The sequence below is a fragment of the Notolepis coatsorum genome (assembly GCF_963971535.1).
Source record: "Notolepis coatsorum genome assembly, chromosome: 1".
In the NCBI taxonomy this organism is placed as follows: domain Eukaryota; kingdom Metazoa; phylum Chordata; class Actinopteri; order Aulopiformes; family Paralepididae; genus Notolepis; species Notolepis coatsorum.
In genome coordinates, this window is record NC_140165.1 from 306,514,345 (window position 1) to 306,586,433 (window position 72,089).

Sequence of the window (72,089 nt, forward strand, 5' to 3'; positions counted from 1 at the left end):
TGAGCTCAAACAGTTTGTGGTTTGGGTGGCTGTGGGGTCTTTCAGGATCCATGAAGAACTTTGGCTTGAGGAACATCTGTAGAACAAGGTCAATAAAGCCCCAATCTCGTTTTTCTTATATCTATTGGGCACATATTTGTACTTGCTGAGGGATACAATCTCTTTGCAACTGTCAGATAACTCTGTAGCTAAAAATTATAATTTAATTATTGATTAGCTGTGCCTTCACCCCAATAAAAGGGGGAAAAACAAAGATTAGATTAGATTAGATTAAAATGTATTGTCATTATGCTTAAGTACAGTACAACGAAAAGAAGTTTGACGAAAGAACAAGAAGAAAAGCCACTGTCCTCAATACAGGTTGTCTTACTGCAATTCAGGCTAAAATCAAAGTAGGAAAAGTGTCATTATTAAAGGCCCAATCAGTGATCCAAACATAAACAAATGGTAGCCCCTAATGTGGTAGGCCTAAATGTGGGGGCGACAGTGGCGCAGGAGGTAGAGTGGTTGTCTGGTAATCGGAAGGTTCCTAGTTCGACTCCTGCGATTCCCGCTCTTCCCGAGCAGCATGTCGAAGTGTTCTTGAGCAAGACACTTAACCCCTAATAGCTCCCGATGTGCTGGTTGGCACCTTGCATAGTTGCCTCCACCGTGAATGTGTGAGGGAATTTTTGCAAGGAACAAAAACTGTAAAGCGCTTTGGAGGAAAAACTGCTATATAAATGCACCATTTACCATTTAAATAGCATTGATTGACTGAACTCTTGATACAAGGACTTTTTTTTAGATATTGATTGAAAAAGTGTGTTTTTAGTCAACTGCGGAATTAAATTGTATTCACTGCATTTTGTGGCTGTAAAAGGTTTGTTTACATTGGTAATATTTGCAGGGAAGATACTCCACTCCTTCTATTCCAGGGCTGTAGAGAGCATTCTGACTGGGAACATCACTGCCTGGTTTGGAAACAGCACGGCCCAGGATAGGAAGGCCCTACAGAAAGTGGTGCGCTCAGCAGAATGGACTACGGGTATTGCACTATCACCCCTGCAGGACTTATACAATAGGAGGTGCAAATCCAGAGCCTGTAGAATAATGAAGGACCCTCACCACCCCAAAAACAGCCTGTTCAAGCTGCTGCGGTCAGGCAAGCGCCTCCGTATATACGCAGCAAGAACAGAGAGACTATAGGCTCAGCTTCTTCCCTCAGGCCATCAGAACAATGACCACTGATCTCTCCACACACAAGCACACATGAACACACATATACACACACACAACACAACATTCTGCACTCGCACACACACAAACGCACCACAGGTCGCTTTAAACACACAAGAAAGGACACTTAAAGGAAGGAAAAGGACACTTTAGGAAAATAACTTGTTGTGATTGTTGTATAGTATAGTTAGTAACAGCAGGGACATAGAAGAAAAACGGCCCATTGTATAGGAATGTACATGATAGGATCCAGTGCCTTTAAGCGATTTATTAACATGTCTATTTACCATGTCTATTCTAGTTATCTTTTTTTTTTTTCTCCTTTTTCCTCCGTTTTTCTACTATCCCAATGTTAGTCGTTATGCCAATTCCCAATCCCCTTCCTGGTCGCTGCGCACTTACCCCCTACGGTCGGTCTGGGAGAGTGGAGGCTATCACATGCTTCCTCCGACACATGTGTAGCCAATCAACCGCTTCTTTTCACCTGGCAGCGCGGACTCTCACCGAGAGGGTGTAACGTGTGGAAGGATCACACTACCCCCCTTAGATCCTTTCCTCGCTGAGCAGGCGCCCCGACCGAACTGTAGGAGTCGCTGTTTACAACGACCAGGACCCACCCACCGGCTTTCCCACCCTCTAACACTGGCAATTGTGTTAGTATGAACGACCAGCCAAGCTGGTAGCAACACCGAGAGCTGGGCTCGATACCAGTATATCCTGCGTTGGTGGCGAGCGCCTTGCCCACTGCGCCACCCAGCCGCCCTAAAAATTCCTTCTAGTTATCTTTTTATTATTATTACTATTACTATTGTTTTATTGCACAATCGAAGCGGGCATGGCCAACCGCATTTCACTGTATGCCCTGGTATGTATGTGATGAATAAAACTCTTGAAATCTTAAAACAACCTGAGCTACCAACAGCCTGTTTTATTATTCCTTCATTTCTTTTCTTTGTTGACAAAATGTGCTTTATCTCCGCCTATTTCATAAACCTATGCAGCCATTAATTTTTTTTAGCAAATCACTTAATTGCAAGTATTTGCCTATCTTGTTTATGTTATGGGGGGTGTCTGGAGAACCCATGAGCAGAACACAAGGCACAGGAGAATGAGGCGGTTTAGGTTATTTAATGGAAAACCCAGGGAATGACAAGGAAGGCAGGTAGTGAATTGCTGGGAGTGAGAGGAGACAAGCGGGCGACGTGTGTCCATGCGGTCCCGGGAAGATGCAGGCTGGTGAGGTCCGTAGGTGGGGGTGCAGGCCGGAGGGGTGAGATCCTACACACAGGAGATTGAGGAGAACAAAGGTCAATACGACACAGGATACTGAGCACACAGATAACACTAGGAGTGAAACAGTAATTGTGTATCAGGTTACTAGAGGTCCAGAAAAGAGTCCTACTACCAAGGGAGGTGAAAACAACACTCGGACCACGGAGTGGCAGGGGTGCAGGCCTCTTATCCTGGCTCCGTGATGAGATGATAGTTCACAGGTGTGTAGGCCGGCTCAGGTAGGTAGGCTGATGGTGTGGCGGGAACAGGAAGAGACCCATATAAGGTTGTGGGAACCTGCTCACAGACAGGGGAGAGAAAGGCCCTGGCTGTAGCTGTAACAGTTTAACAACCAGGAAATGGCCAAGAGAAATTTGTATGTTTTACAGTTGAAATCTTGTAATCCATGCACAATTCTTTTTTTTTTAAGGAAAAAAAAAGATAACAAGGCATTTTTATATTGATTATTATGTGAAGAGGCGTTTGTTTTGTGAAAATCGAGTTTGTTTATAGTGGTGACTTGAGGCCCCCTAGTGGTCAGAAAGTCGTTATTGCAGCTTTAAATATGTGTACATACCTTATATAGTTCTATGGTATATATACCCCACAGATATGGTCAAAAAGCACGTATTGGGGCTTTAAAAGACAGTGGACAGCTTTGTTTGTACATTATTCACTTGAAGTTTTATTTATACTTTATTTCAACTTGGGAGTCATTGAGGGAGACACTCATTTTCAATGGCGCCGAGTGTACAGAGCATTACATGTAATAGGATAAACACAATACATTTAAAACAATAGATCAATCATAAATGCATAGTCAAAAAAATTATAATATAATAATAATAAGCAAGAGCAATTAGCAGAAACAACTACATCTTGATGGTGGACGGTTATTATTTAAAATTGTCACGTTGTAAAAGATTCCATGATTCCCCTGCACTAATATACACCATAAAGACAGTATTTATAATAATTACTATTCTGGTGATCTTTCACTTCCCTTACTGTTATCGCCCCACATACCAGGAGACACTCTGAAATTGTGTACTAAATTATATCTAATAACAAACATATGATCAAAGGAGGGTCTCTGAGACTAGATGTATGTATAAACCGGTATGTGGCCTAAGATGTTGGTCTACTGGCACTCCTTGACATGAAAATGTCTGGGAACCCCTGGTTTTAGAGCACAGCATCACTGCGAACAGACGTGTAGACCGGTGGAGGTAAACGGTACACTACCCCCCCCCCCCCTCCCCCCTCCCTGTGAGCTGTGAGTTACTGTTCCTAATTTATGCAAATTACATGTCGTCAGCTTGTGACTGCAACTGTTCGCGGACGACTCAGCCCTGCTGGTCTCTGACAGGGACAAGTTACAGGTTGAAAAAGCCCTCAGCTCGGAACTTGGCAGAATCTGCACCTGGCTCGCAGATAACAAACCAACATTACATTATCATTATCATTATCATCTTCGGATCAAATAACAAACTCAGCAAGACAAACGACTTCGCTGTTACAGTGGGTAACAATATTGTCACAAGGAAAGATGAAATTACACGAGTGGGGTCCATCCTAGAGGCAAATCTTTCCTGTGACAAAATGGCAAACAATGTAATCAAAAAGTCAACCAATGAACAAGATTCTTGTACCGGATCTCCTCTCTGGTAAACAAGAATACCCTGAAGAGCACTCATTCAAGGGTACTACGACTATGCTTGCACCTCATGGTACCAAAGCACCTCAAAGGCACTAAAAACAAGATTACAAACATCACAAAACAAACTGGTCAGACTACTGCTTGACCTTACTCCTAAAACACACCTCACCCCTGCCCACTTTGACAACCTAGGATGGCTTAGAGTAGACAACGGAGTACAGCAACTTGCAATGGGCCTGGTCTACAAGATACACTACTACACCACTAAGGTACCCATGTACATGTCGAGGTACTTCCCAAAGGTCAGTGAATACCACAACCACAACACCAGAGGGAGTTCCACAGATCATGTGCAACCCAGATTCGGCACAAACAAGGGACTAAACACGTTTTGCAATTATGCAACATCAATGTTGGACCGCCCTACCCACAGCCGTAAAAGAAATGTGAATCCCTACCCACCTTCAAAACCACTCTAAAAGAGCACCTACGGGAGGCTGCAATTCGAAACTGGGCCCTGTAAATGTCCGAACACCCTCCCACCCACCCACCCCCTGCTAATGTACATTTCCCTCCCCCTGTATGTATATAATAATAAATAATAATAATAAATGTTACTATATTTACTATAAATATATTTACTGTTAGGATCTCTGTTTAACAGTACTGTATATTTGCATATCTTGTATGTCACAAATGTAACAGTACTGTGTCATAAATGTCATGATTAGATTAGATGATTAGATTAGATTTTTATATCTGTATACCTGTATGTTGTGTACCACTTGACAGGCGCCCCCAAAATTTGCCATTTTAGTTTTCGTTTTTGAGGAATCCATACTTTTTTTGCAAACCAAAATACTATACTTAATACTTATACCACATGCATGAGCCTGGTCTCTTTTGAAGGATGACATTCTGAAGTGTCTGATACAATAAGGAAAACTCACCTTTAGTGTTAATGAAATAGAGTAACATAGGTCTGAACTTGAGTTGTAGAAAAACTTGTTACTCACGTTTTTCTTTTTTTTAATCCACATTTTTGTTTTCTATTTTTCTCCCATCCCAATTTCGTATTTCCAATTCTCCCCTCCCCTGTCTTGAAAGTTGCTCGACTATGCCTCCCACTGGTCGGTCGTAGGGAGGATAGAAGCCTTGCATCACATGATGTCCCCTCCGGTCGCATCTTTTCACCAGACAGCGCGGACTCTCAGTGGCGAGGTGTAACGCATGGGAGGCTCACACTACCCCCGCTACTTCCTGTCTCTGCTGTGCAGGCGTCCCCCAACCGACCTGTAGGAGTCGTTGTCCACAGCGTCCAATCCCCACCCATCGACTTCCACCCGCTACCTCTGCCAATTGAGATAGTATGACGACTGGCCCAAGCCAAAGGCAATGCTGACACCCGGATTCGAGACCAGAGTCTCTTGCATTGATGACAAGCGCAATCTCTGCTGCACCACCCAGCCGCCTTTACTCACATTTTTATGTAGTAGTTAGTAGTCCAGAAGTAGTATTTCCCCAAATTTCACAAAGATCTGTTCATAAATGAGTGATTAGGAGTGATTTTGGTCAACTGTGTACAAAAGAAAAGCTCAGTTTTCTCATAGACTTCAATTCATTCGGCGGTTTTTCTCTTCCTGTTTTTCGCTTGTGACTTTTCACCTTGATCCCTGATTCGTACATCCCCACGTGGGGTATTGATTGATTGATTGAATCAATTGCAAAGCCACACTCATTGGCTACAACCCTGTCCAATTATTTTCAAGATTGCCAGATGATTGACGGAACTAGAGCCCCAAGAGGCTGGAGTAGTATTTGCGCAATACCGTGTACTTCGCGTGTACTTCGCGTGCACTTCGCGTGTACTTCTGTGTAGTGGCCGACTGTCACTCCCCGATAGTGTTGACAGGCGTCACGATGCACCCATAATTATTTCTCTACTCGGTGACACAGTTTGTGATATCATGTAAATATAGAAGAATGTCCAAGTTGCGGCTGGTACGGTTTACAGGGTTTTATTGTCCAAAGAAGAATGAATAAATGGTTCAATTAGAGCAGTTGTCAGTTGCTCTGTCTATCAGTTCCAAACAATGAAACAGGTAGGAAAAACGAATCTCCATAACAGGTGCAGGAATTGCAGTGATCAGCTAGGTTACTTATAGAGGTGGGGTGCCCCCTAGAGTTCAAACATAAATAAGACACTAAACAATAATATAAATACTACAAGTCGGTTTCTGCTTCTACTCACCGGCCCCTAATTGTGCACTAAACTAACACAATTACAAAATATATATTAAAGAAGCTACCGACGTAACCAATTTCATATCATAGTTCTAAACACAAATAAGCTTGACTGGGTCCTGGCCTCCACTTGTCCCTGTGCATGGCAACAACCAATTAGTTAGTGATTCAAATGACAGTCAAGGTATTTCAATAACATTAGGCTGTTGGTCAGGCTTTGTCCAACAACCTGGCTCCATTGTTATGGGTACTTTTCTACAAATATAAACAACTAAATCTATCCGAGCCAAATAAAAATAATGCCAGTTTCTTTTTTTTTTTCTCTTTTTTTTTTACAACAGAGCCATAGCTCTGATAGGCATATAGTCAATGTCTATTCAATGTCCATGCCTTATTCTGAGGCAGGGACCAGTAAGCATAGCTTACTGATTGGTCGTTCCAACGTGTTAGTTCTGGTTTTTAGGAGTACGCTGCGCACCAATCCTCTGGATCCAGGGCGTGTCTCCAGGACTCTTGCCATGACCCAGGACCCACGGGGTGCATTGGAGTCTATGATCAGAACAACGTCTCCTTTTGTGAAGTTTCTCCTAAACCAAATCAAATCAAATTTATTTATAGGGCCCAACAACACACGTTAATGTCCCCATGGGCCGTACAGATCTTCTTTAAACAAGTCAAGAAGAAAACATAACAATAAGTCAAGAACAGAACAAGAACACCATAAGGTGCAAACATTTTTAGATGGATGCAAATAAATGAAAGAATGCAAGCACTCCCAGACATACCCCACGCGAAGGTAAGGAAAAACTCACTAAAACCTAACAATAGGGAAAAAAAGCTCCACAGGCAGTGTGGAGGAGAGAAACCTTAGAAAGGCCATTCAAGGGGGGATCTCCCTTCTTAGATGTTGGTGATAGTAGTGTTGCAGACGGACAGTTGGTAAGCATGCACTCATGTGTGTAGTGAAACACAGATGAGTGCATGCAATAGCAACTGTACATTTTGAAAAATTAAAGATAGAGCTAATAGCGATAGCAACTGAACATTTTGAAAGATTAAAGATAGAGCTGATAGCAATCTATTTGAGGCACAGGGGCGGCGCAAAGAGGGTCACGTCCTCCCCGTCTTAGTCAAGGGACATTTAACACTCCGGTCGTTGCTCAGGGACAGCCGGAGACAGGGAGATAGGGGCGGTTCTATTCCATCGCTGCCTTTCTTGGAGAAGTGGAAGATATTCCTTCACCCATCTGGTCCAGAACAGATCCGAGATGTACTGAACTTGCCTCCAACAGCACCTAGCGTACAGGTCATCTGGGTTAAACACCCCTGTGGCAGAACAGGCTGGACATTAAGCTGAAGAAGATGGTTAGGAGTAAGAGCTTCCAAATCACTCAGGTCATTTGAGACAGTTGTCAGTGGGCGACTGTTCAAAATGGCTTTCACTTCACACATGATAGTTGAGAGGTTGTATATCCCCAAATTGGCCCGAATCCTCAATCCACCTTTTGACCATGTCCCTAATCTGGTCAAACGGTTTACTACTGTAAACTACGAATGAGCCGGTCGCAGTCCACCAAGTCATACCCTTTAGTTACCAATGTAACTGAGTGGATTTGAACCTGGGGACCATAGGATCCACTGGCGAACCGCCCTAACCAGCCGGGCCAAAGGGTCAAATGTATATACTCTCTTTTTTAGACTATTTTTGTATCACAAACAGTACTGTATTTGTAAATCTGGTATGTCATAAATGTATAGATGTAGCAGTACTGTCTATCTGTATGTCGTGTATGTCATATATGTTATGATGAATTGAAAATGGGGGACCCTGATGTAAACAAGACGAAAGTCTTTCTCTGGTCTGCATCCCCTTAACAATTGTGTGTATTGAGCTGTACTGTATTGTACCCATTCTGCAATCTGTTATTACAATTTTCAATCAATCAATCAATCAATCAATCAATCAATCAATCAATCAATCAATCAATCCATGCGCACACTTTACCAGGGTTAAGACACTGAGATCCCACCCCCATTGCTATGTGAATCGATTCACAGGGCAGTGAGATCCCACGGCTGTCACCAATGTAACCGAGTGGACTTGAACCTGGGACCATAGGATCCACAGGCAGTCGCACTAACCAGCTGAGCTAAAAGGTCCGACTCGCCACCAGCTGCTGATTGACTGCAACTGACTCGTTAGTAGTTTACACTACAACTTTTAAGAACTAGACATTCACTGTTGGTGGCCGAAAGTGGGTATATCCCCGCTATTGTAAGGCAAACAAATATGTCAAGTTTGATGCAAACCAAACGTTCACAAGTAAGGAATCACTTCCTGTTTACCATGCGTTTCTCCAAAATGTAATTGTATCTGGTGGTCATATGGTTTAACCAGTGGAGGCTGCTGACCAAATTTTTAGGTGAAGCACAAATTATTATATTATATTATATATTAAATAATATTTTTAAAACATCCCCCACTGTGTGTCAGTGGACACAGATGAAAACATATTAACATTAGGTGACAGCGGACTTGACCAGATGAAAACATATTAGGTGACAGCGCACCTGACCAGATGAAATCATATTAGGTGACAGCGCACCTGACCAGATCAAAACATATTAGGTGACAGCGCACCTGATCAGATCAAAACATTTTAGGTGACAGCGCACCTGACCAGATCAAAACATAATTAGGTGAAGGTGACAAGGAAGCCACATACTCATACCCCCCCGACACTCAACTAACCGCCTCGGACAGTCCTTCATACCAGTGGCCATCAGGCTCCACAACAGTGGGCAGCGACTGCTGCCAGACATCGACCTAGAACTAATAGGAACCCAAGTAGGACAATAACACTACCTTATGCATACTGCACCTTATGTGGATACTGTGAATAATGAATAATGTATATTTCAGTTAGTTAGATAGTAAATTATATTGACCTATTTGTTTACACTGCTTGTGTTGTTTTCACTACCTGTACCCCCCCCCCCTTCCCCCATGCTGCTATGATGCCTGAATTTCCCCAAGGGGATCAATAAAGGAATATCTTATCTTATCTTAAAAGGAAAGATGAAATTACCTACCTGGGTTCCATCCTATAGAGGCAAATCTTTCCTGTGACAAAATGGGATCCAATGTAATAAAACTAAGTCAACCAACGAACTAGATTCCTGTACCGGATCTCCTCTCTGGTAAACAAGAATACCTTGAAGACTCTAACAGGAGCACTCATTCAAGGGTACTACGACTATGCTTGCACCTCATGGTACCAAAGCACCTCAAAGGCACTAAAAACAAGATTACAAACATCACAAAACAAACTGGTCAGACTACTGCTTGACCTTACTCCTAAAACCCACCTCACCCCTGTCCACTTTGATAACCTAGGATGGCTTAGAGTAGACGACAGAGTACAGCAACTTGCAATGGGCCTGGTCTACAAGATACACTACACCACTAAGATACCCATGTGCATGTCGAAATACTTCCCAAAGGTCAGTGAATACCACGACCACAACACCAGAGGGAGTTCCACAAATCATGTTCAACCCAGATAAAATAATAATAAAAAAAAAAAAAAAAAACGTTTTTTTTAATAAAAGAAAATAGTCATAACTTAGAAATTAGATTGCATAGGTCTATGAATCGATATCGCGATTCTGTTTCGATTAATTGCCCAGCCCTACAGTGTGTACAGTAAGTTAGCTTGGTGATTATCATTGTGATGTAGGCTAAGCTGCCTAGCTACTGTTAGCATACAAGCACTGTAGCCTACTTACGTTTTTTCTGATCCAGATGCATAAATCCACTTCTTCATGTTGCTCAGTTGCTGGTTTATACTTCGGTCCTAATGTTGGTGCAAAGTTTAATTTAGCCTGACTTGTTATAGCTGTACAGCTTACTAACTACTAAACAACAACTTTCTCATAGTCTCAACTTTCACATAGTCAAAATGGGTCCAGCTGCATGTGAGGAGGATAGGTTTAGCTCGGGCCAATCTCAAGTTTCTCAAGTTTCTTTATTATTTGTCATACAGAAGTACAGAATACTTTTATACAAAATGCTTCTTTATGTTACATTTTGTATAAAAGTATTCTGTACTTCTGTATGACAACTAATAAAGAAACTTGAGAAACTTGAGATTGGCCCGAGCTAAACCTATCCTCCTCACATGCAGCTGGACCCATTTTGACTTTGCAATGCAGAAATCTCTGATTGGATTTGCAAGGCTGCCAATCATATTCAACCTCCGTGTATTGGATGTCAAGGGCTGTCAATCAATCAATCCTCCATTCAATGGCAAGAGTTTAACTGCACAGACCGTGCTTAGATGAAGTTAATAGCCTATTTTGATTCGCTGTTATTTATTATTTATTTAACAATGGGTCACACCTGTGAAGTTTTCTTCACGAATAATTACTGCAGGCAATACTGCAGTGCAGGCCTGCTCAGAGCTGTACATTTTGGCCATTTTTGAAGAAAAAAAAAATCACTGGCATTTTTTTTACAGAGGAAAACATTTATAATAAAAAAATAATAATAATAATAATTTAAAAAAAAAATATATATATATAGTTTTTTTTTTTTATATATATAGGTATATGTAAATTAATAATAATTATGAATTATGAGTGAATTTGTGTTTCACGTGTTGTCATAGAGAAACCTCCACTGGGTTTAACCTATCAATTATCTAAAGGACACATTTAACAATGTTAGTCCCCAGATTCCACAGGCAAGTTTAGTGAGAAATTGCTAGGCTAGGCTAGGGTGAGTAGGGGAAAAGTGTGTTTTTCAAAATATTCTAAATTCATATGGCAGGCTTCATAGGTCCTTAACACTTTCAGCGCCAGCCGTTTTATCTATCCTTGTAGTCAAAAAGATAGGGATTTTGAATGAATGAATGAATGAAAACTTTATTTAACAGATTGCAGAATGGGTACAATACAGTACGGCTCAATACATACAATTGTTAAGGGGATGCAGACCTGAGAAAGACGTTTGTCTTGTTTCCATCAGGGTCCCCCATTTTCAATTCATATAGACATATATGACATACATGACATACAGATAGTCAGTACTGCTACATCTATACATTTATGACATACCAGATTTGCAAATACAGTACTGTTTGTGATACAGAAGGAGTCAAGAAAAGGGAGTATATACATTTGACGTAGAAACTGTACATTGGAGGTTGGGTGGGGGGGGTTGGGTACATTGGGATATTGACAACCATACTGGGTAATTTACATTGGAGGTGGTTGGGGGGGGGGGGGGGGGGCGGGGGGCACACTGTATAAACAAGTAACACTGTACATTGAGGGGGGGGGGGGAGGAGACACTGTACAAACAAACACAATTGTACATTGAACTATTGACAAAACCATACTAGGTAAATGACTGTAAATTTTCACTGTGTGTCACGATGTTTGCAGGGCTATTCTATATTATAGCTATGGAGACAATACTACGGCTCATTTGACAGTCACTATCCCTCGTCCAACATGTAAAAAAATAGTTAATCTTTATACGTTCGAGTGTTATCCAGTGGTGAATATTGTATAGTTTCAGAGTGATCCTGGCTAATTCCTGGAAGCTGCGTTATGGAGCGATATGTGAATTTTGCTAAAGGCGTTTGCGTTGCTCGCCTGGATACGTTACTATTTCCAAATCAAAGGTATATAATAGGTATTGTTTCATCATGAATGCATTTTTTGATGCTCTGATCGTCAGCAACGGCATTTTCTTTTAATACTACATAGGTTGATCGTTGCGATCGATGTGAAATCATTGTTGGATCAAAGTAGGATTGATGTCATATAGTCCTTATTTTTACTAGGAGGTATCCCAAAAAGAATATTCCAATTGTCTGATCGCGATTTCCAGTATTGATGTCCATCGGGTCCCTGACATGAACTGGCACAAAATATGCATGGAGTGTGCTGAACGCGTTTCAAAGTGCTCGGATGAAGCGATTCACTTGGCTTGGTCTAAATTCTCCGCCCGGACCATATACAACACACATTGTGAAATAAGGTTTCAAAGGGTAGGCGATACTGCCACCTAGCAGGATTCGGCCGGTATTGCACTCTCGGGTCTCAGAATGAGTTCCAATGGTAACACAGAGGTCCGTGAGACTGTATAGAATTAAAAAAATTAATAAAAGAAAAAACAATGAAAACGATCGAAAACCCGACTATACTTTTTGGCGCTCAGCGGTTGGCAAGATAACCCGACTATAGTCATGGTTGGCCGTGAATGAGTTAAGGCAGATTTGTTGCCCATGAATAGACACATATCTGGATATCAGTTTCATGACTGTGTGACTAAAAGATCAGGAGATTTTTATTTATTCATAATTTGACAATTGAAAGATTGGCTTGATAGAACGTTTTAATAGATCTCACGCATTTCCCCATTTCTTTGGTGCTGAGACAAACTGTGAAACATAGGTATTTAAGTCATGAAGAAAGGCTAGCAAATTGTATTTAACTCTTCCAAAATGTTTTTTTTATTTAAGTATACAATGTTTTGATCCCAAATCGGATTTTCGTCAGGTGACAAAACAAGAGTTATGGGCCCTTGTTCATGGCTCTACAGGAAAGGTCATGGGGTCACCAAAATCAATATGGTTTTTCCTCTTGGAGTCATGAATATGCACTGCAAATTTGAAACGATTTGAATGAAAGCTATTTGAGATACACTCATTTGACAAATGTAAGGTTTGGCCTGATGGTGGTGCTAGAGGAAAGGTTACGGGGCCTTTCCTCTAGTGTTGTTGGAACGGCTGGGCTGGGCCAATGTTCCAACATTGATTGATTGATTGATTGATTGATTGATTGATTGATTGATTGAAAACGTTATTAACAGATTGCAGAATGGGTACAGTACAGTACAGCTCAATACATACAATTGTTGATGAATTGAAAATGGGGGACCCTGGTGTAAACAAGACGAAAGTCTTTCTCTGGTCTGCATCCCCTTAACAATTGTGTGTATTGAGCTGTACTGTATTGTACCCATTCTGCAATCTGTTAATAAAGTTTTCAATCAATCAATCAATCAATCAATGTTAAGGCGATGCAGACCAGAGAAATACTTTTGTCTTGTTTACATCAGGGTCCCCCGGACAGTACTGTGTACGTTTTGATAGTTTGTTTGGCAAGCCCAAATAATCCAATCGAATCCAATCGAATCCAACGAACAACACAAGCGAGTCAGTCAACGAGAGACGGGTCCATTCGCGTTTTTTGTTCACTCTTGTGCTTGTTGTGTTGCAGCGCAGGGCACTACAGTAGTTGAGGCTCTACTGCTGACGCGAGACCGGAAGTGTTCCATTTTCACCCTACTGGCGCTGCTTTGAATACGTTATTTCCTTATCTATCTTTGATCATACAAAAAAAATACTTTACGTCAGACATGACATACAGAGATAATACAATAGCCACATCTAATGTTATGTCCATAGTAATTGAGAACACAATTAGGCATGACTAAAAAAGCTGATATATTCCATTATTTCTGCCCAATGCCACTATCACGTGGCTCGTTGGTCTAGGGGTATGATTCTCGCTTAGGGTGCGAGAGGTCCCGGGTTCAAATCCCGGACGAGCCCTTGCTTTATCATTATTTGTTCACAATGTGTGGCAACTGTTTTACAAAAAGTATCGAAAATACGAGACAAATGCAGCTCAATCGGACGCCAAGTGCATTTACGGTTAACGTTACACTAAACTGTTTTTACACCGCGTTCAATGTTCCTTAAAAGTTCTTAAAATCACAAGCAATCAAAACGATTTGAGTCGAGTCAACAAAGATGTACAGGAAATACCAAGAAGAAGGGCTCGTCCGGGATTTGAACCCGGGACCTCTCGCACCCGAAGCGAGAATCATACCCCTAGACCAACGAGCCAAGCCATATCATTGGCCAGACGGTACCAATTTAAAGATGGCGGGAGTACGGCGGTTTGAGTCAGTAACTGTAATTTGTCAATACTCATCCTCAGTCACTGAATATTCTTACCACATTACAAATCTAAATAAAGCTCCGGTGATTTTAACAATACCAAATGTGTATGCGTATCTTATTAGCAAAGCGGACATTGAATAAATGAATGGCTAATGGTTATTTGTATCTAATGAAGCAGTCATTTATGATGAATTGAAAATGGGGGACCCTGATGTAAACAAGACGAAAGTCTTTCTCTGGTCTGCATCCCCTTAACAATTGTATGTATTGAGCTGTACTGTACTGTACCCATTCTGCAATGTTAATAAACGTTTCAATCAATCAATCAATCATCTCATCGGACTGAACGAGAAGTTCCTCCTTCCTGCTTACCAAGTAGCGCACCAGCTCGCAGAGAATGAAGACACGTAGAACAATTCAATTAACTTCTTTTTATATATCATACATAAGACTGTCTTAATATAATACAAAGGGCATTGTCATAAACACAGCAAAGTCTTGACTAGATCTTACAATCTGTGGATACATGGACTTATCCTTTTCCCCCATGCTGTTCAATTTTATAGTGCATGTTGCATGTACAAAAAAAAAGTGATAAAATGTTAAATTAAAAATGAAGGAAAAATATTCAAATGAAATCAGAGGACTTGGACTTCTGTCGGGTGTAAGATATAATGTCAACAAGTACACACGTCTGTGTAAAACCCACAAACTGAACAGGCTAATGGAAAATGGAACCACTTTTTTTTTCTCCAACCATGTGCTTCTCATATAACCAAAAAAGTAAGGTCTGTGATGTACATGCACTTACAATATACCCTGTGAAAATTATTAAGGTTTGAAGATCTAGCTTTCCCTGTTTGATTCAAACCCTACCTCATAGTGTTGTCCTGATGTAGTCAAGTACCTCTGCCAAAAGGCAAGGCTTTGCCACTAAGAAAACAGAGGAGTTCCTGCCCACTGAATGGTCACCAAATTGACAAACATAATCAACATACCAGCAGGAGCAAGGTAGTGAGTTCTATACTTCCTTTATTAAAAAAATATAAATATATACATAAATTCTATTTCAACTATTAAAAAGGGGCTGCATTTCATGACAACTGCTCTAAATAAGAGGTCAATCAGCATGATCTGAAATAGGCGCACACTTACGAGTCACTGCAGTCGATTTTTTTCCTTCTTTTTTCTCTTTTCTTTTTCAGTCTTTATTTTGGAATGTTTAGTACCAGTATGGGTGCCAGTAATCAAACCACTGGCAGCTTCTGAATGTCTCAAATTCTTGAGGGGTATGAAAAAGAAAAAAAATGATTGCAAATTTGCGATTAAACCTTGACATCCAGATAAAACCCCAATCTCATTTATAGGTAGCTTTACATTTTATGTTTGTGGAAAATACCAAACATGATTTGTCCTTTATGGTGATCTCTCCTCTGAATTATGACAACAGAATGACCTGCGTCCTGCCCTCCACTTACAGGCCGTTATGAGCAGGATTTGTTTAATTCCAAAGTTGACAAAATGAGCAAAAGAAAAAGAAAGCACTTCAAAATCCCTGATATAAAAAAAATAAAATAAAAAAAGGAACAAACAAAAAAAGATTCTGGTAATCAACTGTCGAGTTCTGAGGACATGCATGTCTGCCTAAGCCAAGCACATGTGATTGTGGGCTAATGGGCACCATTTTCCCTTTGAATAGGGCGAGAGTCATGGGGATCTGCCCTACCAAATCAGAACAAAACCATTTCACACAAATTTCGATTTTGCCACAATTATCCTTACCATGCCAGGACAATGATACAAAGTCTCATTTCATGGCAGAAACTAGCAAGTTGACCAAATGATGTATGAAAGGCAGCAAAACCCTTTGAAATAGTATGATGGGGAGGGGAAAGGAGGGGGGGGGCAAAAGAAAAACGACGACACAGAAATAGAACGCATTAGTCTCCTTTTTTTTCTTTTTTTCCTTTTTTTTCATTTTTAAACCATCAGCTTTCTATCTTGCTACTCCGGAGCCTGCAGAGTAACTACCAAATTCTCTAAACATACCAAAGTTTTTAAAAGACTCCCAAAATAATCTACCAATTAATATGGAAACAGTTTTGGTAAAACGTTGCAAAACAAAAATCTGGTCAGAATACACAATAGCCAACGGTCTCAAACAACGGTCTCCAGTTTTGCTAAAGCAATATATTGCAGCTGTTTTGTATTGACGTTAAAACAAGGTCTTGATAAACTTTTGCGTCAAAAGTGGTGAACTGCTACATTATTGGTTACAGACACCTATATGCTATAAAACAACTGCTTTGGTATAAAAACATATCCAAAGGGAAAATAAATTCTTGTAAAATTCACAGCATAATTTGAGGAGAAAAAAGGCAGTCACTTAACTCAAATTTTTTTTCTTCAGTTTCCATGTTTCAGATGGAGAGACTTTTTGTGCAGGTGTTCTGATGAGGAACTACATGCAAAAGGGGGAAAGTAACAAAAAAAAAAAAAAAAGGAAAGGGTAGACTCTGGAATAGATAGTTCTTTCCACTGCAAAATCCTTAATACGTGAATAAGATCTCAAGGAAGTAATGTTTAGGAGGTTGTTGTGTACAATAAGACCCTGTTATGTGGGGCCCTGCTGAAGAAGAAAACATCTTTGTAGAGAAAGGCCTCAAATTACCATTCTTATTTACCTTTTTCTATGTTGTTTTAATTTCCTTAAAAGAATTAAGGGCTGTCTAGAGAGAAAAATAGAGAAAAGCCATCTTAATTCAAATGATAATGTCCAGCTCCGTCCCATTCCATGTCCATGAGTCATAAGGCCAAAGGGTTATCTAAGAACCAGCCGCTGACCGCCGTCCCATCGCCCGGGCCGGATCCGGATCCTTCCACCTCCCCGAGCCTCTCCGTCCGCTGCTCTCGTCTGTGCCGGGGGGGGGGGGGCCTACGGGGGACTACGAGGGGGGCCTCTAGGCCTGAGGGGGTCACCGCTTCCCTCTCCTCTTCTCCCCCACCCCCCGCCCCGAACCGACCCGTTCGTCAGTATCCATCCGCGGGGTCTCTCCCCCTGCCCTGTCCTGCCCTCCACCCCGGGGCCAGCACACGCTGTAGGGACTCTCTCCTTTGTGCTCTCCTTTCACAGAGTTAACACGATACCGACCGACGACATGAAATATCACCGCAGACACCTCTCTTCCCCCCTCTTCTTCCGTCAAGCTACAGGATTTTTTACGAGCAGCTCTTACGTGAAATCTCACTTTAAAAAAAAAAGAAAAAGGGTAAAACGATTAAGAACCGGCGGAACGCTTTAATGTCGAGACATTCCGCGGTTTGAACCGAAAAAGAGGACGCTAAGCATTTCATCACTGACGGCTACCTGTAAAAACAGCTGCAAAACTTCACTCTGAAATGCTCCTCAGAAGATCTTTGCCACATAATACCATATGGTGATTACTTGGTGGTTAGGTGAAATCTGTGAAATGGCAAGATGGGATGTCTCAATCTTACTATGGTTATTCTGCAATATTACTTTGTGCCTAATGATTGCAAAAAGGAAAAAACTGATGAAAATTACATATATACTTTTTTTTTTTTAAACAAAAAGGTTTTTTTTCTCTGTAGTAGCGGTTCAGTGATATCTCCCTTCTGACGTGAGCAGCTTTTTGTTCTCAACACACCTGTAGTAAAAAACACCACCTTAAAAATGACGCACAGGGGGGGAACACACAGCCATAATGTCAGTGCAGTCACGAGCTGGCCATGGAACTCTGCTGCACACACACTCCCGTCATAGGAGACTCCTCTCTGTCCATGCCCGGCCTCATGCCAAGGTGGCCCTCCGCTAGGTAGTGGGCGGGCCCCGTGTTCGTGCCCATGGGGAACGCGGGGTGAGCCGCCATGCCGGTCTCCTGCCGCGGGTTTGAGAAGGCGCCCAGCCCCATGCTCAGCCCGCCGTTCTGGCCAAAGTCCAGGGCGCCAGTGGGCAGGTGGCGGAGCTGGTAGGCATGGTTGCCGTGGTTCCCAGTGGAAGAGGAAGATGTGGAGGAAGAGGAGGCGGAGGAAGACAGGGAGGTCATGGACAGGTGGCCGTGTACGACCTCCATGGAGTCCTGTGTGGAGGAGCTGTGCGTCGGGGAGGTGTAGTGGCGCGGGCGTGGCCGGGTGGCCATCATGGGCCCGTGGTGGTGGTGGGGGTGCGAGTGGGGATGCAGGGCCTTGGGGTGCTGGGGGGGAACGTGGAAGGTGGTCTCCTGGACCGGGTGAGTCTCTCCGGGGACCGCCTCCGCTCCAACGGCGCCTCCCCACACCAGTGGTGGAGGGTAAGGCTGTCTTGCCTGTCAATCCAAGACAAACAGCGGTCAGTTCATGTTTGCATAGATGCCCATTTTGTTTAGACTCAATCTCACAATAAAAGTTTGACGATGGGACAACTGGAGACGTATGTCCTCCTTTCAGCATCACAGACCCATTTTCAGAATGCTGTGTCATTTTCTGAGCATTTGTCCTTTCAAGTTTAACTCAGAACATAGCAGCCAGAGTGATGACCACTGCAGGCCACCAAAACCTAGTGTGCCAAGTGCTGACATTACTGGCAAAGGTTTATAACAACAACACTACCCTTAAACTATTGATTTATATAGCATTACATGTTTGATATGGAACCTGCCTTGTATGGCAGCAGGCAATGCTCTACGTGCATGCCTTCAAAAGATGGAATCAATTTTAATTAATTAATTTCTACCGGTAAAGGTGTTTAGATTTGAACTAAATATGAAGAAAGCGAGAGGCATTTTGTGCGGTCCTCATAACACAGTGACAGCGAGTGTCCAAGATGAACAAAATGACTCTTGCGTCGTCGACACATTATTCCGATCACGTAAAATGTGCTTTTTAAAATGAATCTACCAATCAATAGATGCATGTCAAAGCAGCTGACTGACCTGTGGGCAGAGGCTGTCACCGTCGATGGCAGGCAGGACCGTGCCAAAGTGCCCTCCACTGTGCAAGTGGTGATGGGTGGGGTCTGACCTTGCTCTGCCACTGGTACTCGTCCCGTCCCGGATGACCCTCCTACAGGGGTAAACACACGTCACAGGAGAAGCCTTAGCACGTTGCATAAGCAAAACATTACCAAACAATACCACCGACAGACGCAGCAAGGTTTAAGACCGGCTGTTCTTATATTACTCTTCACGGTCAATAATAACTCACTTCTGTTCAAAGCTCACTCTAAAAAGCTCACTTCACCAAAGACTTAGGAAGTCGATTAGCCCATTTTTTTAATGTGTTTTTCTCTCCTATTTATTCATTTTAAACTTGGAAGACCCATTGAGGTTGCCCTCATTTACAATGTCAAGTGGATACTGGACAGACAGTTAAAATAAACAAGACAAATAAATAATCAGTTAAAACAGTTACACTTTGAAACAGGGTGGTTTGTGATCATGTTTTTTTCTTTTATACAATAAATTCAATAAGTTCCACTACTTCAAACGAACAATAACAAGGACAGTCGACACAGATTAGGGTGGTATTATTTGATATTTGTATCATAATATACAATACATTGTAATATTACAATAATATACTTGTATATTATATAATAATTATATAATATTTGTATATTTTGTACCCAGCTAATCACCTGTGTATATCATACATTGCTGTTGCACTTTACTGCTACATTTTCACTCTGGTTGGATGCCAAACTTCTTTTCGTTGTACCGTACTTACATTAATTGTATAATGACAATACATTTGAATCGTAATCTACTAGGGATGCGAACTAGGTTAGCACAAGTCCATCTGTGAGACGCATGCGGAGGGTGCTGTATGATGACAATACATTTGAATGTACCGTAATTCCTCTAATAGTGACCGGTATTCAATTACAAACCGGGTCTCTATTAATGGCCGGGTGCGCTCTTGAGCTAAGCAATTATAAGCCGACCTCCTAATACAAGCCGGGTTACTAATATACTGAGCTGCATACTGAGCTGCTAAGGTAAAGTTACTTGATTTCACTTTGAAAACGTTGAAATGACCAGTGACCACCTGTAATTGCACTGTTTACTATTTCATACAGTACTTGGTTTCAATAAATGAACCCAGTACATTTTACTGGGTTCAAACTGACACAAAATGTTGATTTATTCATTATGATCCGTTTGAAAATTAGAAATATAGGCCTCCCTCTTATACATGCCTCCACCTAATAAAAGCCTGGTACCCGCTACAGTTTAAGCAAATACGAGCCCGGGTCACTATTAGAGGAATTACGGTAATCTCAAGTCACCTGAACTGGAGGAGGTGCTGGAGGTGGTCCCTGAAGACTGGGACTGCTCCAGCGCAGGGCTGGTGGACACGCTGCTGCTCGTGTTGGTCCCCTCGTCCGCCGTCTTCTTGAAGAAGCTGTGCTGCAGGGCGTAGTACGGCTGGATGCGGCTCTTGGGGTCGTAGTCCAGCATCCGGAGGATCAGGTCCTTGAACTTCAAGTAGTCGGCGACGGCGTGGCCAGACTCTCCCGCCCGCCGGCCACCGGGACCCCCCGCCTCCACGCCCAGGATGGAGTGGAGCTTCCGCGAGGCTGGAGGCTTATACTGTGACGCACGGGAGGAAGGACGTTTACACGTTACACCACTACTTAAGAAAACACTACCGTGGGTTGGTTATAAACAAGGGACCCCTGTCTCGAACCCTGCCCTCTTTTCTTAATCCTCCAATCACAACTGTTCAGATTATTTTAATGTCACAGATCTTTTTTTAATGTACATACATTTTTCGGGCTCCATCAACCATAGTAGATTTGTAAACATTAGTACACAACGTATGTATTCCATCTATACAAACTATGAAACAAAATAAGCTATAAACTAAACATAATACACAACATATATTCTATCTATGCAAACTATACAATACAAGGTACATGTTAGCAGCAGTGTGTGCGAGTAATAAGTGTGCTTGTGTGTTATGTAAGTCACCTAATGTGCTTCCCTCATACAAACTGTTTGAGATCAATTACATCACACAAACTTATTTATAAAAAAAACATCAAGAGGCAGTTTGCACATTTATTAATTTTATTTTTTAAACCTGAATCCAATCACACTGTCGCGAGGAGAACATGTGAGGGACATATAAAAAAAAAAGGTACCAGCAGCGCGTTCTGTGCCCCAAGAGCCTGGGCCACGTCGACCTCTCAAGAAAACCCACCAGACGATGTCACCCGGAGGAGAGGGGACGCCTGATTGCTTTTACCAAACGGTTTGTGTTTCCGCGTTCCCGTTTTGCACTCTGATTGGCCACTGACGTTTCTGGTCATGTGACATGTGCGCCCAATCGTGTGACGGCAAATACTTTGGATGGTTAAGCTTAGGCGCTCTTTCGAAGTTGGTTAAGGTTAGAGTTTGTCTTAGAGCAGGGCGATATCGCGTGACGGCAAGTTCTTTCGCCGGTTAAGCTTAGGCACTCTTTCGAAGTTGGTTAAGGTTAGAGTGTGGATCGTAGGCGTTAGGTAGTTTGCTGCTGGTCGAGGCGGAAATGGGCGCGTCATGCGATTGGGCGCACATGTCACATGACCAGAAACGTGCGTGGCCAATCATAGCGCAAAACGTGAACGCGGAAACATTAACCGTTTGGTAAAAGCATAGACGCAGAGGGGACCCCTAGTGAACTGCAGACTCTGTTCCCTCAACTCTCTTCAACCTTCCTAGAGTCAAGACTCCACTACGGTTGACAATACTGCTGAATGCCCTCCGCAAAACACGCTAGGTTTCAGGTTTAAAATCTGCAAAATGTCCCTTTACATTTACAGCATATATATATATATATATATATATATATATATATATATACACACAGTATATAAATCGATATTTGTCTGAATATACCTGCATATAACCCCTCTATATACTTACTTATACATCTGCATATAACCCATAGCTCTGTATGATAGCATGTAGTACAATAATGCTGTATATATATATATATATATATATATATATATATATATTCTCACCACATGTATATTTATCCACACCGTCTGTATTTACCGGCACATAGTACTTTTACATATGTGTAGATATTACTATACTACTCGTACTCAGTTGCTTACGCTGCTGGCCAGTCTGACTACTACCATACTGTCTTAATACCTGTATCACTGTACATATTATACTACAACTCTGTACATACATCTGATTAATAGCACTGCACTCAGTAGTACTCATTTGTATATTTTGTACCCCGTTTAAATCACCTGTACATTGCTGTTGCACTGCTACATTCGCACTCTGGTTGGATGCCAAACTTCTTGTCGTTGTACTGTACCTTGTGCTTTATAATGACAACACATTTTAATCGAATCTAATCTTTAATTATCCCCCGATTGTGTGACTGCCGTTGCATTAAGTGACCAGCAGCTCTGTACTCACCCTCTTCCCATCTTTGGTCTTCTTAACGCTCCATGTACCATCCGACAGCTTCTCAAAGAACTTCCTGGCTTTAGGGGCTAGGTCCATTATGTGATTGGGTGGGATACCAAGAACTTCAACTATTTTGTTCATCTGGTCCACCTGGGAAAAGTATTGTTAAATAAATGACACATGCAGTCAGAAACAAGGGATGGGCAAAACTTACTAAATTACTATTCGGTAGTCACAGGGAACTATTTGATTACTAATCGAACCCCCCCCCCCCTCCCCCCCACCTCACGTTAACATATGATTTTGTTTTTACTTAATAGCGAACGTGACATAATCAAACAAGCGTGCTAGCTGGCTGCTGTCATTGCTAACGGACAGAATTAGCGTATTTCAGGAACAAAAGCATTCATTCTGAATGTTACATCACTGATGCTTGAAATGTGTGAACAACATGGCAAACGTACAAAACATTGCTACCATGTAGCATCTGCAGTCTCTCTTTCTTAATCTTTCCTTTCTGTTCTCCCAGCTGTTAACTGACTGTTGTGCTACCTGGCTAGCAAGCTGTCCCCGGTTAATAGAGTCCCCTCAATACACTACACAGTGTAGGTGCCGGTAAAAACAAGGGGAAATATGTTTGAGATAAAACGATATTTGCCTAAACCAATAGATTTTTGAATAATAATCACAAAAGAAAAAGGTAGTTTCATTAGTAGGCAACATAAAGAACTAATTTGAATTAGCTGCCTGACAAATGAATAGGAGTAATGAATCTGCAATTTTATAACATGTGAACAACAGAAAAGAAGCCACTGTATATCTTAATGTTTTGCATCAGTTTTATGATACAAATATCAATTCTTAAATATCATAAGCGTCAAATGTTATGAGGAAAGGTACTGAAAACCTCTGATGGATCTCAACCTTTCTACAAATACATTGACATTTCTATGGAGAAAATAACTTGATCATTGGCCGAGTCCATTTCAAAAGGCAAATGCTGTGTACACATTATCCACAGAAAACCATCAGCCGAAGGAGAAGGGCCATTTGAATTATCTGGGAAATGCCCCAAGCATTTTCCAACCCTTTTAGGCTAGATGCCACTTTTGCTAATTATTCCATATAGCTACTTAATTAATTTAAAGCCTTTGAAATGCCCCGTCATGTTGTTCAATGCTGAGCAAGACAAACAGTCAATTACATTTGTTTTGGAATCTTTACATTTTTTAAACTAGTCCGCCCGTTTACCCTTCCCCCCCCCCCCCCCTTTGTCAATTAAACAAGTCAAAATTCCTATATGTAGTGTTACAAAGCACAGCATGCGGCGAATCCGAGCGATCCGTGTGATCACTGTACCTCGTTGGCTCCGCTGAAGAGAGGTTCTCCAGTGTGCATCTCCACCAGGATGCAGCCCAAGGACCACATGTCGATGGCCAGGTCATAGGGCATTCCCAGCAGCACCTCTGGGGAGCGGTAGAAGCGACTCTGGATGTACTGGTATATCTAGGAGACGAGAGAGACCACCGGACACACCCCCTTTAACCACATAATTCTACATCATCTTTTTCACACCTTCTGCATTTCAGCAATAACGCTGAATAACAAGACATTTATTATCAATTTACATTTGTACTCCTCCAAAACATGCATTAACACGGCTATAGCTTAGGTGGTGGATAGATACCCTCTGTCCCAGTTGGCACGAGCTGCCAAAGTCCACTATCTTGATGGCACTCCTCTTGGGGTTACACAGGAGGATGTTCTCTGGCTTCAGGTCACAGTGGATGATGCTGAGCTCAGGCGTGGCCAGGAAAAGCAGCGCCGTGCAGAGCTGCTGGGCAAACTTCCGGGTGAGGTTGAGAGAGACGCCGCGGAAGTTGGTATTCCTCAGTAGGTCGTACAGGTTGTAGGAAAGCATCTCGAACACGAGGCAGAGGTGGTTGCGGAACATGAAGTGACGCTTGAGGTGAACTGGAGGGGAAGCGGGAGAATCATTAAAACCTCATTTAAGATTTTTTTGCATTTTGTACATTTTAGTTTTGTATCATTTGTATAGTGGTTTGGTCATTTTAACAATAACTATATGAAGCACAATTTCAGGAGGGTCATACAATCAATCAAACCTTTATTTATTCTCGAAAAGGACAATTGAGGTAATCCTCATTTTCAATGTCGTCGAGACTTCACACATTTCAATGTATAAATGTTTTATAATATAATAATAAATAATAACAACTCTATCTATATAGCACCCTTGACCCTTCACACATGGATCGCAGCCCAAAGTGCCCCAAAGCAAGTAGCACAAAAACAGTAGTAGTACAGAACCAAGCATTTCACTATAATGTACATGTACCTTATATGCGACAAATAAAACTGAAACTTAAGTAGCTCCGTACATACAGGCATAAAGTGCACAGCGTGGTAAATACGAGAGAGCGCATTTACCTATGTAGTATTTCATCTCGGTGTCATGTTTGTTCATGAGCTCAAGGAGGCGCACTTCAATCTGGGCTTGATTGAGAAAAGCTTTCTTGTTCTTGATGATCTTAATGGCAACCCATTCCTGCTCTGCACGGTCATAGGCTTTCACTACCTGCAGACGTCGTGGGATAAAAATAAAAGTTTAGCGTGGCCATGTTTGCATTAGCAGGAGAATAATGTCCAAAGTTAAGGATGAAATCCTATTAAAAACAATATTAACACACAATAAAATATTTACACAAGAAACAAGGGTGTTAGGAGGATAAACATATTTCAAATAGTTTTAAGTTCAGATCAATACCCCTACACTGCATTTTCAACAGGATTTAGTTCCACATATATATTAAGCACCTGTCCAAAAGACCCTTTCCCTATCAAGGAATCAATCTCATAGCGGTCCATCCATTTCTCCCCGTTCTTGACGATGTAGTCGTAGTTGTCATCGTCATAGCCGTCGTTGAAGACCTTCCTCTCTTTCTTATGACTGGAGTCTTCCCCCTGACCCTGTTGGTGCCGCCGCTTCTTTTTTGCATAATAGACCTGTAAAGATAAATCAACAGAAAGTTATAAGACACCAGTCAAATCAACAACAGAAAGTTATAATACACCTGTAAAACCAACAGAAAGTAATAATACACCTGTTAAAGCGACAACAGAAACGTATAATACACCGGTCAAATCAAAACAGAAAGGCAAGACACATGAGCACACGCACTAGTCATTGAAAGTGATCATCTAAGATGAAACCTCACAATTGTAACTGTGAAAAGAACCAACAATAAATAAATTAAATATATCAATTAGATAAATAAATCACTCACCTCATTGATGTGTTTATATGTTTTGATAAGGTCAATGGAGAGCTTCCTCAGGGGAGCTGAAGTCGGGTCACGAAAGCACTGGGGCATGTGCCTCTGAAGTAACAACAAGAGAAATGCCATTAGCATTTTAGTATCACAATCAATATGCACAATACATTCACAAGTACCAGGACTTTGTACAAACACTAGGAGGCCATTCAATAACTATGAACCAACATACAAAGTGGTGGCAGAGAAAATGTGTTTTTTTTAAATGCATCTTAGTCCACCACAGGAAAAGCAGTAAGGGGGGGCTCCTCTCAAATATTGTTTGATGCAAGTACTAACAAGATCTTTTCAAAGGCATACAAGGGCCATGTGAGATGAAGCAAGTGCCATATGCACGTCACGTGGTATAGGGCATGTTGTGTACTATTCCCAATGTTTACGTTTTTATAGTGACTCATTTGTTTGCTAAAAAAAAATCCAAAAGGAAATTACAATAATAAAAATGATGAGTTATAACAACAGTATACCTGATTGGCAGTGAGCTGTTGCGTCTGGTCGCTGCTGTACGGCAAGACCGTAACCGATTGGTCAGTGGTCGGCTGGTGGCGGTCACTGTACTGCTGGTGCGTATGGGGCATTGGAGCAGCCATCTGAAGACCAGCAGTGTGGAAAGAAAAAGAGGGCGCAAGCCGGACGGTCGAAGGTTTGCATGCTGAAGTCTCTCCTCCTGGAAGACACGAATAATGACATTATGAGTCAAACTTAAAAACAGGGTTGACATGAGTCGACTTAAACTGGATCTGAAACACAATTACAAAAGTAGCAGATTACTAGCAGTTTTCCGGATGTAGGAGGAGAGGTGCGTTGCTTCTTTCACACAAGACACTTTGACCAGAATGTAGGCAACCTTCAAAATACAGGCTTCAAGAAATGTGCTGATTTTATAGCAATAATAAATCAAGTGCAGCCTATACAATGGTATAATATTCCTCTCGATAAAAGAAAATAATTTCCATTTCATATTTAATACAATTAAAGACACAATTCAAATCTAGTAAATTATGCATGTTATACAAGTGTAATATTATCATGCATGTTGTCAATCTTAAGCTTAATAGTTCTAAAAATACTAAGCTAATCATGAGAGTATGTTAAGGGAACAACAACTCCTGTATCATAAATGAATTTATTAGGCAAAGAATGGCAGAAAAAATACATTCTCTCTTGCAAGTGAGGTCTATAAAATCACAATTATGTAGGGAAAGGATATATGCAGAATAAAGAGATAATAACAGCAATATATTTCAACCTTTGTGGGGAAAAGGAGCAAGAAATGTGTTTAACAGTGAAAGGGGGATGAAAAGAAAAGATCTCCACACTATACAGTGAATCATCCTTCATTTTAAGTCAGAAGGAATCAAAAAATTATTAAATAGCATGTTCAGCTATCAGCATCTCTCACCAGACAACACAATTCACCAGTGCTACACAGTAACCACTATTCAGAATCCCAGCAACAGCACCTAATTAGCATAGCCTATCACCACAGAGATACAGCGTGATTTGGCAAGCCCATCAATGCACAGACCAATCACAACGCAGTATGCAAATAGCCTACTTTTGTTGCCAGGGCAGAGCTGCTCCCATTTTCCAATGAGAAAACAAGAAATAAACAAGAAATAAAATTGAACTTTGGCACACTTAGACGCTGCTTTCAACACAAGAGCCTGACAGCAAAATAGCAGCACAGCCCAAAACCTGCACTCCATCTGAGAGCGTTAGAAAGCTGACCCAGCTGTGGAAAAGGACAAAATACAGACCCAGTAAGAGAAATAAGAGGAACGTGAAAATAATAAAGCTGAACTTACAGTATTAGAAAAGCTAAGATTTTAAATGCATCACAATCCTACGTGATATATATATATATATATATATAAACGTACTATTTTATTTTTTATTTTTAATAATATATATTATTGAAGGCACAATTTATTACATTGAAGAATGACCCCAGGTGACAAGGATTAACCTTGTTTCCTCTCCATTTGAAGAAATAACATTTAGCTAAATGTGATAGGCCTGCATATTAATAAAACCAAAAATAGAAATTTAATATAGTCATAATCCTGTCTTCAGCTCTTTTTTCTCACTTTGTTGAAGTACCCAAAATGGATAAGAGCGATTTGCAAGGATTGGCAATTCTTTTCTCCATTTCCTAAGATGTGACAAGTCCATAATTTGAATTAACTTTACATTTAATTATTTTGAGTAGGCCCGACAACAAATCAGAACCTTAAAGATACAATGCATGAAACGTGACACGACTCCATCGTTCACTAAATCTCGGCTGTGCCTAGTTGATTATTTCCCACTATAAAGATACCATTTGATTTATAAGATTGGCCCTCTTCACCCAAGAGCACAGCTAAATGGTTGAAAGGGAAGATGAACTTGGACTGCCCCTCCCCATCAAAGAGTAAAGACTTAATATATTGCAGCTAACCTGGATGCATCGTTTCATATCATCCTGGGAGGAGTGTCCAGCAGCAAACCACAACCCACTACAAAGAATAAAAACAGATGATCATTATCATTGTGCATTTCTGCTGGGGTTTAACTTAATTGTGACTGGACTTTGGTCAAAGGGAGGGGTAGCAAAACCCAAAACATTAGGAAGCGGTCTTAAAAAAAATTGAAATCTGCCTGGGAAGAATTCATAAACTTTCAAGAATTTTAAAAATTCAACTCAAATGAATAAGCAGGCAAGCTGTTAAAGAGATTACTGAGTGAACCAACCAGCCAGAGGCAGCCTAGACAATGAATTTTTTTTTGTATAAACTGTTGAAGGCCATAGTTCACTCAGGGAGGCATAGATTAGATACCACCTCACAACCAATTCAATAAATGTACTATTGTTGCGGATCTCATGAAGACTGGATATCTCCTCTAGGCATGTCCATCTAAAAAATTATAACGAGTTCGAAACATGACACTAGTCCTAGGAATCATAGTGCACCCTACCCAGGTGAATTACTGTGCATGATTATGCAAAACTGCATGAAGTGCGAAAGTTTGTTGTGGGGCCATCACCTAAATCGAACGATTAAGGTATTGCTTGTAACTTCTATAAAAACCACCCGTTTAATTAACTAATTAACTTCAAGCAATCCTAACTGTAGTAGTGCATAGGAATTAGGAACCTTCTAACAAGCATGTTGTAGTTATTATCAGCATTGTGAACGTTGAGATCATTCTCCGTTTTCAGGACCCACTTGTGAACAGTTCCTTCTCTTGCTTCTATTCATCTCGGCAAGAACGGGCCTAAAATAGGTGTAAATATAGCTAGCTAGCCATTTAGAAGCTGTCTCATATCACACAAGTGATGGCTATGCAAATCTGTATTTAGCTTATATGTTACATTGTCTCACACCCAGCTAGCACGTTGTCAGAATCATCAATCCGATACTGAAAGAAACATAAGCCACTCAAAAACAATGCAAAGCTTATTATCTGCGTCCGTAACAAGGTACCTGTGGTGTAGCAGCTCTGTACTTACAAATGGTGGCGTATATCTCGTCATGGTTGAAATTTAGAGAGCATTATTCAGTGTATTATTCCGAGTCTTCACTTGCTAGATAACGTTTGCGTTATGCCTCAAATTCTCCCGTTTAAATGGCCAAACCTTATCCAAGCTCACCGTTGCCGTTGTTAGTACCCTGGTGGCTAGCTAACCTTAACCTTAACGCGAGCTGCAGCACAAGCAAAGCATAATATCTCCTCTCACCGATCTAACGTTAACATGAGATATAGTGACGATATTTGCACTCAAATCATGGCTGTTACAAAATCAGGTCTGTGACCATAACCATTAGCAAGTCACATCGCAGTCCAGCTGCCCAGCCCCAGTATGCTTGCCTACTAGCCTGACTGTCCTTATATTGTGATTATGTGGTTATATGATTTATGATTATGTATATATGTGTGATGATCATCATATGGTGTGCCTGCCATATGCGTGCCTGACTATACTGTGTTTGTTTATACATGTATAGCTTTGATTTGTCCCTGGACAGTTTTTTTTTTATTTTTATTCTATTTTTTTTAGATGCACAAAATGCCTAGAGAGTGAATGTACAGAATATGTTTTAAACTGTTTTTTTTTTATATTAGCTTTTAATATCCTTCTATTCTTTCCATTTTTTGTTGTTTCTTTTCTGGCTTTTAAACATCTAAAGCCCAGCAGGGACTACACCTGAAAACTAGCAACCCTGCTAATGTTGGCATATTTACAGTTAATTTGTATTAATGTATAAACTGTTGATTATTAATATGCACTGTCCCTCAAATAAACTGAGTAAGTAAGTGAGTGAGTAAGTGGGTTGTGGGCCCAGTGATGCTGCTGCTGGCTCGTCCACTAGCTATAATAACGTTAAGCTAGTAACAAACGTTAGCTCGGGTTATTAATGTAACCTCTTATTAATAAGGGTGGCCAAAGAAATGACACCGATGACAAATATGGATCATGCAAACATTACAATAACGGCGGAAGAAGAAGAAGCTATAGTTACCATTAATAATAACCCTATAGAGATATCGCGCTAGTATCCGCTACAATATTACAATGACACACAGTCACAGATATTGCAAGGTTAGCTGCTCAGCTGTAACGTTGTTAACACATTATGATCGGCATGATTCTCCTCCATCCAAACCCAACACACACAGTTAGGTGCAAACGTTAGCATAGAGAAGCTACTAACGTTAACGTCTCTAGCTTCTTCGTGTTCGTTGACCCACTGACTGGAAGCAAAACGATCACCAGTGTCATCAGCAGCTAGCTTAATACAGAAGACGACGACACTGTGACACATAGCTAGTTACCATTATGGCCATATCGCTGGGTAATATTAAGCATTATTTACCCAACAACACAGTACGTCTGTTAACGTTAACACAGCTGCAGCATATAACGTTAGGTTAGCATACTAAGCTAGCTTACGTTTTTAAACGTTGAGTTACCTATAATAACGTTAATATATCGGGTTCTTCTTCCAAATACTCACCTCTGATGGCACGCTCTTCATTTAAAGTCCAATAACCTGTATGATGAGGCAACTTATCCAGCTTGAGATGCTCCCCTCCCTGCGCGGTTAGCGAGTAATATTAAACACCCGATCCCCCCTCTTCCTTCCTCTCCGACCGACCAACTCCACCAACAAATAGTCGACCAATTCTTCTAACTAACGTTTACAATTCAATAAACCACAAGTGTCTTATTACTAACTGCATCGGTATCCAAAGCAACGTTGCTGATCAGCTGATTGACTAGTAGTTGGCTAACCCACCGGCTAACCGTAGTAGTAAGAGAGAGAGCAGAGGCTAAGCTAGTTGAACGCGGCTAGCTAACACGTTAGCTCGGTTAGCTCGTTGGCTAGCTCTCTAGCGTCTTTGGCTCGTTAGCCTCAAAGCTAACAATTCTAGGCTATCGCTAAATAAACGGTTGTGGCCCCGAATTCAGATTTTACGTCCCATAACAAAGTCACCGGCGCCCGCCGCGTCGATATTTAGCAACATTTTAGACGAATCACGATAACTGGGAAAAACGAGAAACACACAAATCGTTGCCCTCTGATAATTTTAAAGACAAAAAATTTTATGACAATTTTCACACAAAATGGCGCGCGGTCCTCAAACCTGCGCAGTGAACCGGCCCGGTGGAGAGACCAGAGACGCGGACACACAACTAGTGCGGCGCCGCCTAATTACACTTAATAAACTGTGTTAAATCGTTTGCCTCTTATATTTCTTAATCCGATTCACTCGACGCATCTCTTTCACCAAAAATGTCAAAGATATATCCAGTGACAGCATTGTTCCGGCGGGAAGGGAGAACATTTGAAAGGACTGGGAGCTGAGGGGAGAAAAAAAAAACCTTCTGACAAAATGGCGATGCTCTAGCTTGTTGCCATGGCAACTGTCAATCAAACTATCAAAGTACCCCGGATGTTCCAATGACGAATAAAATCTAGCATTGCCCTGAGTTTCATAGATTATACATCTCTCTGGCGTTGTCCTCCTGTCCTCTCTCTCCGGCTTGGTAACAGTCAGCAATTAGAGTTGGAACTGTTTAATAAACGTAATAGGTTTGAGTAAGCTACTTTAGATGTCTAAATTCGTTACTCTATCTTTCATAATTGTTGTGAACCTCTATATAGTCTCACTGGCAGCATCTGAAAATAGCACCATGTGATGACCATTATTATTGCCTATGCTGGCCTATTACACATTCTAACATTTTCGTCCATTGGCTAAATTGACACAACTCTTTAATGTTAGCCAATTATTTTAGGATGGAAACGAATATTATATAATTATAATCTTAGAATTCAGCCTACAAAGTTATCATCCACAACCAAAATTGACCAGCATTTAGCAGAGGGCTTATTTCTGTGTTACTAACACTTGCATTTTATAGGATAGTTAGTCTATTTTTGTTATTGGATATGTTATTTCTGAGAGAAATGGTTCTTGGTTGATTTAGCCAGGGCCATGCAGTCCAGGGGGCCACTGCAACACATAGCTCTTTAGTTTCATAATTGTCTCTATTTAACATTAGACAAGTCATTGTTGTTCGTGATTTTGTCATGAATGTTGATATGTTGCACTTGCCTCAGCCTCTACAACTCCCATTCATTTAGCATCAGCCATCGCAAACCATTCACTAATGACCAGAAGGCCATGGATGATAGATAAAAAGAAGCACATTTCAACTTTTTTTTATCCCTCCCTAAAGGGTAATCATTTTTGTTTTTTGCATTAGTGCTCAAAGCCCAGAGTGTTGCACAGTTTGTCTGTCTACCATAGGCTATTCTAATAGGTGACCCTCAGCTGATGATTATATGCTGTGTGCGAACTATACCGAGGCATTTGGTGCAGCTGACCGCAGGCCATTCATGCATGGTGAAGTTGTAGTGGTCCTCATGATGATAAACCCCATAGGGCTCTCTTAAATCTTAAATACAGTGCCCTTAATAAGAATCAGATCAGAATCAGAAAGGTCATTATTGCCAAATAATAAGGAATTTGTCTTGGTCTTGGTGCACCAACATTAACAGCCAATTAAAGTAGAATAAAATAAAATGGAATATATAAACTAAATTAGAATAAAAAATACAATAGAATATACTAGGACAGGGCTGTACAATTGTGCAGGATTGTACGTTATATATACACTAGTCCTGATGTTCAGGAGCTCATCTCTGGTGAATGAGCTCCTTTATGTCTTGGCCAAACACTGAATTTACTAACAAGTACATACAAAACAACATTGAGGCAACCGTCTGTGGCGCCATCCTGGGTCATACAGTATGATATAGGCCTACATTACATTACATTACATTTAGTAATTTAACTGACACTTTTATCCATGGTGACTTACAAGTTCTGTACGACAAGTCAGCAGGAAGGGTACAACTCTTTCAGCAGTAACAATGTTCATCTGAAACTTGGGTGATCAATCAATTCAATCAATCAATGCTGCAGTATTGAGTGCATAGACATAAGACATACTCTGGAAAGGCCTACTCTGGAAAGGTATATAAAAACTCCTGTATTAAAAATTCTGGAAAGGCCTACCCTGGAAAGGTATATAAAAACTCCTGTATTAAAAATTCTACTTATAGAAGTATTGAGGCATTTGTGAAGAAATGTCCTCAAATGTACTCAGGTACATTTTTATATTTAAGTGCTGGTCAGCGTTACAAAACCTGTGTTTCAGTAAAGACGTCGGTTGGTCGTCCACTAATGCTCACTCAGACTGGTTTCATTTACAGATGGCTTTAATTTTTTAAGTTCATAATTTTTTATAAACTTGTGATTTTGCATAGAAAACGTATTCCTTGAAAGTGAATAGTAACTGAAATGCAGTGGATTCTATACCCTTGTGAAAATAATTTCCATAATCTTTTGGTCATGGTTTAAATAGGATTATACCATGGTATTATTTAAGTACAAAAGTGCTACCGTGGTGATACATACCATTTACCAGGGTACTACCATGGTAAATTATTATACAATGGCTGGTAAAACTGAAATTACCATCATACTACCATGACACCTTTTCGTAAGGGTTGGATTGGAGTGTAGAGCGGTAAGTAAAGTCCCTTGTAATAAATTAACTCCTCATGATTAGGAAAACCCATCCATTCTACATTCATTTCACAAAACATGAACATGCACACAATCACTTTAAACATTCACCTTAACAGAAACTTAGACACTTTAAACACTTTAAACATTACACCATATTTCATCTATTTATTCATACACATTTGCGCTACCTCTTCTATCTAATTTTTGTACATTTTAGTTTTGTATATTGTTTATTTTGTATAGTGTTTGGTCTTTATTCTTTTACTTAATTTGTACTGTATGAAGCACAATCTCAGGAGGGTCTTACAGAGCCAAGCATTTCACTACTGTACATTATACAAATAAAACAAAACTTAAACTTGAAATAAAAATACCGTTTGAGCCCTCATTCAGTAAATGGTGCATTTAGTGCTTATATCCAAAGTTGCTTTACAATTTTTGTTCCTCACATTCACCCACTCACTCACCCATTCACACACCGACGGCAGAGGCAACCATGCAAGGTGCTAACCTGCTCATTGGGAGCAGTTAGGGGTAAAGTGTCTTGCTCAAGGACAGGAGGAGCGGGAATCAAACCGGGAACCTTCTGACGACCTCTATACCTCCTGAGCCACTGTCGCCCACCCCCCTATTCAGTGCCAGATCAAGCCTCTAAGCAAAATTCTGATAGTTTTACATTTCAATACACTGTATTGAACACAATTTTTGCTGTGGATTCTGTATTGAGATTGTTACACCTCTATTAGTTACATAGATTTTGTGCATCACTGAACCATTTCCAACCACTCTAAAATTTATAAAAATGGTATAAAAAGACCACACAACGACCTCAAGGCCACTAGAAGACATGCACTAACAACAAGAAATGTTCCCACAGTGACTTCTTAAAGAATAGCTTTCGATATCTGGAAAAGTAATTTTATACAGTGAGGTCAAGTTTAAAAAATGGAGTCTCTCCCACATTGAACGAGCTATATAGGACTCACATTATCACACTTAAAGGCAGTAGGGCTCTTTGAGAGACAAAACTCTCAGCTTATATCCAATTTTTGCAATTCCAAGACTGTTTAGGGACCACAGTATGCAGAAATTTTTTATTATAAAATTTAAAATAATATCTTTGTAATGCATGCAAATAACTGCATGATTTTGACCCTAAACTACTGTACACGAGAATAGCATTAATTAGGTACGACTGTAGTTCCATTGAGTCCATTGTCATTCAAATACCTTGAGGTGAAAGGTCAAGTCCTTACTAAAATGGTGTTTTCAAAAAAGTATCTTGATATTTGCATCATTTGTTGGTCACTCCAATGATTGCCGGACCAGAAAATTATGGAAATACCGTATTATTGGTATCATGGTTTAACTTATATGGTATTACATACAAAAGTGGTACCATGGCGATACATGACTTTTACCATGGCAGTAGGCCGAGCTAACATACAGACATCAGGCCCACCTTACAGTGGCCATAGTTTGAGTATGAGTCACTCTGTCTTTATGGTTAATAAATATAATGCTGGTAAAACAGAAATGACCATGAATCTACCATGATACTTTTACATAAGGGAGGGACCTCATTGAAAATGGTCAAGTTGCCAATTCTTCAGTTCAATAGTTGCTTAACTTTGGAGCAATGTTTAGCCCCTTTTCAGGTAAATATGGCGGTTGGTATCTTCGGAATCTTTTTTTTTTATCCACTTTTTCTCCTCATTTTCTATTTTTCTCCCATCCCAATTTCGTATGGCCAATTCTCCCCTCCCCTGTCTTGAACGTTGCTAGACTATGCCCCCCACTGGTCGGTTGTAGTGAGGATAGAAGCCTTGCATCACGTGTCCCCTCCGGTACACGAGGAGGCAGCCTGTCGCATCTTTTCACCAGACAGCGCGGACTCTCAGTGGTGAGGAGTAACGCATGGGAGGCTCACGCTGCCCCCGCTACTTCCTGTCTCTGCTGTGCAGGCGTCACCCAACCGACCTGTAGGAGTCGCTGTCCACAACGTCCAATCCCCACCCATCGACTTCCACCCGCTGACTCTGCCAAATGAGCCAGTACGACGGCCGGCCCAAGTCGAAGGCAATGCTGAGACTGGGATTCGATACCGGAGTCTCTTGCATTGGTGACGAGCACAATCTCCGCTACGCCACCCAGCCGCCTGTATCTTCGGAATCTTATACAAATATTTATTTATGATGTACAAACGTTCAGGTAAACAATAACAGCACATACAAATCGAATTTAAAGGACACAAATACAGATGAAGAACATAAAATGAAAATAAAAGACAATTACATAAGAGAAAAAAAGAATACACATACTTTTAGTCATAGCTTTCAGGGGGGGAAATTCCATAAAGTTTCAAAAGCTTATTACTTTTTTGTTGTTTAACAAACAACAACAAGATTTAAGGAGATACATTTCCTTAATTTCCCCAAGGGGATCATTAAAGAATATCTTATCTTATCTTATAATTCAGTTATAGGAGAGAGGGTGAGATCTTGGTGATTTAGAAAATTTCAGTTTGAGAATTAATTAAATGAATCAAATATTCAAGACCGCCATCATCTGGATTATCATAGTAACAAATAATAATAACAGATAATAAATAAAATAAGATTAAAAGAGTAGACAGAGTTAGCAGCTTCAAAAAAGCGAGACTGTAGATCTGTCCAAAACTTTTGGGATATTTCATAATCTAAGAATAGGTGGGACATTGTTCCCATAATATGTTTTCAAAAAGTACAAGAACTATCAATGTCTGTACATTTTGCAATAAGACAAGTAACAGGGTATATTTTATGTAAAATTCTGAAATGTCGGCTACTTCCTTAGCCTTATTCGAAATACAACTTATAAGGTATACAAAAGCAGGTGCCAGGAGCACAGCCTCTCCCTGAACGTCAGCAAAACCAAAGAACTGATTGTGGATTTTAGGAGGTCGGGGGATAGGGACTACAGCCTCCTCAGCATCTACGGGGCATGACCGGTTTAGAGAGTGAACAGTTTCAAGTACCTCAGAGTCCACATATCCAAGGACTTGACATAGACCACACACAGTGTATAGGCATGGCAGCGCCTTAGGCATCTAAGGAAGTTCAAAGTGAGTCAGAAGATCCTTAAGAACTTCTACTCATGCACAATAGAGAGCAGATTCCTGACTGGTAACATCACCTCCTGGTTTTGGAATAGCACCGCACACGACCGCAGCAGACTACAGAGAGTGGTCGATCAGCCGGACGCACAATTGGAGGTGGGCTTCCCTCTCCAGGATACAAGATACAAGATACAAGAGTTTTATTTGTCACGGCATACAGTTATACAGTGAAATGCGGGGGGTCATTTAAACCATGGGTGTTGCAGGGCCAAGGCTAAGAGAATAGTTAAGGACTCTAGCCACCCAAAACAACTGCCTCTTTGCACTGCTGCGGTCAGGCAAGCGATACCGGAGTCTCATGGGCAGTATACAGAGAGACTCAGAAGAGCTTCTATCCCCAGGCCATCAGGATGCTCAATTACTATATGTATAACAACCCATCCATCTACATTCATTGCAAACACATCCACATGCACACACCCACTTTAAACAAACACTCACCGTAACACTCACGTTAACACTACACCATATTTTATCTATTAAGAGATTTGCACTACATCCATATCTCATTCTTGCATTTAGCATTTATTTTTAAGTTTGCATTTTTGTACCTCATTGTCTGCATTTTTATTTCATTGTACTTTCGTTGTACTTTCATTGTTTCATTTTCTTTTTTTTTTTTTTTTACTATTTTTAAACTGAATCATTTTAAACTATTTTTACTATTTGTGTTACTGAAAACTGTAAGCGGAGAGCCTATTGGGATGCTAGATCCTAATGTGAAACACTGTGATTCTGTCTATCTTTTTATGCTCGCTTATGCCTGTATTTTTTACTGTTGTGAAGCACTTTGAACTGCAACCTCTGTATGAAAAGTGCTATACAAATAAAGTTATTATTATTATTATTATTATTATTATTATTATTATTATTATTATTATTATTATTATTATTATTATTATTATTATTATTATTATTATTGTACTTAGGTTGTACTTTAGTTTGTATATTGCATATTGTATAGTGTTGGGACTATTCCTCTTTAACTTTTTTTTTACTGTATGAAGCACATTCTCAGGGGCTCATAACCAAGTACTTTATGTAATGTACAGATTTATTCTTCCTTTGAAAAGTTTGGTAAATATGCTTATTGTTACACTTCATATCGGTTAGTTCAATTCCTTCCAACATCAGTAAAGGCTATTATACTATTCTCACCATAACATAAGTGACTTTTCACTAGTTGAAGATGAATAGATGAATCCATTTGAAATAGCATGTGTTAAATAATTTAATTATATTTATATGAGAGGAATTAAAATAAGATAAGATATTCCTTTATTGATCCCCTTGGGTAAACTCAGGTGTCATGGCAGCATGGGGTAGGGGGGGTACAGGTATGTGCAGGGTAATAGGAAGACAATAAATATAGGTAATCAAAACAATGAATATGAATATCAAATAATAAAATAAATTTAAAAGTAAACAGTAAACAGGTTATAAAAGTAAACAGGGGCGACAGTGGCTCAGGAGGTAGAGCGATCATCTGGTAATCAGAAGGTTCCCAGTTCGATTCCCGCTCCTCTTGGGCTGCGTGTCGAAGTGTCCTTGAGCAAGACACTTAACCCCTAATTTCTCCCGATGAGCAGGTCGGCACCTTGCATGGTTGCCTCCTCCGTCGGTGTGTGAGTGAATGGGTGAATTGAAAAATGGTTAAGTGCTTTGGATAAAAGCGTTATATAAATACACCATTTACCATTCATAGTAGGCCAAAGGTACAGATGAGGGTCTGTATTGATCATAATACACACTGCACTAGAGTCTGTGCAGGGTTTAGTGGTTAAGGGCAACAGTGGCTGAGGAGGTATACGAGCAGTTGTCTGGACAATCAGAAGGTTCCTGGTTCGATACTGGCACCTCCTGGCAGCATGTTGAATATTTGAAAGACCTCAAAATTTAGTTGAAAATGTGATTTGGGATGAAATACCAAATTGAAGTGGGACTTTAACCCTTTCACTACCACACTACCAAAGGGTTAACCCTTTCACTGCGACAACACAGAAGGTTAACCCTTTCACTGCCACACGGCAGCAGGTTAACCATTTCACTGCCACACTACAGAAGGTTAACCCTTTACTATCACACTACAGACTGTAGTGTGATAGTAAAGGGTTAACCTTCTGTAGTGTGGCAGTGAAAGTGCTATGACACTTTTTTAATCCGTTAACCCTAAATGTATAGTATCATATATATAGGTAGTATAACAGTATCAAGGGAATCCAAGACTTCAGCACCTCCTTCTGCCCTACTATTGGAAATGTAAAATGTGATATGTGATTTATTCTTTATTCTGTTTTTTTTATGACTTTTTTACTGTGGCTGCGCAATCATTTACAAATTAAGACAAGGATGGATATACAAAGCAAGATAGGCCCTCTGCTAAGGATAGACAAATCCCTTTTAAGTCAAATACATGTATTAAAAACGTATGAGAAATGTTGACATTGTTTAGCTATACAATTTTAGCCATATTCCCAAATATGAACCCTTCACTGAGTTATTTTTCTTAGCATTGGAGAATTGGTTAATCAAATTACACATTTGGTTCTGGTCTTTTAATTTTTTTTTTATAAACGTAGTATCATCTGCCAGATGGAATGTTTAACTCCAAAAACTGAAAGTAATTTATTATATCAAATCACACTAATTCTGTGACTAAAAAAAAAAAAAAAAAAAAAAAAGGAGAAATAGGGCATCCCTACCTGACCCCTCTATTAATTTGAAATCTTTCAGTGGCGGTTCTCAAATTGGGATCCATGGGGTCCCCAGTTAAATTAGTACAAAAAAAAAATAAAATAATGCAACATACCCCAGCGAAGGAAAAACTCACTAAAAACCTAGCAATAGGAAAAAGTACCACAGGCGGTGTGGAGGAGAGAAACAGGAAAGGATAGTGTTGTCACAATACAAAAAATATCATGATATGGCGCGGCTGGGTAGCGCAGCGGACTAAGCGCCTGCCTGTAACGTTCGGGGTTCTGTCTTAGGAACCCAACTGTCTTTCTGGAGTTATTTCCCCTGGTGGTTGGTATCTGCACTCACTGTTGGTCACGCCCCATTCCTGATGTGTCACTCCCTGTTCTGTCACCACTGGTCACTGTCACTTTGCTGTCAATTACCCTGTCACTAATTGACGCATTAGAATGTTGGTGTTTGACTATATATTCACTTGTTGTCCTCTCTATCCCTGTCGAGGCTTCAGACCTCGTTTCGTGTGGAAGGAGCTGGAGATACTGCTGACCTTCTCGCTCTTGATTATTCTCATGTATCTACCTTGCTCTCAAGTTGAAGCCTGGCGTCTTTCTCTGGATTCCCTGTGCTCTGTGTTCTTACATTAAAAAGGCACCACTAAGAAAGAGCAATCATTCTCCGACTCGTATTATTTCCTCCTCTACTGGACTCACAATTGCTTACCTGCACTGCAACCGTAACACCTGCCTACCACCGCAGAGACACTGGTATCGAATCCAGCTGTCAGCGGTACCTCCGGCTTGGTCGGTCGTCCATAGCGGGTGGGAAGCCGGCGGGGTGTGTATCCTGGTCGTTGTAAACAGTGACTCCTACAGGTCGGTCGGGGCGCCTGCTCAGCGAGGGAGGGAACTGGGGGAAGTAGTGTGAGCCTCCCACACGTTACGCTCCCCCAGTGAGAGTCCTCGCTGGCAGGTGAAAAGAAGCGGCTGGCTGACTCCGCATGTATCGGATGGGACATGTATCAACCCTCCCTAGACCGGCAAGTGGGGGGCAAATGCACGCAACGACCAGGAAGGAAAGGGGGGAATTGGCATAACGACTAAATTGGGATGGGAGAAAAATACAGAAAAAAGGAGGAGAAAAGGTAGATAAAAAAATATAATAATATCATGATACCAATTCTAAAACAATACCACAGCAAACACGTGAACTATCAGGAAAAGCAATGGAATTAAAATTTTAATTGAAATTAATTACAAGATAATATATTCCTTTATTGATCCCCTTGGGGAAATCCAGGATTATAACCAAGCTATTAATATCTCTGTAAAACATACTGACATGATAGATAGACATACAGACAAAGTTATTACAGTAAAAATCTACAGATTCTTCCAGGTCTCTACTGTGATACACCATTTATGCCAAATGGAGTCCGCTACTGTGGTATACAGCTATAGTGATGTCTCAGAGGACTAACCTGTTTGAAGAGGAGAGAAAACATGTTTACCTGCTTGTTGCTCCCATTGACTCTCATGGCAACCCCCCCCCCCCTCCTTTCATAGCCAGTGGCATATTACCACTTTTAGACCATCCAGCTACACCTTATCAACGTGGGGGGAAGTGGGATTGAGGCCCATGCGCAACATATGGGGCCTTAAAGAACCAGTCCAATGATGCTAACGGGATAGTTCAGACATTAGGGAGTATGGAATACTTGCTAGTAGTAGTAGTTGATGCAATGCCATTAGTTTACACTTGGATGTATATTTTTTTCTTTGTACAAAAACATTTTACAAAATGTGATGATCATGATAAAAAAAGAAAAGAAGGACGTTTTACTAACAAGTAAGACATGTTAAGATAGGGGAGTTTGTCCTCCCTGACTCTTAATGTGTGTTGGGTGGCTGGGCTCATAGATGTTCAAATATTTTGCATCTGTTTTTATGGTTATTGGACTTTTCTCAAAGTTTTGGCCCGTTGCCCCCGTTACCTCCATCTCGAAAGTCATGGAAAAAACAGTCTACGAACACGTCGAAAAGTACCTAGCCGGAAAAAAACTAATCCACGAATTCCAATCTGGCTTCAGAGCATCCCACTCCACTGCCTTCTCTATTTGAACGACCACATCAAACAAGAGGTGGACGCGGGCAAATACTGCAGTGCGGCATGGTCATGCTGGACCTCCAAAAGGCTTTCGACACTGTCAATCACTCAATTCTGATTGACAAGCTAAAAGCAATTGGTTTTGATTTCATCAGTGAGCTGGTTTTGAGTTCATCAGTGAGCTGGATGCAATCCTACCTGGAGGGGAGAGAACAGATGGTGGAGGTAAATGGTACACTATCCCCCCCCCCCCTCCCAGTGAGCTGTGGTGTTCCACAAGAGAGCATTGTTTCAGTTTCAGTTTCAGTTTATTTTTTAAAAGGACAGTACACATTAATAAACATTTCTGTAAATGTGTCAGTTTTAGCCAGCTGGCTAATTCGCAACTGTAGTCCTTTTGGCAAGATGTTATGAGACCGACAATATAATATATAAGAAACATTAACAGTGCAACACAGTATTTACAACATAATCCAACATAATAATAAAGCAATAATAAAATACACAATAAAATGATTAAAAGTTATTACATGTTTGATTGGTTAATAACCAGGTCTTGAGTTTTTTTGTAAAGGTGTGGTAGGTAGCACAGTGTCTTATTTCAGTTGGTAGGGTGTTCCAGAACTGAGTGGCTCTGACTACAAAACAGGACTGACTGAAGGAGCTGGACCTAAACGGCACAGTACAGTCCCCTCTCTGGGTAGATCTTGTGGAGCTATTATAAGATGTTTTTTGTTTGATAAAAGAGACTGTTAATGTTCCTAATTTATGCAAATTACATGTCATTAGCTTGTGACTGCAACTTGTTCCTGTTCGCGGACGACTCAGATGGTCTCTGACAGGGACAAGTTGCAGGTTGAAAAAGCCCTCAGCTCTGAACTCGGCAGAATCTGCACCTGGCTCGCTGATAACAAACTATCATTACACCTGGGTAAAACAGAGTCCATTCTTTTTGGATCAAATAACAAACTCAGCAAGGCCAACGGCTTTTCTCTGTTACAGTGGGTGACAATATTGTCACAAGGAAAGATGAAATTACATACCTGGGTTCCATCCTAGAGGCAAATCTTTCCTGTGACAAAAAGGCAACCAATGTAATAAAAAAAAGTCAACCAACGAACAAGATTCCTATACCGGATCAATTTACTCTTTCTGTATCTCTCTAGTTCTCTCTCTCTCTCTCTCTCTCTCTCTCTCTCTCTCTCTCTCTCTCTCTCTCTCTCTCTCTCTCTCTCTCTCTCTCTCTCTCTCTCTCTCTCTCTCTCTCTCTCTCTCTCTCTCTCTCTCTCTCTCTCTCTCTCTCTCTCTCTCTCTCTCTGAGCACCTGAAGACTGTGCTATTAAACCAGGAAGTGCAGCACTATATTGATAAGGCTGTCAGCAGTAGAGCCTCAACTACTGTAGTGCCCTGCGCTGCAACACAACAAGCACAAGAGTGAACAAAAAACCCTCATGGACCCGTCTCTCGTTGACTGACTCGCTTGTGTTGTTCGTTGGATTTGTTTTGGATTATTTGGGCTTGCCAAACAAACTATCAAAACGTACACAGTACTGTCTATCTGTAACTGAGGGGTACAATTCCCTGACTGTATTGATAAGTATGGTATCATTAAACCACTACCGCTTTATGTACTTTAATTACTGGCCATACAGTACACGATATATGAATATGATGAACACTTCCCACAATGAAATCGGTTCCAGTCAAAGGTATTAATCAAGTATTTAATGGAGCAAAAGGTACATAGGATACTTTACATTATTCTTTGAATGCACTTGTAAGGCAAAGGAGTATGCGTAGGCAAATCAATAACGAATGTCCATTCTCTGGTTACGCAGGAGGTAATTATACAACCTGAATCTTAGGGAATTATATCTATGGTACACTAGTAATAGCGGGATATACTGGAAGGGGTTCCCACTGGTTGTAAGCCAGCAAGGGGGTAGAAGATCTGTCGGTAGTAGGACGTCTGGTCAACGATGACTAGGGAGACTTCAGGTACAGAAGCCGGTGCAGTAGTCTCTTGATCCACAGACGAATACAGCTTGGTTCTCTTGTAGACTGTAGCTCTACAGTGAAGAAAGCTAGGCGGCCTCAGGCTCTCTGAGCGCCGACTCGACTTGACTCCTCTCGGGGTAAATCCAACACGTGCAGGCGTCGGCGATTATCCGCTCCATAAATCATAGGACCAAAGCAAATATATTCCAGCCGCAAAGGGCTATGTAGTCGTCGGGTAGATTAATCCAGTGTACATGTCCATACAGTTCTCGCCTAGGTCTCCTCGGGTGAAAGCGCCATGCGGTCGGCCCAGCCTGGATAAGAACTCTAGCTAATACGAGAAAGCGTTGGAGATGCTGGTCACTATAGAATTCTAACCGCACGATACACTATACACAAATAGACTATTAAAGACTCAATAGAAATATGTCGCACTCGACGGTATAGCGCCAAACTCTGACAATTCAGTTACTAATTCGCACGCGGTCTCGATGCTCTTATTCTGAGGCCAAACAGGCCATACTTCACCGCACGTTGTATCGTGGGTGAGGCTTCAACTTATCGGTAACATACTAAATGCACGAAGGGTACGGAGGTAAGGGGCTAAGGGTCTTCTACATTCACCTGCGCCGTATTTATACGCACGGTGAACAAATAGTGCCACTCTCATTTCTGTCGCCGTATCCCTGGGCAGGGCCGGGGCAAGTACAGACATGTCGTGTCGGTGACTTTGGCTCCGGGGGCCGGTCCCTGGCGCCGGTGGACCACTGTCCAATAGGAGAATGAAATATTATGGGCTGGACTAAAGGGATATTCCGTGTATATGTACAAGGAATATACAAGGGATATCAAACGATATACAAATACTATGCAATATATATCAATAAATAAATATATATATTCGGTTTAATCTGATCCTTTGTAACACTATCTGTATGTCATTGTTATGTACCATGACCTTGTTTGCTCCTGTGTCACTGGGCATGCAGGTGAGGGCTACTAATTAGCTAATTGCTGCTGATTGGTTACCTGCTGGCAGCTTAAAACCAGCCTGTCAGTCACACATGCAGCCTGTCTGTGGCTGGAGAATAGTGTGGAAGCAGAGACTTGTCACGTTCTCTCATTCTTTATTCTTTAGTTTGTTCCAGTAATTCCTTGTTAGAGTAGTATTTTGAGTTAAACACGGGTTTTGGTGTGGGTTTTGCACATAGGTTGCGTGCCTTTGAGCCAGGGTCGTAACAGTCATGTATGTCATATATGTTATGATGAATTGAAAAATGGCTTAAACTAAGCAATCAGGGCAAAACTGGAACAAGTTATTGCATGATCACCTTACAGAGAATGGGTTTGTGCAAAATGATGCTGACCACTGTGTCTACAACAGAGAGTCCGAAAACGAAAGGGTCATTCTGTTGATTTGGGTAGATGACCTTTATAGTGGCAAATAACAACAGTTTGCTTAGTGATGTCAAAGAGATGCTGAAGAGGAAGTTTAAAATGAAAGATTTGGGTGAAATCAAACACTTCCTATAGGTATCGACTTCACACGGAGAGAAGGGGAGATCAAAATGAGCCAAAACAGACACATAGCAAAGATGCTAGAGAGGTTTGGCATGTCAGAGTGCAAACCGAGGTCAACCCCATGCGAGCAAAAGCTGCATTTTGACAACGAGGGTGAAGTTATGGATTCAACAGGATACAGAGAGATAGTAGGTAGCTTGATATACATTATGACATGTACTAGGCCTGATCTGAGCTTGGTGGTGAGTAAACTGTCACAACACCAAAACAGCAGCATTGGGCTGCAGCAAAACACCTGTTGAGATATTTGGAGGGTACTATAGATCAAGAGCTACATTACAGGAAAAGTGAGGAAAGCCTAAAGCTTGAGGGATACAGTGATGCTGATTGGGCAGCCGATCAAGATGATAGGAGAAGCACAACTGGATATTGTTTCAGCTTAACTGAAACTGGTCCAGTTATATCCTGGAATAGCAGGAAGCAGCCAACAGTGGCGCTTTCAACCTGCGAAGCGGAGTACATGGCATTAACGGCTACTACTCAAGAGAGCATGTACCTTGTACAGTTATTAAAAGGGGTAGACCGTAATAGCCCACATGTATCAGTAAAGATATACGAGGACAACCAAGGAGCAATAGCTCTATCCAAAAACCCTATATGTAGACAGATAAGCAAGCATGTAGACATCAAGTATCACTTTGTACGGTCTGCACATGCTGAGGGGAAGATATCTATAGAATATTGTCCTACTGCAGACATGGTAGCTGATGTCCTAACCAAGCCTCTAACAAAGGCTAAACTTGAAAAGTTCAAAGGGTATCTGTTCGGGGGACAAATGTGAATTGCAGGTGTAAATTGAACAATGCCAGAGTTATTTTTGTTGTTGTTGATGGTGTTGTTGTGTATTTGATTTTGTGTAACACTATAGAGAGCATATTGAATAGGTGGACAAAGTCATGTGTCTGCTTCTGTATGACATCACAGTGTGCATGCGTACAACAGACAGGTGTTGATATAAAAGAGCATGCGCATAAATAAACTGCCCCTTTTTCCAGACCAAACTCAGTCCATGTGGTCATGTCGATACTAGCTAGGATGATGTTAGCAAACTACATTGGTTGACTGCACACGTGGAGACTTCTACTGACTGTCTCACACAACATTTTCTTCCCCCTCAAATGTATATATTCTCTTTTAGAAACTCTCTTAAACAGTACTGTATATTTGTATATCTTAGTTGTATGTCATAAATGTCTGGATGTAACAGTACTGTATATCTGTATGTCGTGTATGTCAATGTGTTATGATTAATTGAAAATGGGGGACCCTGATGTAAACAAGATTCGGAACCTTTTCAAGGCTGGTTACTATGAACATACAAATCCATTGTTTATAAAACTACCATTGTACTATAAAACTATGCAAATAATGTACAGAGCTAAAGCAAAGTTACTCCCAGATGGGGTGCAAAGGTTTTTTTCAATACATGAAAGAAAATATGATTTGAGAGATATTTGTAAATTTACTGTTCAAAAAGCTAAGAAAGGGATTAAAATGAGGTGTATTTCTATTATTGGGGTTAACTTGTGGAACAATGCTGCCTGATATACAGTTAAGAATGAGTCATTCAATTTTGGTTTTTAAGAAAAAGGATTGTAAAGCTATTTTTGAAAACTACAAGGGTGAATAACACTGTTTTGTTTTCTTTTTTTCTTTTAGAATACTGTTTTGGAATCTACATTTTTGTATTTTTTTTTGTAAAGTAAATTTTGAAAACTACAAGGGTGAATAATACTGTTTTGCTTGCTTTTTTTCTTTTTTTCTTTATAATACTGTTTTGGAGTCTACATTTTTGTATTTTTTTTTTTGGTAAGAATATAGGACAGGCACATACCGGTATAAGCACTATGCTTCAGTCTGTACCTTTTCAGTCACTGTAAAAATAAAATATTGATAAATGAAGGTATATTGCAGGGGTGGCCAACCAGTCAGAGACTAAGAGCCACAAAAATTACTGTGGTACCACAAAGAGCCACACCATATACCAGCGTTTCTCAACCTTTTTTTTCAGTCACGGCACCCTTCATGTGTTTATAGGTCTCACCCTCTGGCCTCTGAAGTTGCTAATGTCTTTTTTATTTGGGCCTCACAGGGTTAAAAGTACCCTGTGAGACCCACGGTTGCAAAATTACAAAATCACTTTTAGCCATTTAAAAAAAGAATGTTTATTTAAAAAATGTTAAAGGGGAACTATTTGACTATTTCTTTCACTATTTGGGCACTTTTACACAATTCCTGTGAGTCTATGGAACACCTAGGTTTTTTTCAAATGGTGAGGTAAGTACCACGCCCTTCCTTCCTCTAGATTTAACGTACGGTTTGTATTTCTAATCAAGTACTCAAAAACCGCATTTTTCTATCTCAAGATCTTAAGCCGTTTTGAGGCTGGGCTCCAACCACTGTGTGGCCTGGTGCCAACTGCCACATCAACTGCCACATTATTATGCAGCTGAGAAATCTCTGACATCACAGATATGCAAATTTTCAGATGACTCAGTTCAGTGAGGGTGAATATTGTGAGAGGAGAATTGGAAGAATGCGCCAAATATGAGAATTATAGACATAGATCCTATTAATATAAGTCCACATAGCTAAGAAACAATGGTAAACACTGAAAAAGGCCATTTATAAGATAGTTCCCATTTAAGCACATGTATAGTCAATTGGTCCTGTTGTTCAGCCTCACAATGCTATTTGATAGTAAATGTGTTTATATGTCCCACCCTCTGGCCTCTGAAGTTGCTAATGTCTTTTTAATTTGGGCCTCACAGGGTTAACCTCTTAAGCCCGAGATATACAGTAAAAGTGTATATTTTCAGCATTACGTTTGTTTACCAATTATTTTAACTGTTATTAGTGAAATATAAGAATATAGAAATCTCAGGGCATTGAGTCGGAAACCGGCGCATATTGACAGGAGGAAGTGGCACATCCAAAAGTGAGTGTAGTCTTTTGAAGGAAGAGACTCAGGGCTTTCAAATTTTGAAAAACAACCCTACCCAGCTCACACCAGCCCCTGTCAATCATCTGACTTCTGGATTAACTTTTTTATTTCTCTTATTTTTTGGGATTATCTCCCACAAACCTGAACGTTATTGCCATAAAACAGAACGCAGTTAGTTTCTCTACCTTTCTGTGAACGTCTTGCAAAAAACGGTGTTGCAATATGATGAAAAATGGTGGAGAAATTCCCTAGATTCAGATACCAAGAACATGCAAATGGACTATTTAAAAAAGAAATAAAATTTTTATTCTACGTCCTTGTCGAATGAGTGACATAAAAAAAAAAAAAAAGTAAAAAAAAAAAAAAAAAAAAAAAAATTTATGGACGGAAGAGCCGCACATTGACGGGCAAAGAGCCGCATGCGGCTCGCGAGCCGCGGGTTGGCCAGTCCACCCCTGGTATATTGTATTGTGTGAGATGATGACTCAAAAAAATAAACTACTACTACTACTACTACTACTACTACTACTAAACAAGACGAAAGTCTTTCTCCGGTCTGCATTCCCTTAACAATTGTGTTGTACCCATTCTGCAATCTGTTAATAAAGTTTTCAATCAATCAATCAAAGCCCGGTTCCAAGCAAACCCGGGAAGTTTCAGACAGGCAAAAAAATGGGGTCACAAGACAAAAAAAGTTTTAATCCACACTGCAACATGCAGGCAAAAGGGTTACTCATTTCCAATACGGTCTCGACCGTTTTGCATGCTTGATTCATGTTGGAACATTGGCCCAGCCCAGCCGTTCCAACAACACTAGAGGAAAGGCCCCGTAACCTTTCCTCTAGCACCACCATCAGGCCAATTTTTCAAATGAGTGTATCTCAAATAGCTTTCATTCAAATCGTTTCAAATTTGCAGTGCATATTCATGACTCCAAGAGGAAAAACCATATTGATTTTGGTGACCCCATGACCTTTCCTGTAGAGCCATGAAGAAGGGCCCATAACTCTTGTTTTGTCACCTGACAAAAATCCGATTTGGGATCAAAACATTGTATACTTAAATAAAATAAAACATTTTGGAAGAGTTAAATACAATTTGCGAGCCTTTCTTCATAACTTAAATACCTATGTTTCACAGTTTGTCTCAGCACCAAAGAAATGGGGAAATGTGTGAGATCTATTAAAACGTTCTATCAAGCCAATCTTTCAATTGTCAAATTATGATACAAATCTCCTGATCTTTTAGTCACACAGTCATGAAACTAAACGTTACGTTTAGAATGGAATGAATACATGGGTCGGGAAAGATAGTTAGCTCAAAGCTATTCCGGCCAGTTTATCAACTTCCTGTCATTTAGAAATATGATTTTATAGTGAAAATCATTACCAAAACGTCCGGAAAAACCTAACGGGAGCATTATAGACGGTCATACAAATGTACAAATGCTATAAGGTGGCAAGAAATGCACTATAAACAATACTTTGCGGCGTCGTTTCTTGCGCTAGCCTCTTGTTAGCCAGCATTAGCCTTAATAGCTTTGAGCTAAGGATCTTTGCCGATGCATAAAGTATTGTTTATAGTGCATTTCTTGCCACCTTATAGCATTTGTACATTTGTATGACCGTCTATAATGCTCCCGTTAGGTTTTTCCGGACGTTTTGGTAATGATTTTCACTATAAAATCATATTTCTAAATGACAGGAAGTTGATAAACTGGCCGGAATAGCTTTGAGCTAACGGATCTTTGCCGATGCATTCCATTCTAAACGTAACGTTAGTTGTTCAAAACATTACCCGTCTAAATAATTTGTTCCTCAGCGTTATATAGACGGGTCATGTTTTGTAAACTAACGTTATGTTTAGAATGGAATGAATACATGGGTCGGGAAAGATAGTTAGCTCAAAGCTAATCCGGCCTGTTTAACCACTAGCTTCGGTTAGCTAATGCTGGCTGAGCAAGGAAACTAACAGTAAACGTTTTTACATGAAATACAGCCCAAAAACCCTGCTGACAAACGTTTGCTTATTAAATACATTCTATACTATAATAATACAAACGTTTCATTGCCTCTCTGTGACGACAAAGTTGTTTAAATAAGGGGAGAAAAGTAGCTAAAACCAATGTATTTGGATGGGACAGGAAGTGCCATTGGCAACCGGAAGTCAGCCGGAAATGGCTACATTCAGATTGTGCAAGTGGAGAATTGGAACTCATTCTGAGACCCGAGAGTGCAATACTGGCCGAATCCTGCTAGGTGGCAGTATCGCCTACCCTTTTAAACCTTATTTCACAATGTGTGTTACATGGTCTGGGCGGAGAATTTAGACCAAGCCAAGTGAATCGCTTCATCCGAGCAATTTGAAACGCGTTTAGCACACTCCATGCATATTTTCTGCCAGTTCATGTCAGGGACCCGATGGACATCAATACTGGAAATCGCGATCAGACAATTGGAATATTCTTTTTGAGATACCTCCTAGTAAAAATAAGGACTATATGACATCAATCCTACTTTGATCCAACAATGATTTCACATCGATCGCAACGATCAACCTATGTAGTATTAAAAAAAGAAAATGACATTGCTGGCGATCAGAGCATCAAAAACGACCCCCCCCCTTTGATGCATTCATGATGAAACATAATACCTATTATATACCTTTGATTTGGAAATAGTAATGTGTCCAGGCCTTTAGCTAAATTCACATAATGCTCCATAACGCAGCTTCCAGGAATTAGCCAGGATCACTCTGAAACTATACAATATTCACTAACACGCAAACGTATAAAGATTAACTCTTTTTTACATGTTGGACGAGGGATAGTGACTGTCAAATGAGCCACAGGCCATGTGAGCGGATCGGAGCGTGAGCGGCGCGGGGAGCGGAGCGGGCGGTTTTGACGTGAGCGAGGAGTGGGTTTTAAAATGGGTCGGCGCGACGTCCGGAGCGAGAGTTCTCCTCCGCTCCAATCCACTCCGGGACGCTCACACAGTGGTTTAACACTGATGTAATAATATACATGTAGTACAATGCCAAAGCAACAGATGGCGATGTACAAACATGAAGGCCATTTTCAACCAATGAGAATTGAGAAGGGTGAACCTGTGATATCCTGTTCAGGCTTCACTCCTCCTCCTTCACTCACTCCTGTTAGAAAAGTATCGACGCCATTGTTGTTGTCGTTAGCTTACATGCTAACGTTAATGGCAGCGACCATAGCATTGTGGCTTGGCTAACTATCATCGCTTAATAGAGCTAGTGAATGGATAAACAACGTTATTTAACATTGCAGAATGGGTACAATTACAATGCTGCTCAATACAAACAATTGTTAAGGGGCCCAGGGGGTGTAGACTGTTGTAGTTTGAGCTAATTTACACCATGCTCCAAAAAAAATTTAAAAAAAGCCGAGCGATCTGGCGCGGGGAGCGCTCGATTCAAGGTGAGCGGTGAGGGAGCGGAGAGCGACTTGGGGGCGGGGTCAACATGAGCGATTAGCGGAGCGGACCAAGCTTTAAAGAGCGAAGAGCGGATTTCTCGGCCGCGCCGATCCGCTCACGTGGCCTGATGAGCCATAGTATTGTCTCCATACCTATAATATAGAATATAGATATAGCCCTGCACAGTGAAAATCCCTATCTTTTAAAGCGTGGCCCATTGACTACAAGGATGGATAAAACATCTGGCGCTGAAAGTGTTAAGGACCTATGAAGCCTGCCATATGAATTTAGAATATTTTGAAAAACACACTTTTCCCCCTACTCCCCCTAGCCTGTTAACCCATTTCTCACTAAACTTGCCTGTGGAATCTGGGGACTAACATTGTTAAATGTGTCCTTTAGATAATTGATAGGTTAAACCATATGACCACCAGATACAATTACATTTGGGAGAAACGCATGGTAAACAGGAAGTGATTCCTTACTTGTGAACGTTTGGTTTGCATCAAACTTGACATATTTGTTTGCCTTACAATAGCGGGGATATACCCACTTTCGGCCACCAACAGTGAATGTCTAGTTCTTAAAAGTTGTAGTGTAAACTACTAACGAGTCAGTTGCAGTCAATCAGCACCTGGTGGCGAGTGCCTGTGGATCCTATGGTCCCAGGTTCAAATCCACACGGTTACATTGGTGACAGCGGTGGGATCTCACTGCCCTGTGATTCGATTCACATAGCAATGGGGGTGGGATCTCAGTGCCTTAACACATTGAGTGCCAGCGACGAGATTTATCGTTAGTTCATGCCAACCGTTGAGTGCCAGCGACGATTTAATTTTTTTATTATTAGCGATTTGAATTCATATTTCATCAATCTAGTCTCACGTTAGTGCTGCAAACTCTCTCTGAGCTCCATTGGGAAAATACCGCCCCATATCGTCTCCCTGTGGTACTGCACCCCTTTGGAATGGATTGAAACTAAACACATAGGGGGGGGATCCAGCTTCCTCATTTTACTTCTCGGGCAAGCCACCCGAGAGGATCAGATTCATTTCCGAGCCCCAAAACAGCGTGGAATACATATTTCCAATATCCAGCGTTGGATAAATAAAAGCGATCGACTAATTCCAATCTGGCTTCAGAACATCCCACTCCACTGACACATGCCTTCTCTATTTGAACGACCACATCAAACAAGAGGTGGACGCGGGCAAATACTGCGGCATGGTCATGCTGGGCCTACAAAAGGCCTTCGACACTGTCAATCACACCATTCTGATTGACAAGCTAAAAGCAATTGGTTTTGATAGTCTATCAGTGAGCTGGATAAAATCCTACCTGGAGGGGAGAGAACAGATGGTGGACTGGCAACATCACCTCCTGGTTTGGGAATAGCACTGCACAAGACCGAAGCAGACTACAAAGAGTGACACGTTCAGCCGAACGCACAATTGGAGGGGGGCTCCCCACCCTCCAGAACATTTACAACAAGCGGTGCAGGGGTAAGGCTAAGAGAATCATCAAGGACTCCAGCCACCCGAACAACTGCCTCTTTGAACTGCTGCGGTCAGGCAAGCGATACCGGAGTCTCAAGGCGAGCACAGAAAGACTCAGAAGAAGCTTCTATCCCCAGGCCATCAGGCTGCTCAACGAACAATAAACACTATACAACAACCATCAAATGCACACAGCACACACATCCACACGCACACACTCACTTTAAACAAACAAACACACTGCAGCACCCACTCTCCACACTTTAGAACACCTAAACACACTTTATATTTATATTTATTGATAAAGGATTTGCACTACAACTCGTACACCTTACTGTAAATTGTACCTAAATTGTACCTCATCCCATTTCTGCTCTGCACTATATAGTATTGTATATTAGTACACTGCATATATTGTATATTATATGGTAACTCAGTTACGTCTATTCTGCATCGAACATTGTACATATGTCTATACTGAACACTGTGACCTCATTTTTTACTTCTAATTTACATGCTATACTATGTTATTTCATACTTATCTTGTCTAGCACAGTCTCTGGAGCGTAACAGTAAGAAGCATTTTGTATAAAAGTATTCTGTACTTCTGTATGACAACTATTAGAAACTTGGAGGTAAACGATACCCTATCCCGTCAGTGAGCTGTGGTGTTCCACAAGGAAGCATACTAGGACCACTACTGTTCCTAATTTATGCAAATGACATGTCGTCAGCTTGTGACTGCAACTTGTTCCTGTTTGCGGACGACTCAGCCCTGCTGGTCTCTGACAAGAACAAGTTACAGGTTGAATTTACACATGGGCAAAACAGAGTCCATTCTCTTCGGTTCAAATAACAAACTCAGCAAAACCGACGGCTTCTCAGTTACAGTGGGTGACAATATTGTCACAAGGAAAGATGAAATTACCTACCTGGGTTCCACCCTAGAGGCTAATCTTTCCTGTGACAAATTGGCATCCAATGTAATAAGAAAATAACTCGATTAACCAACGAACTCGATTCTTGTACCGGATCTCCTCTCTGGTAAACAAGAATACCCTGAAGACTCTGGCAGGAGCACTCATTCAAGGGTACTACGACTATGCTTGCACCTCATGGTACCAAAGCACCTCAAAGGCACTAAAAACAAAATTACAAACGTCTCAAAACAAACTGGTCAGACTACTGCTTGACCTGACTCCTAGAACCCACCTCACCCCTGCCCACTTTGACAACCTAGGATGGCTTAGAGTAGACGACAGAGTACAGCAACTTGCAATGGGCCTGGTCTACAAGATACACTACACGACCAAGGTACCCATGTACATGTCAAAATACTTCCCAAAGGTCAGTGAATACCACGATCACAACACCAGAGGGAGCTCCACAAATCATGTTAAACCCAGATTCGGCTCAAACAAGGGACTAAACACGTTTCGCAATTATGCCACATCAATGTGGAACGCCCTACCCAAAGCTGTAAAGGAATGTGAATCACTACCCACTTTCAAAAACACTCTCAAAGAAAACCTACGGGAGACTGCAATTCGAAACTGGCCCCTGCAAATGTCCTAACCCAACCCCCTCCAATGTACAGTAAATTACCAAGTATGGCGTTGTCAATATTCCAATGTACAGTGTACAGTGCCCCCCCCCTACCCAACCGTTTCGACAATGTTGACTGCAAACAAGTCATTGATAGGCGACGGCCAGATTAGACACATAATTTAAGACATAGTTTATGCGTTTGCAAATATGAGAGCTCTATCATTGAAGTGGACGCTGGCATACGGAGCCCTTTAGCGCCCCGCATGGCTGGCACTCAAAGTGTTAACCCTGGTAAAGTGCGCGCATGGATTGATTGATTGATTGATTGATTGATTGAAAATGTTATTAACAGATTGCAGAATGGGTACAGCTGCTCAATACACACAATTGTTAAGGGGATGCAGACCAGAGAAAGACTTTCGTCTTGTTTACATCAGGGTCCCCCATTTTCAATTCATCATAACATATATGACACACACGACATACAGATAGACAGTACTGCTACATCTATACATTTATGACATACCAGATTTGCAAATACAGTACTGTTTGTGATACAAAAAGTGTCCAGAAAAAGAGTGTATATACATTTGACGTAGAAACTGTACATTGGAGGAGGTTGGGTAGGTGGGGTGGGGTTGGGGGGGGGGGGGGGGACTGTACACTGTACATTGGAATACTGACAAAGCTATACTTGGTAATTTACTGTACAACTGGGTTAGGTCATTTACTGTACAACTGGGTTAGGAGACATTTGTAGGGGCCAGTTTCGAATTGCAGTCTCCCGTAGGTGTTCTTTGAGAGTGTTTTTGAAAGTGGGTAGTGATTCACATTCCTTTACAGCTTTGGGTAGGGCATTCCACATTGATGTGGCATAATTGCAAAACGTGTTTAGTTCCTTGTTTGAGCCAAATCTGGGTTTAACATGATTTGTGGAGCTCCCTCTGGTGTTGTGATCGTGGTATTCACTGACCTTTGAACCTTCATTCGTAGTTTACAGTAGTAAACCGTTTGACCAGATTAGGGACATGGTCAAAAGGTGGAGCGTGTCACGTGGGCGTCATGGCCAATCAGAGAAACGCGGAAGCACTCTTGGGCTGCCTTTAAAGATATAGCGGTGGGCATTGCTAGTCTCCTCGAGTGGGGGAGGGGGTCGTAAAACCAGCCAATGCCGCGCCTTGTGTAGCTCACGTGACGAGACATAAAGGAAATGACTCGCGCCGTCTCCTTGATCCAGTGGTCGCTTTCAGGGAACGCTGCTCTCTGTCACCTAGCCTTTTTAGACATTTGTTAACTCGAGGACCACGTGAACGCGGCATGATACTGAGCAGCACCCAGATCCGAAAATATGATTTTCATGTGGCGAAAATGAATGGGGTCTTAATTTACATATTTGATGTAAATATCGCATATTTTAGTAATCTATAAATCTATTAAAACTACTATAACAACCCTGCTAAGATGAATTGGAAAAACATGGAACGGTTCTTGAGTCGCACGATACATTTGGTTACCTAGATATTTTGAATGAACAAACCTCGTTAGATCTGTCAAGGTAGTGGAAATAACTTATAATGGCACTTCCGGTTGAGAGGTGTTGCCTTCAAAATAAAAGCACGGACATATACACTAAACATCATGTAGGCATCTAAATCTACAATAAAAACCATACAAAAAAAATTATTATGAAATTTGATGGTGACTGCAAAACTTTCCTGTGATAAGATGGCATCCAATGTAATCAAAAAAGTCAACCAACAAGCAAGATTCTTGTACCGGATCTCCTCTGGTAAACAAGAATACCCGGTAACAGGAGCACTCATTCAAGGGTACTACAACTATGCTTGCACCTCATGGTACCAAAGCACCTCAAAGGCACTAAAAACAAGATTACAAACATCACAAAACAAACTGGTCAGACTACTGCTTGACCTTACTCCTAGAACCCACCTCACCCCGTACCCATTTTGACAACCTAGGATGGCTTAGAGTAGACAACAGAGTACAGCAACTTGCAATGGGCCTGGTCTACAAGATACACTACACCACTTTCCACTAAGGTACCCATGTACATGTCGAAATACTTCCCAAAGGTCAGTGAATACCATGACCACAACACCAGAGGGAGTTCCACAAATCATGTGTCCAACCCAGATTCTGCTCGAACAAGGGACTAAACACGTTTAGCAATTATGCCACATCAATGTGGAACGCCCTACCCACAGCCGTAAAATAATGTAATACCTACCCACCTTCAAAACCACTCTCAAAGAGCACCTACGGGAGGCTGCAATTCTAAACTAGCCCCCGTAAATGTCCAAACCCCCCCTCCCTATGCTTGATATGATATGATATTAGCATTTATAATGCGCCCCCCCAGCCAATTTGTACATCTGTCTGGGGCGAAGCCCAAAAAAAAAAAATACAACCAGGCAGACGGACAGACAGAGAACATAGAACACCTCAGACACACAACACAACAGCAAAGTAACTAGTGATCATCCAGAGCGAAAAGGTGGGTTTTAAGCAAGGCCTTGAATGTCTGTACGGTGTTGGCAGACTTGATCTTGGGGGGGAGCTTATGAATGAATGAATGAATGAATGAAAACTTTATTTAACAGATTGCAGAATGGGTACAATACAGTACGGCTCAATACATACAATTGTTAAGGGGATGCAGACCTGAGAAAGACGTTTGTCTTGTTTCCATCAGGGTCCCCCATTTTCAATTCATATAGACATATATGACATACATGACATACAGATAGTCAGTACTGCTACATCTATACATTTATGACATACCAGATTTGCAAATACAGTACTGTTTGTGATATAGAAGGAGTCAAGAAAAGGGAGTATATACATTTGACGTAGAAACTGTACATTGGAGGAGGTTGGGTGGGGGGGGTTGGGTACATTGGGATATTGACAACCATACTGGGTAATTTACATTGGAGGTGGTTGGGGGGGGGGGGGGGGGGGGCGGGGGGCACACTGTATAAACAAGTAACACTGTACATTGAGGGGGGGGGGGAGGAGACACTGTACAAACAAACACAATTGTACATTGAACTATTGACAAAACCATACTAGGTAAATGACTGTACATTGGAGGGGGTTGGGTTAGGATATTTACAGGGGCCAGTGTTGAATTGCAGTCTCCCGTAGGTACTATTCCAGTGTCGGCACCGTCACTGCATGAATGAATGAATGAATGAATGAATGAATGAATGAATGAATGAATGAATGAATGAATGAAAACTTTATTTAACAGATTGCAGAATGGGTACAATACAGTACGGCTCAATACACACAATTGTTAAGGGGATGCAGTCCTGAGAAAGACGTTTGTCTTGTTTCCATCAGGGTCCCCCATTTTCAATTCATATAGACATTTATGACATACACAACATACATGACATTTATGGCATAGGGACATATAGGTATTTAGTACTGATACATTTGTGACATAAGCGGTATTCAAATATACAGTACTGTTACCCCTAGATCCTGACAGAGTATATACATATGATGGGGAGGGGACTGTACTTTAGGAGGGGGTGGGTGGGTGGGAGAGAAATATACATACGGCGGGGAGGGAATATATACATGCGGTGGGGAGGAGACTGTCTATTAGGAGGTGGTGGGGGTTTTGGGCATTTACGGTGGCCAGTTTCGAATTGCAGCCTCCCGTAGGTGCTCTTTAAGAGCGGTTTTGAATGTGGGTAGGGATTCACATTCCTTTACAGCTTTGGGTAGGGCGTTCCACATTGATGTGGCATAATTGCAAAACGTGTTTAGTCCCTTGTTTGAGCCGAATCTGGGTTTAACATGATTTGTTGAGCTTCCTCTGGTGTAGTGGTTGTGGTATTCACTGACCTTTGGGAAGTATTTTGACATGTACATGGGTACCCCGGTCGTATAGTGTATCTTGTAGACCAGGCCCATTGCAAGTTTCTGTACTCTGTCGTCTACTCTAAGCCATCCAAGGTTGTCAAAGTGGGCAGGGGTGAGGTGGGTTCTAGGAGTAAGGTCAAGTAGTAGTCTGACCAGTTTGTTTTGTGATGTTTGTAATCTTGTTTTTAGCGCCTTTGAGGTGCTTTGGTACCATGAGGTGCACGCATAGTCGTAGTACCCTTGAATGAGTGCTCCTGCCAGAGTCTTCAGGGTATTCTTGTTTACCAGAGAGGAGATCCGGTACAAGAATCTAGTTATTTGGTTGACTTTTTTTTATTACATTGGATGCCATTTTGTCACAGGAAAGATTAGCCTCTAGGATGGAACCCAGGTAGGTAATTTCGTCTTTCCTTGTGACAATATTGTCACCCACTGTAACTGAGAAGCCGTCGGTCTTGCTGAGTTTGTTATTTGAACCGAAGAGAATGGACTCTGTTTTGCCCATGTGTAATGATAGTTTGTTATCAGCGAGCCATATGCAGATTTTGCCTAGTTCCGAGCTGAGGGTTTTTTCAACCTGCAACTTGTTCTTGTCAGAGACCAGCAGGGCTGAGTCGTCCGCAAACAGGAACAAGTTGCAGTCACAGGCTGCAGGCCCGGAAACCCTTTGTCACCAGTTTGGCCCACGGGACCCTCAGACACAGTTGGTCATTTGATCTGAGGGACCTGGAGCTGATGTGTGTTGTTGGACCAAGAGTTCCTCAATGTAGGCCGGAGCAAGAGACCATTGAGGGCTTTGTATGTGAAAAGCTGCATTTTGGTCCCTCATTCTGGTGCCTGAGACCAGCCTGGCGGCAGCATTTTGAACACGCTGGAGGGGGAGGATGGTTTTGTCCAGGAGACCAGAGTCGAGGGAATTGCAGTAGTCCAGTCGTGAGAAAATGAGCATGGTGATGACTTTATGAAGGTCGCTGGGAGAGAGGAAGGACTTGATTTTTTAGATGATGCGCAGTTGGAAGAAACAGGACTGTACTACTGATCTTACTTGTTAATGGAAATTGAGATCTGAGTCAAATAAGACCCCAAGGTTTCTCACATTGGGTTTCACCAAGGAGGAGAGAGTTCCTATGTTTCTGGAGCTCTGAGTGACTGAGGTGGGGGTGCCAAACAGAAGGATCTCCCCCTTGCTCTCATTTAACTGCAGGTGGTTTTGTGACATCCACTCCTTTATGTTGCCTATAGGCAGGTCTTCAGGCGGTCTAGGCCGACGGTGGAGTCAGCTGTTGTGGGTGGGAGGTATATCTGAGTATCATCGGCGTAGCAGAGGAAGGAGATGTTGTGCCGAGTGATGATTTGACTGAGGGGGAGCATGTAGAGATTGAAGAGGATGGGTGCCAGGATTGAACCCTGTGGGACCCCGCAGGTGAGGTGCATGCTTGCACCTTAGATCAGATGATTAGATTAGATTCTTATATCTGAATATCTGTATGTTGTGTATGTCATTATGAATTGAAAATGGGGGACCCTGATGTAAACAAGATGAAAGTCTTTCTCTGGTCTGCATCCCCTTAACAATTGTGTGTATTGAGCTGTACTGTACTGTACCCATTCTGCAATCTGTTAATTAAAATGTTCAATCAATCAGAATTGGTACAATACAGTACAGCTCAATACAAACAACTGCTAAGAGGATGAAGACCAGAAAAAGACATTCGTCTTGTTTACATAAGGGTCCCCCATTTTCAACTCATCAAGTTTGTGCTATGTGGTTTACAAAAATACGAAAAACTACGAAAATTAAATATATTATTATTCATGAATTCGATTGTTCTTTTGTTCTTTTTGAAGTGACTTTTGTTTTGAAAATTGTTTACTATTTATCACCGGAAGTTCAACTCCTTATTTCAGCGTGCTCGCTTGACACTGCTGCACGTTTGAACCACACTATCGCTTGTTCAACGTTAACGTAATTGTTCTTTTTAGGTAACAAACACACTTTATATAATACGACCTTAGTTTCTCGTGTATGAACTTATTTAGTTCAGTCAGCAAGACAACACAGTACGCTTACGTTGTATATTTCACGATTCTTTACTCGTTTGTTTGGCAAGCTTAGCTATCTTAGCGGTGTATGAAGAATGCCGAATTTCTGCGCGGCTCCAAACTGCACCAGGAAGAGCACACAGTCTGATCTGGCCTTTTTTCGGTTTCCACGGGACCCTGAAAGGTAATAATGCATGAAAACCCCCCATGTAATATCAATATAACTCAATAGAATTGTTTCTAGGTTGACGTTCGTAACGATTTGTTAGCAGTGACGTGACTATGAATTGAAAATGGGGGACCCTGATGTAAACAACAAGACTAAAGTCTTTCTGAGCTGTACGTGTATTGTACCCATTCTGCAATCTGTTAATAAAGTTTTCAATCAATCAATCATGTATGTCATATATGTTATGAATTGAAAATGGGGGACCCTGATGTAAACAAGACGACGGTCTTTGTATTGAGCTGTACTGTATTGTACCCATTCGGCAATCTGTGTTAATAAAATGTTCATCAATCAATCAATCAATCCTTTTTTTTGTACCCAGACTATGTTATGGCATGATGTTGACTAGTACAGGAAATAATGGATCTCTTTACTTTAGTATTGAGACTTTAGAGACACTGTTTTATTAATCATCTAGCATCCGCTCATCAGGCTCCACTACAATATCAAGTTTCAAGTTTCAAGTTTCTTTAATAGTTGTCATACAGAAGTACAGAATACTTTCATACAAAATGCTTCTTACTGTTACGCTCCAGAGACTGTGCTATATAATATAATCCAAATAGAAAAGATACATGTCCCTACATCTCTAATTTACCTCATTTTAGCATTTGTTGCATTTTGTACTTTAGTTTAGTATATATTTTGTATAGTGTTTGGTCTTTATTATTATTATTTTACTGTATGAAGCACAATCTTAACACTTTGGTTGCCACTTGTTAACATGGTAAAACATGGTTGAATGCCACCACCCACTTCAATGATAGCATTGTGAACGCATAATCTCTGTCTTAAATTATGGCTGTGTGTCTAATCTGCCCGTCGCTTATCAATGACTTGTTTGCAGTCAACATTGTCGAGACGGATTTTTTTTTAATCGGTTCATTTCCGTTGTATAGCATTTTGAAAAGCCCTTGTTTTCTTGAAAGTTTCAGGAAAATATATAGATTCCGTGATAAACGGCATTTACTGGAATGTTCTGGAATACACAAAAAAAATTAGAAATATATTCTCATTTCCTGATCAGCGCGCACACACACACACATGGGGCAAACGCTGATATATAGGTGGAAACAGATCCGATTACTCCAAGACTGGTAAAATAAATTGCTTACCTCAGAACAGATGTTCTCCAAAAAGATTATTCCAATTCCTGATCGCCATTCCAAATATCGATCGTGTTTATTGATTCAGCGTTGGGTACTGTAAATATGTATTCCACCTTGTTTTGCGGCTCGGCGATCACTTCGGTCTCTTCAGTTAGTGACTATGGCGCTGCTCCGACCGGCTGCCTCTCTGTTCGCTCCGTCGAGACTGTGTTTACTTTTGTTAATATTTATAGTTTTTAGAGTTTTGTTCGTACCAACTGTTGGTGCATTTAATGTATATGACCGTCAGTCACTCATAGACATTGGATTACGGGAAACTTACCAACTGGATTACTCACTGGATCAGCTTTCCGAACCGCATCAATGGCCTGAAGAAATTCTCCGGAGATCAGGACCAGATCCTTTGTTCCTAGACCCCAGGAACAGAGGAACCAGACGGCGAGGGAAGAGGGCTGGGATCCGTAACAGGCTGAGATCCAGACGCCGCCGTACACCACTGCCCAGTATATTGCTAGCCAATGTACAATCAATTGACAATAAACTGGATGACATCCGAGCAAGGATTCAATATCAAAGAGACGTTAGGGACTGCAACGTCCTCTGCTTCACCGAGACGTGGTTGACGCCGGACGTCCCAGACCACGCAATTCAACCGGCTGATCACTTCTTTATCCATCGCAAGGATCGGACATCAGCAGAGTCCGGTAAACAACGTGGAGGAGGTATTGCCTTCATGTTTAACAAAAATTGGAGCGATCCAACTAACGTGAAGGAATTATCCAACCACTGCTCCCCAGAACTGGAATATATAACCATCAAGTGTCGTCCTTTCTTCCTCCCGAGGGAGTTAACGGCGATCGTCCTGGTCGGAGTGTATATTCCACCGCAAGCCAGCAACAAGGTTGCGCTCTCCAGACTACACGACGAGGTAAATAGAATCCAAGTGGCGAATGTTAACGCCGCCATTTTAGTTCTGGGAGATTTCAATAGCGCCAATCTGAGAAAGGTATTGCCTGACTTCTATCAGCATGTGACTTGCAACACCAGAGGCGGTAACATCCTAGATCACTGTTACACGCAATTTAAAGGTGGCTACAAGGCTCATTCTGATAGTGGCTTTGGTAAGTCAGATCACGCGTCCATCTTTCTTTCACCAAAGTACAGACAGAGAATTAAAAGTACTCCCGTAGTCTCGCGAGAGGTGCAGAAATGGGATGTGACGTCAGAGGAGACGATCCGGTCAGTGTTTCACCACACAGACTGGAATGTGTTCCGCGACATAGATAACATTAATGTCTACACGGAGACAGTGCTGGACTATGTTTGTACTAGGGTGAAAGAAACAATCCCCACTACCAAAATGAAAGTTTACCCAAATCAAAAACCCTGGGTAGACAAATCCGTCCGTGAAGCTCTGAGAGAGCGCACCAAAGCATACAACGACGGCCTAGAGGCAGGCAACATGAATGACCACAAGGTGGCGCGATACAACGTAAGGAGGACAGTGTCAGAGGCCAAACGACGCTACAGGGATAAAATTGAACTCCAGTTTGAACAAGCTGACTCTAGAGCTATGTGGCAGGGGCTCAAAACGATGACAGACTACAAAGGCGCCTCCCTCAAACTGAACAGTGACATCTCCTTAGCAAATGACCTCAATACCTTCTATGCGAGGTTTGATGCTGGTAATAACAACACCAGCTCACAAGCCTCGGCAATGGGGGGGGGGGGGGGGTCGGCTGCTGATGGAGGCGCAGTGTTCAGGGTAACAGAGCATGAGGTGAGGCGGACCTTTAAAAAAGTGAATATCAGGAAGGCAGCAGGTCCAGACGGCATCCCCGGCCGCGTCCTAAAAGTCTGTGCCGACCAACTGGCCCCAGTATTCACTGACATATTTAACCTGTCCTTAGAACAGGCTGTCATCCCCACCTGCCTGAAGAAGTCCACTATTATCCCTGTACCCAAAAAATCCAAGCCTGCTTGCCTCAACGACTACCGCCCTGTAGCTCTCACCTCCATAGCCATGAAGTGCTTTGAGAAGCTAGTAAAGGGCTACATCTGCTCCTCCCTCCCCATCAACATGGACCCCCTGCAATTTGCATACCGCCCCAACAGGTCCACGGAGGACGCCATATCCCATGTGCTGCACACAGCAGCATCACACCTGGACAAGAGGCAGGGGAACTATGTGAGAATGCTATTCATCGACTACAGCTCGGCATTCAATACCATAGTCCCCTCCATACTCATAGCCAAGCTCAGGGACCTGGGCTTGGGCTATGACCTCTGCCAGTGGGTCTTGGACTTCCTGACTGGCAGACCCCAGGTGGTGAGAGCAGGCAACTGCACCTCCTCATCCATCACCCTCAACATAGGGGCCCCCCAGGGCTGTGTTCTGAGTCCCCTCCTCTACTCCCTGTACACACACGACTGTGTGGCTCAGCGGAGTAGCAATACAATCGTCAAATTTGCTGACGACACAGTGGTGGTGGGCCTGATCTCTGCCAACGACGAGAGGGCCTACCTGGAAGAGGTCAAGGTCCTGGCGGGATGGTGCCAGGAAAACAGCCTCTCCCTGAACGTCAGCAAAACAAAGGAGATGATTGTGGACTTCAGGAGGTCGGGGGTCAAGGACTACAGCCCCCTCAGCATCGACGGGGCACCGGTTGAGAGAGTCAACAGCTTTAAGTACCTCGGAGCCTACATATCCGAGGACTTGACATGGACCACACACATTAACAGTGTTGTGAAGAAGGCACGACAACGCCTCTACTTCCTCAGGCGCCTAAGGAAGTTCCAAGTCAGCCAGAAGATCCTTAAGAACTTCTACTCATGTACAATAGAGAGCATCTTGACCGGCAACATCACCTCCTGGTTTGGGAATAGCACTGCACAAGACCAAAGCAGACTACAAAGAGTGACACGTTCAGCCGAACGCACAATTGGAGGGGGGCTCCCCACCCTCCAGAACATTTACTACAAGCGTTGCAAGGGCAAGGCTAAGAGAATCATTAAAGACTCCAGTCACCCGAACAACTGCCTCTTTGAACTGCTGCGGTCAGGCAAGCGATACAGGAGTCTCAAGGCGAGCACAGAAAGACTCAGAAGAAGCTTCTATCCCCAGGCCATCAGGCTGCTAAACGAACAATGAATGAACACTACACAACAACAACCACCAAACGCACATAGCACACACATCCACACGCACACACTCACTTTAAACAAACACACTGTAGCACCCACTCCACACACTTATAGCACACACCCACTTTAAACAAACACACTGTAGCACCCACTCCCCACACTTTATATTTATGGATGAAGGATTGCACTACAACTCGTACACCTTACTGTAAATTGTACCTAAAATTGTACCTCATCCCATTTCTGCTTTGCACTAGATAGTACTGTACATTAGTACACTGCATAGTATTGTGTATTGTATATTATATGGTAACTCAGAACATTGTACATATGTCTATACCGAACACTGTGACCTCATTTTCTTCTTCTAAATTCATGCTATATTATGTTATTATGTTATTTGATACTATCTTGTCTAGCACAGTCTCTGGAGCGTAACAGTAAGAAGCATTTTGTATGAAAGTATTCTGTACTTCTGTATGACAACTATTAAAGAACTTGAACTTGAACTCAGATGGCTTGACTGAAAAGTAAAATGAGGAGGCTGGACCCCCCCCCCCCCCCATCAGTCTAATTCAATGGGGTGCAGTACCATCCGGAGAGACGATAGGGGGCGGTATTTTCCCAATGGAACTCAGAGAGAGAATGCAGCACTAGCGTGAGGCTCGATTGATGAAATATGAATTAAAATCGCTAATAAAAAAAATATGACAAACAAACGCTATATAGCATTGGTGCCGGTGGCATTCAACAGTTGGCATGAACTAACGACAAAACGCTTCCGTGGCACTCAAAGTGTTAAGGGGCTCATACAGAACCAAGCATTTCACTGTTGTAACTGAGGGGTACAATTCCCTGACAGTATTACTAGATATGATACTTACTACCACTACCTTTGTACTTAATATTCGGCCACCCAGTACACGGCATAAATATATTATCATGAACACTCTCACGTAGATGAAACGGATCCAACACAAATGTACGAATTAGAAACAGGTCTTTATTTCCTACACAGCGATGGTGTGTAGAATAAGCACTTAATCACTTAATTACATTTATGAATTGAAATAGTATGCACTTTTATGGCAAGGAGTATTCGTCGGTATATCAATAGATAATGTCCAATCTCTGAAGGCGCAGGTGGTAAATATACGACCTGGAATAGTTAAGGAATAACAGCAATGATACTTTAATGATTATAGGCTGGATACACTAGAGGGGGTTAATCCGGTCGCTTGTAAGCCGACAGGAGTAGGAGGGGGGGGGGGGGGTAGAATCCAGCTGCCTCGTCCGGCCAAGGGTATCCCAGGTGAACCCACTGTAGTGCCGTTCAATGCGCCGGCGATCCTTGGACCACAGATGAAAGCAGGTGGACTCTTTGTGGGCCGGCTCTCTCCGGTCCACGGGGGAGAGATGTGGAGAGACCTCGTCTTGCAGAGCGTCTCCTCACCTTGCGTCCTCTCCAGGGGGGGGGTTCCAACACACGGTAGTGTCGGGGGTCTTTATCCATAGAATAATCAAAGTATCCAAAGCATAATCCGTGCCTGGGAAGGCGGGCTGTCGTCGGTAGAATAATCCGGTATACAGGTCCACTCGCTCGTCGGCTCTGGGGCTCCTCGGGTGCAGCTTCACATAGGGTCAACCACCCTGGGTAAGCAGCCAGTTCTCTGCCCGAAACGATGGGGTACTGACTACGGTAGTATTCTCACCGCACGAAGCACTATATATTAACAGACTATTATTAGCTTAATAGACTACGTCCAACTCGACGATATAGTGCCAAATATGACTATTCAAATATTAATATACACGATGTCTCAATACCGATGGTAGGCCGAACTTGGCCTTACTCCCACACGTGGCATCGCGGGGAGGCTTTACGTCTGTGACTCTATTGGAGGGTAAGAAACTGGACTGAAAAGAAAGTCCTACTTTAGTAGCGCAGTATATATACGCACTATGAACAAATAGTCCCATTAGTGGTGCGGTAGCCAAATTCCTACGCGGAACTAGGACTTGTTCGTACATGTCGAGCGGTACGTTTGAACTGGGTCTGAGGGGTATGGCAGCCTGGCACCAAGGTCTCGACCAATAGTAGAATGGAGACTATTATGGGATGTTCAGTAGGCTAGAATGGATATTCAATGCATATTGTACAAGGAATATACAAGGGATATCAGGGAATATTAGAGAATATACAAATACAATTAAATATATATATATAAATAAATATATATATTCGGTTTAATCTGGCCCTTCACAACAGCCACCCCCTGAATAGGTCCCAGACCTAATCAGTTAAACGGAGACAGATTAATCGCGTTGTCTATTTACACATAAGGGTTTGCTGTAGGGGTCAGTCAACTTCACAAAGTCATAGGGTTGTAGGGTCATGGTCATCATCGATTGTGTCTGGGAGTCGAGGCAGTTCTATGAGCCTTGCCACGGGACGGGTGTAAGTGCGACCCTGGACGAGCACTTCAGCTGCTCGGACCTTGCCGTCGGCACCGGTGATCACTTTGCTTACGCGGCCGGCCGGCCACATAGCTCTGGGCAGTGATTGATCAATAATCATGACGACTGTTCCTTCTGTCAAATTGTCTCTCTCCTTTACCCACTTCTGGCGGGTCTGTAGAGACGGTAGGTAGTGCAGTAGGAAACTGTTCCAAAACGCCGGTACATTGTCTGGGGTAATGCAGGATCTAGCCGCCCCATCAGGAGTGTGTTGGGGGTAACTGGGTCGATATCCGCCACATCACTGGAGACATATCCGAGGGGCTTCGAGTTAAGTACTCCCTCAATCTCCGTGAGGACTGTCATTAGGACTTCTTCCGCCACAGTCTGGGCCCCAAGTACTGCGTACAGGGCTGTCTTTATGGAGCGCACTTCTCGTTCCCAAGTGCCACCGAAGTGGGGTGCGTTTGGGGGGTTGAATTGGAAATCAACCTGTGCTGGAGCGAGGTGGGTCTTAAGTTCTGGGCCCATAGCTTGGAAGCTCTCTCTCAGCTCTCTTTCGCCGCCTTTAAAGTTTGTCCCATGATCGGACAATAGGGTAGACGGTCTTCCTTTCCGTGATATGAATCTACGGAAGGCCATAAGGAATGAGTCTGTGCTCATGGTCGGGAGAAGCTCGATGTGTATCGCTCTGGTGGTCATGCATTTGAATACAATACCCCACCGCTTCTCGGTTCCTCTTCCTTTCTTTATGTGCAGCGGGCCAAAGCAGTCCATACCCGTTGAGTGGAATGGCTTGTCACCGATTCGGAGGCGACATGGAGGAAGGTCAGCCATCCTTGGTATGCTGGGCTGCGCGCGCCACTTGCGGCAGTCTAGACATGTTCATTGGAAGCGTCGTACCGCCTCTCTTCCTTGTAGGATCCAGTAACGACGTCTGATTTCCGCGAAGACTCTTTCTGCTCCTGCGTGATGTACATCCTCATCGTATTTCTTTATAATCAGCTCTGTGACCTTGTGTCGGCTGTTCAATACGATCGGGTATTTAATGTCATCCGGTAGATTGGGGGCTCTGCGTAGGCGACCACCCACTCTGATGAGGGTGTGAGCGTCGCTCTCGGGGGCCAGATGAATTAATCTGCTGTCGGATGGGACGGGCTTTCCTCCCTGTAGACAGGCCAATTCATCGGGGAACGAGTCTCTCTGGGCTCGCTGCAGTAGAAGCAATTCTGCTTCCTCGTAGTTAGCTGCTGACATATCAGCGGGGGACTTGCACTCCGGGTGGTACCGCAGGAATGTTCTTTGTTGTGCACTCTCTATGGACGTGCAATCGTTTATGTTAGGGTCGGTGGAGGCTACGGTGCTCAATCCACAGAACACAGACTTCTTAATTTCCACCTCCTCTGGACTTGCTTCCCTCGGGATAGGCATGGGCCACTGTCCTTCCGGGAGTCTTAGGAATGCGGGGCCGTCACTGTAGACATTGCGACGGGTGAGGTCATCCAGGGGCATCCCCCGGGTGATGACGTCAGCTGGGTTCTGTTCTGTATCAACGTAGCGCCACTCTGTTTCTCCGGTTAACTCTTCGGTTAAGTCTTGAATCTCGGTGACTCTGACTCCCACGAAGACTTTGTACTTGCATGAGTCCGATTTGATCCAGGCGAGTACCGTCGTGGAATCTGACCACAGGATTGTTCTAGACACCGGTATGGTGAGCTCACGTTGGATGAGCGTGGCTAGGTGCGCTCCGGCTAGGGCTGCGCAGAGCTCTAGACGTGGGATAGATTGTTGCTTGCGTGGGGCTATTCTCGAGCGGGCGAGGACAAATGCTGTGTAGATCTCTCCCCCTTGGTCTTGGGCCCGCAAGTAGGCTACTGATCCGTATGCGACCTCTGAGGCGTCACTGAAGACGTGTAAGTCCATTTTACATGTCTCTGGCCTCACCGTGGGTGGGAAGTAGCTTCGGCGCATATTAACGCCTGGGAGTGAGTGGAGCTCCATCTCCCACTCTCTCCAGGTGGATGCAAGGTGTGCGGGAATGGGGTCGTCCCAGCCCTGGTCCTTGTCCCACAATGCTCGTACAATCATTTTTGCCCTGGTGGTGTACGGTAGAATACATCCTAGCGGGTCATATTGTCGGGCGAGTGTTGTGTACACACTCCGTCTGGTGGTCGGCGCCGCCGCCGGCCTTCCCTGCTCCGTAGTCAGGGGCTTGTGTCTGTAGTGAAGCGAATCTGTTTTGAATCGCCACACCAATCCCAGGGTCATCTCCTGGGCTTCTCCCGGGATTGTAGCCATCCAGGTCTCGCTGCTGGCTGCCTTGTCCTCGGAGGAGAGGCTGCGCAGTACTTGCGGATCGCTGCTGGCCCACTGCCTGAGATCAAAGCCGCCTTTGATCAATGAGGCGCGGAGTTTAATCAGGAGAGCCTCGGCTTCTTCCTGGGTTGAAAGGCTTTGTAGACAGTTGTCTACGTAGAAGCTGTTCTTTACGCTGCGTCGGACCTCTTCGTCCGCTGCTGGGTCCTCTGCTACATGTTTCTGTAGTGCAAATGTCGCACAGCAGGGGCTGCACGTCGTTCCGAAGGGGAGGACTTCCCATTGGTAGATGGCTGGGTGCTCATCTCCTGGCTTCTCTCTCCATAGGAACCGTAACAGGGGCTTGTCCGCCTCTACTAATCTCACCTGCAGGAACATTCCTTTAATGTCCCCGCTGATGGCCACCTTTTCCTGGCGGAAGCGGAGTAGAACGCCGAGTAGGGAGGGGCCGAGTGTGGGACCGGGCAGTAACTCTTTATTCAGATTTTGGGATCCGATCTGGTAGCTGCAGTTAAATACTATGCGGTCTTTACCGTTGTGATGGACCTTGTGGTGGGGCACGTACCACGATTCAGTGGTCTGGTCAGCCTCTTTAATGTCCATCTTTGTGACGTGTCCCGCTGTGATGAGCTTCTCAATCTCAGCGCGGTATACACTCTCTTGGGCGGGGTTCTTGGCTAAGCGCCGCTCCGTGTTCAGCAGGTACCGTTCTATGGCGTCTGTCTTGGCGTGGAAAGTAGGCATTCCTTCTCGCCGCAGGAGTGGCGTGGCGTATCTCAACACGCCGTTGACCGGGACTCTCTTGGTCCCTGTCTCGAGGAGGTGAATGGCGTAAATGTCATCTTTAGAGCGAATGTCTTTCTTTCCATTCTTAAAGGGCATTTGTTCCAAGCTCCATAGCCGCTCTACGTGTTGCAGGAGTGCGGTTTCTCCCTCTGTGACTCGGGAGTGGAGACATCTAGTGGCTGTACTTCGGTTGAGAGATTTGGCGAGCGGGCCTTGGAGAGTCCATCCCAAACGGGTCTCGACTGCTGCAGGACAGCCTCGGGGTCCGGTATGAACCCGGTCTATCGGGACAATGAGGTCTGCATGGTCGGAGCCTATCAACAGGGTCGGCATAGCATTGTCTATGAGCGGGATCGGTAACTTGCGCAGATGTGCATATTTCTCCATCAGCTTGGCGACGGGGTATGTGTACCGCGACAGTCCTATTTCTTGGCTGGTGAAAGCGTCTGCAATCTGGTACCGTCGCTCAGGCTGGCCGCTTGCTGCGATAGAGAATGAGACATTCTCGCCCTTTATCGTCTTCAAATCTCGTCTTATTGTCCGAATTGTCATTTGGGTTTCGCTTCCCCGCAGCCCTAGCTGGGCCGCAGCGGAGGCGAGCAGCAGGGTCTTCTCTGACCCGTCATCGAGGACGGCGTAAGTGTCCAGGACTTTATTCTGGTGGCTTAGTGTCACACGCACTACTTTTAGGAGTACTCAGGCTCCACTGCTGCTGGCGGGATCGATGTACATGACGCTCGCTTTGCGGCTGGATGGTGCAGGTGAAGGGCGCCGTCTGTTACTGTCGTGAAGTATGTCCAGATGGGCTCCATCGCACTTGGTGCACCTTTTCTTTAAGCGGCATTCGGCTGCCATGTGTGAGCGCGCACAGCGAAAACAGCGCTTGTTGGACTTTATCCAT

General features: G+C 42.3%; 2 protein-coding genes across 2 annotated transcripts in view; one reads left to right on the forward strand and one right to left on the reverse strand.

The window, feature by feature from the left end:
- Positions 1-14,826: 14,826 nt before the first annotated feature.
- LOC311244636 (dual specificity tyrosine-phosphorylation-regulated kinase 1A-like) lies at positions 14,827-31,991 on the reverse strand. The gene is given in 13 exon segments (XM_084334257.1): positions 14,827-18,701; positions 19,308-19,421; positions 19,424-19,437; positions 20,663-20,966; positions 22,803-22,943; positions 24,153-24,299; positions 24,481-24,767; positions 25,245-25,392; positions 25,632-25,820; positions 26,102-26,194; positions 26,617-26,816; positions 28,593-28,650; positions 31,153-31,991. Coding segments are annotated over 12 exon segments (2,235 nt in total). The 5' UTR covers positions 28,603-28,650; positions 31,153-31,991; the 3' UTR covers positions 14,827-18,113.
- Positions 31,992-61,103: 29,112 nt separating this feature from the next.
- The window catches only part of thap12b (THAP domain containing 12b), a 23,762-nt gene continuing 12,776 nt past the window's right edge, over positions 61,104-72,089 (forward strand). The window contains exon 1 of the mRNA XM_084320192.1: positions 61,104-61,331. Within this exon, the coding sequence (XP_084176318.1) occupies positions 61,243-61,331 (89 nt within the window). The 5' untranslated portion in view covers positions 61,104-61,242. The remainder of the gene's footprint in view (positions 61,332-72,089) is intronic.